The sequence below is a fragment of the Ctenocephalides felis genome, unplaced genomic scaffold, assembly GCF_003426905.1.
Source record: "Ctenocephalides felis isolate EL2017-DRISC unplaced genomic scaffold, ASM342690v1 CF-g0.4_SCAFFOLD_03572, whole genome shotgun sequence".
In the NCBI taxonomy this organism is placed as follows: domain Eukaryota; kingdom Metazoa; phylum Arthropoda; class Insecta; order Siphonaptera; family Pulicidae; genus Ctenocephalides; species Ctenocephalides felis.
The window spans coordinates 43,415,034-43,487,122 of NW_020539726.1; the positions used below are offsets into that span (position 1 = coordinate 43,415,034).

At 29.1% G+C, this 72,089-nt stretch overlaps 3 protein-coding genes across 5 annotated transcripts in view; all 3 read left to right on the top strand.

Moving 5' to 3' along the window:
* LOC113387999 (sodium/hydrogen exchanger 3-like) overlaps positions 1 to 1,508 on the top strand; it is a 133,472-nt gene extending 131,964 nt beyond the window's left edge. For both annotated transcript variants that reach the window (XM_026625410.1, XM_026625408.1), the window contains one exon: positions 572 to 1,508. In XM_026625410.1, coding sequence (XP_026481195.1) covers positions 572 to 917 — 346 coding nt within the window. In that variant the 3' untranslated portion in view covers positions 918 to 1,508. The remainder of the gene's footprint in view (positions 1 to 571) is intronic.
* A 10,801-nt stretch (positions 1,509 to 12,309) lies between these two features.
* Positions 12,310 to 57,982, top strand: LOC113387699 (tyrosine-protein kinase Src64B-like). 2 transcript variants are annotated; one of them, XM_026625063.1, is made up of 6 exons: positions 12,310 to 12,580; positions 43,180 to 43,396; positions 45,361 to 45,546; positions 45,622 to 45,835; positions 48,290 to 48,543; positions 55,435 to 57,982. In XM_026625063.1, the coding sequence occupies exons 2-6, from the start codon at positions 43,342 to 43,344 to the stop codon at positions 56,355 to 56,357; spliced, it is 1,632 nt and encodes a 543-aa protein (XP_026480848.1). In that variant the 5' UTR covers positions 12,310 to 12,580; positions 43,180 to 43,341; the 3' UTR covers positions 56,358 to 57,982. The 2 variants fall into 2 exon arrangements, with proteins under 2 accessions (XP_026480848.1, XP_026480847.1); XM_026625062.1 differs by lacking the exon at positions 55,435 to 57,982 and adding an exon at positions 51,669 to 52,674.
* Positions 57,983 to 66,250: 8,268 nt separating this feature from the next.
* On the top strand, positions 66,251 to 68,002 carry LOC113388555 (tyrosine-protein kinase Src64B-like). The gene is made up of 3 exons (XM_026625926.1): positions 66,251 to 66,564; positions 66,658 to 66,911; positions 66,969 to 68,002. Exons 1-3 carry the CDS (start codon positions 66,251 to 66,253, stop codon positions 68,000 to 68,002), a joined length of 1,602 nt encoding a protein of 533 aa, XP_026481711.1.
* Positions 68,003 to 72,089: the final 4,087 nt, after the last annotated feature.

Sequence of the window (72,089 nt, forward strand, 5' to 3'; positions counted from 1 at the left end):
TTTCGTCTCTATGCCGTTAAAGCAGTACGATTGCTTTGAAAAAAAAAGTTCAGAATTTCCAAAATATTTCGAAATAAATTTTTATTCAAAAAGTTTTTTTTCCAAAAAAATAAAATTTTTGTCAAAAATTTATAGTTTCTCAAAAATCTAATTTGTTAAGAGTAAATTTTTTTCAAAAATGTTATTCTTTTTAAAAAAAAAGATAATTTTTGGTACGGAAAGTTCCAGCAATTTGCCTTAAGGCACGATGCCATGCGCCCCACTAGTTAGTTTAGGTTTTCTATCTGGCTTTCGTCAATATTTAGTATGGAAAGTTCTTCAACACATGGCCTTGCCATAACTTTGGTCTATTATGCGGAAGAGTTGGTCCATGATTTTGTATACCTGTTTCACATTATAAAACACATCAAAATTATCATTCTGTGGGTACATGATGAGAAAAAACATTTAGAAACAATAATTTAATTTATAAACTACCATCATGTACATACTCTCTAACCATCTTGCAACCCATAAACTCTTCCTCACCCACCGCCATTATCAATTTTCTAACTCTATTATCTCCCCCCAGGAACAAAGACCAGGCCCCCGCCAGCGGAGCAGCACATCCGCCAACTCACCCGACACCACCACCCCCTCATCCCGCAATTTCCATCCCCCCAATCCCGATCCCCCAATCTCCGGCGATGCACCACAAGATCCTGATGCCCCAGAAGCCTTCGACTCCGCCCGTTGACGACGAGCACGTCTTCGATGACCCGGTGTATAGGGATAAGGATATTTGGGTTCCCGGCGCCCGAATGGGTTCCCCTCTGCTCAGATGCACCCCGAGATCCCAGCTCAGGAGGCAGCACACCCTGGGAGAGAAATTGCTGGTGTCGAGCAGTAGTGACTCGGAGAGTGATGGGCCTTTGTGAGAGTAAGGAACGTTCTAGGTAACAATTGTGAGGTGGATAGAGGTAAAGGATAGGCGTAGAGAGTAAGGGCTGATGGGGTTGTTTGATGAACTGGTAAAATAAGGCAAGATGAGTTTTTTTATGATTTATTTATGAAAAGAGGAGGATGGAAAGTAGTTGATGGCAATAGTTTTTTCAACTGGTGAAAACTTGACGATAACGTAACTGTTACGTAACATGTGCAGTTACATTGCAACGTCAATTGACAAAAATGCGGAACATTTTTTGAATAAATAATTATGACCAGATTTGTTTATGCAGTAACGTGAAAGTTACGTAACATTTACATCTTCATACAATTTTAATTGACAATATATTTTTATTAGTTTCTTCAACCTTTTTCAATATTACGTAACATCAGAACCATTTTTTGGATATACTAAATTAAAATCTATTGTCATTAGTTTGGTGTTCAAAATTTAATAACGTTCTCGTTTTTGGGGCAATGTTTTTATCATTTTTTCCAAAGTTACGTAACATTAACAAAATACTAATACTACTTACGTAACAATAAAAAATGATATTGCGCTTTTTTTCAAATCATTTATGCGACCAGGTGTATGAAAATGTTTTTTCTAATTTTTCCAACATTACGTAATAGTTACGTAACATTAACAAAATACTTCAACTTCTGTAAACTCAAGGTGTTAAAAAATGGTATAGTGCTCTTTTTTAAATCATTTATGCTACGTATGGAAATATGTTTCGAATTTTTAAATATTTCTTCCAATTTTCTCAGTGTTACGTAACAAATACGTAATATTTACAAAATATTGCGTATTTGTTACGTAACACTGCGGAAAATTGTATAAATTGAATATTCAAAATATGATAACACGATTTCTTTATTACCGATTAGGTAACATTTATTGTCCTCTACATATAAATATAATAAAGAATTATTAACAATATCTATACAAATGTAGTGTATGACTAGATTTTTTAATAACGTAGCGTTCACGAAACAGTTACGTAACATTTATGGAATTAATTCCAATTGACAAATATTACAGGGACAATTTATTTGAAAATCTGATGAAAATTTTCATAAATATAAAATGTGCGGTTACGAAAAATTTACAACTACAATTAACAACTATTCTATGGGTTGACGAAAAAAATTAAATAATTGATGAATTGAAAATGCCCAGATTTATTTATGCCATCACGTGACAGTTACGTAATATTTATAGGCACATAACATTTTAATTTGTACATTAAAAAATAAGAATTTTGCTCAGAATTATTTATTAATCTACATAATTATTACATAACATTTGACTAATTTTGTTGTAGACATAGGTTTATCAATGCAGCATCGTAAAAATTACATAACATTTCATTTGACAAATTTTTGATATTAGTGGAAAGTTTACAAATACGAAAAGTTTTAATTGACAAATTCTTTATATCAAAATACGGGATATTTGATAAATGAAAAAATGACCGGATTTATTTGTACAATTACGTAACATAATACATTACGTAATATCTACAGCTGCGTACAATTTTAATTGACAAATATTGTAGATAAAAAATTATGTCCAGATTTATTTACACAATTACGTAACATAATGCATCACGTAACAGTTATGTAATATCTACAGGTGCATACAAATTTAATCGACAAATATTATAAATAAAAACTTATGTTCAGATTTGTTTATACAATTACGTAACATACTAATGCTATTGGCAAATATTTCATAGATCCAAAACTTTACTGACGTAACAGTTACGTAACATTTCATAACTTTATGAAACTACAACTGGCAATTATTTTATATACCTTATAATGAGGAAAAATATGTCTATACATATTTATAAAATTACGTAACATAAAAGTTACGTAATATCTGCACTTGCATACAAATTTAATTGACAAATATTATAAATAAAAATATTATTAATAAAAACTTATGTCCAGATTTGTTTATACAATTACGTAACATACTAATACTATTGATAGATATTGCGTATATCCAAAACTTTATGACGTAACAGTTACGTAACATTTTATAACTTTATAAAACTATAACTGGCAAATATTGTATATACCTTGACACAAAAGTTACGTAATGACATAAAAGTTACGTAATATCTGCAACTGCATACAAATTTAATTGACAAAAATTATAAGTATAAATATTATTAATAAAAACTTATGTCCAGATTTGTTTATACAATTACGTAACATCCAAAACTTTATGACGTAACAGTTACGTAACATTTACAATTTACAAATGGCAAATATTTTTAATAATTTGTATTGAAGAATGTTTCTTGAGTAAAAAATTATGTATGAATTTACTTAAACGATGACCTAACAATTACGTAACAGTTATGTAACATTGAAATAGATAATAAAGAAAATATTAGAAAATAAATCTCGAAGAAAATTTAAATCGAGTTCACACCAGTTCATTGTATGACACTATGCTCGTATACAAAATTATATATATGTATATATATATATATATATATATACATATATATATTTATAAGTTTGAGGTTATGTCCACAAATTTCCGAAATCTATCCACCGCCACCTTAAATAAGATAATAATTCAATTATTAAATCGATTACGCCTTAAACTAATAGTTTGTTTTATAGCAGGGTAAGATAAGATAGCTTCTAGAACATTTTAGCAAATAGCTATTATATTAATATATTAATTAATATATAGAACATTTTTAAAATGTTCTACTCGTAGAAATAATAATTATTGAGAAACAAATATTGTTATTATCGGCTAACTTGTTTGTTAATGGATACATTTTTAGATTAAGGCTTGTTGAAAATTGTTAACGACATATGTATATACATAAGGGTGGTCCTTAGTATGGACATTTTTTGATGTCATTGTTTATAAGGGCTAAAACGCTTCCAAATTAATAAAAAAAAAAATCTGCAAAAGTTTGAGCTTTTAATATTAACATTTAGATAGTTTGCACATCAATTAAAAATTTCGTAGGTAAAGCTTGCGCCATCTGTGTATGACACTTAAAAATATTTATATAACACTTGACCTCTAATTAAATCTATGTGGACTGAGTAACGTAATATTTATTCATCATGGCATCAAAATTAATTTTGCAGCAAAATATTTATTTAAGTGGTTATTTTGACGCTAAAATTATCAGTAATAAATTGCCATCAAAATTACACGTCTGCTGTCACAGATGGCGCAAGTATTTACTTAATAAAAAATATGCGATACTTTTAAACCAATCGCGGACTGTCAAAATGTTAATATTAAGAGCTAAAACTTTTGGAGATTTTAGTTTTATCAATTTAAAAGCGTTTGAGCCCTTGGGAGCAAAGAAATTAGAAAATGTCCATATTAAGGACCACTCTAAAATACATATATGTCGAATTGATCTTACGATTAGTACTTAAGTTAACTATGATGCATTTGTTTTACGGAGAAAAATTTTAGTGAAATAGTAATATGTGATACTAATATGAAAACATCACTTAATATATTTTAATTAAATATATACATGTGTATATATATATATATATATATATATATATCTTGTGTATACATAATAGGCAATTTACTTAAAACTTTTACTTAGAAAATTCATTTTAAATTAGCCAATTATATTTATTTGTAAATTTTATTCGTCTTTATATATATGTATATATCGTTCGAGCCATATTAGCCCAATGTACTAGTAATAGTACAAAAATTTATTATTTAATATCTTATTTAATAATAATTTAAATCGAAAAAAATTATAATTTAATTAATTGGTTTGATAAATTTGTTTCGAATCAAATTAAATGGTAAAAATAAAACAAAATTACATGGAGTATGGAAATTTGTCACAAAAATTGGAGAAGATTTTTTTATAATATTTTATTTCAACTTATTTTATTTTAACATTATCAGGTTGCTTGTTAGTAGACTTCTTTTTTGTCTTTAAAGATTTAATTTGGTTTTGAGTATAATTTTTTACACTAATGACCGGATTTATTTGTGCAATTATTTAACATAATACATTACGTAATAATTACAGCTGCATACAAATTTAATTGACTAATATTATAAATAGAAAATTATGTCCAGGTTTATTGATAAAGTTACGTAACATAGTACATCACGTAACGGTTACGTAATTTCTACAGTTGTCAATTAAATTTGTATGCAGATGTAGATATTACGTAACTGCTACGTAACTTTTATCTCATGTTACGTAATTTTATCAATAAATCTGGACATAATTTTCTATTTATAATATTTGTCAATTAAATTTGTATGCAATATTATAAATAGAAAATTATGTCCAGATTTGTTGATAAAATTACGTAACATATTATATTACGTAACAGTTACGTAACATCTACTGTTGCATACAAATTAAATTGACAAATATTATAAATATTTAAAAATTATTTGAGAGTACACAGATTTGCTTTAGAATGTTTTATTGTTCTAAAACTTTGTAAATGATTTAATTTGTCGTTAACAGAAGTTAGTTTACAGGTTTTTAATTTTTAATTGATGTAAAACTAAATATATATTGAACATTAGTTTTTTATATTGATTATAAGTTTTTGAACTGTAAACTGATGTAAAATTAAATTATGTACAATATTTAGTGACATTTTGGAGCTACTCGGTGTACTCCTAATTAATGTTCTAACGATAAAATCTTGTAACTTCTAAAATATTTGTTGAATTTAAGAAAAATATTTGGAAAATTTGTTTGAAATTAAATTATTTGCAATACTGTCTTACATTATAAGTACTTACAGCAACTCGGTGTATTTTAAAATCGCGTTTGAAAATATAATTAGGTTCTTAGTGATTTATCTTGTACGGAACCTTATTGCTTTTTGGGTTCCATCGTATAGGGCTCGTCGAGACCTTTCAAATGAGCCCCCACAAGCCCCTATTTAACATAACAACATCTTTACCAGTATTGACCCACTATACTATAATAGTACGACGACTCGTTTGGGCGCATTTGTTTATTGCATTTCTTGTAACTTTTAAACGGTTAGTGCAATTAAAATGCAACATTCGGCAAATTTGTTCAAAATTAAATTATCTACAATGTTTTCTAATATTATAAGTACCTACAGCAACTCTGTTACTTTAAAATCGCGTTTGAAACTATAATGTGGTTTCTGGTGATTTATCTTGTACGGAACCCTATTGCTTTTTTGAGTTCATCACATTAATATTCGTATAGGGCTTGTTGAGACCTTTCAAACGAGCCCCCACATGCCCCTATTTGAAGTGACAACATTTTTACCAGTATTGACCCGCTGTACTATATATAGTACGACAAATCGTTTGCGCGCATTTATTTATTACAACCCTTGGTAACTTTTAAACGGTTTGTGCAATTAAAATGCAATATTCCACAAATTTGTTCAAAATTGAATTATCTACAATACTGTCTTATATTATAAGTATCTACAGCAACTCGGTATATTTTAAAAAGGCAATTGATGATGGATATTTTATCCCAGTACACTAAAAGAGCATTTATTAACAATAAATTTAATGACTTACAAATAATTTAATATAAAAATTTAATGACTAAAGTTTGTTAAAAAATTGAAACTATTTGTTTCATATGGCAATAGATAATTAATTATAAAAGTGCATTTATAAACATTAAATCAATTTTAAGTGCACCGGTTGCACAGTTTGTTTCTATGCATTTATTTATTGTAAATCTTGCCACTTTTAAAAAGAGTAGGTGTAAATTAAATAAATTATTTTATAAAAATGTAGTAACTAAAAATGATTTATTAAAGTTTTTAACCTCACGACACTCAATAGCTTCGTACAAGATAACTAACAATAAGATCCAAAGTATATTATTGGTTCTTAGTTATTTATCTTGTACGGAACCCTATAGCTTTCTGGGATCCATAACTTTGATAATCGTATAGGGCTCTTCAAGACCTTTTAAATGAGCCCCCACATGCCCCTATTTGACGTGACAGCATTTTTACCAGTATTGACCCGCTGTACTATATATAGTACGACGACTCTTTTGGGCGCATTTGTTCATTACAACTCTTGTAACTTTTAAACGGTTCGTGCGATTAAAATGAAACATTCGACAAATTTGTTCAAAATTGAATTATCTACAATACTGTCTAACATTATAAGACCCTACAGAAATTCGGTATACTTTAAAATCGCGATTGAAAATATAATGGAGATCTTTTTCATAATTGTGTCATGAATACTCTACTCAGTGTAATTTTGTTATATCGATATAAAATAATTGTATTTATATTGAGAGTACAAAATTATGTATATATATATATATATATATATATATATATATTATATATATATCTACTGGGCTAATATAGGTTCATGTTACCTTATCTAATAAAAAAATGTGCATTTAACTTATTACTTAACCTAGTTTAAATAATTTTACTACACACACATAGAAAAATTTTCTTATTTTTCTTAAGATGCTTTTAGTCATCACTTACAATTAGTATTTTTAATTTTAATTAGTCAATTTTAATTCCAAAAAGTTAGTCGAGAGCTAAACGTAGTGCAAATGATATTTTTTGATGTGACTTAAATAGTTTTATACGATATGATAAATTGTTTTTATCATAATGTGTGAAAATGTTTGGAACAGAATTAAGTAGTTAGGTACTTAAATTAAATTAATAAAAATTAAATAAGTTTTAATTCGAGGAGGATTCTCAATGAGACATGGGATGGTAGAAAAAAAAAAAAAATATATATATATATATATATATATATATATATATATATATCTTCTGAAATTTAATTTACCATTTTACCATGTTTCTTTTACCATTCTATGTCTCATTGAGAAATCCTGATGTCATTTTGCTTTAGAATAGTTTTAAAATCTCATTAAAATATTTTTCAAAATTTTAAGAAAAAAATAACTAGTTAGTAGATCAGAAGAAATTTAACAATTGCATTTAGTATAGGGAACGATGGGAACCTAATTTATTTTACCTGTATTAGCCGTCTGTACTATTTTTACTAACAGTTGCATTTATTTGTTAAATAATAAATTTTAATTAAATTAATAAAAAAAAATCTACGTCACAAATTCGATGTCGATACAACGTTGTCGCGATATCGCATGTTTAGTAACTTTGAAACTTTTATAACTTTTAAACGGTTTGTTTAATTTGAGTGAAATATTTGGCAAATTTCTTGGAAATTAAATAATGTACAACTTTGTCTTTTACCAAAAGTCCTTACATCAACTCGGTATACTCATAATTTAATAATTTTTAATTGATGTCGACCCTACGTTGTCGCAATGTTTACTAACTTTCAAATTCTTGTAACTTTTAAACTGTTTGTTTAATTTAAATGAAATATTTGGCAAATTTGTTCAAAATTAAATAGTCTATAACTTTTTCTAACATCCTAAGTCCATAGAGCAACTCGGTATACTGAAAAATTAATAATTTTAAATTGATGTCGACACTACGTTGTCGCAATGTTTACTAACTTTAAAATTCTTGTAACTTTTGAATGGTTTGTTTAATTTGAATGAAATATTTGGCAAATTTGTTTGAAATTAAATAATTTACAACTTTGTCTAACATCTTAAGTCCATAGAGCAACTCGGTATACTCATAAATTAATAATTTCTGATTGATTTCCTGAAAGATTTACTTTGTAATTGGTGAAAGTACATTCATTCGTTGTTTCTCCGATAACTTTAAAACTATTTGCGGAAAACTAAAAGTGTATTTGAAGAAAATGTATAAAATTGAATAGTTTAAAATATTTTCTAACATAGGAAGACCCTACAGCAACTCGGTATACTCCAAAAGTTTATTGAAAAGTTGATAAATATTCTGGGCGCTTCTTTGGTTCATGTTTGATTCTATCGAAAGTACACTTCTTTGTTAATCATTTATAACTTTTGAACCGCCTGTTCAATTTGAATGAAATATTCGGCAAATTTGTTTAAAATTAAATTATCTACAACTTTGTCTAACATCAAAAGTACCTACAACAACTCGATATACTCATAAATTATTAATTTCTAATCGATTTCCTGAAAAATTTACGTTGTTATTGGTGAAAGTGCATTTATTCGTTACATTTCTGATAACTTAAAAACTATTTGCGGAAAACTAAAAATATGTTTGGAGAAAATATAGAAAATTGAATAGTCTAAAACATTTTCCTAACATAGGAAGACCCTACAGCAACTCGGTATACTCAAAAAAGTTTGTTGAAAAGTTGATAAATATTCACAGCGCTTCACTGTTTTGTTCTTGAGTTTAGGAAAAGTGCATTTATTTATAACTTTTGAACGGTTTATTTGATTGAAATGAAATATTCGGCAAATTTATAGAAAATTAAATAATCTACAAATTTTTCTTTTACCGCAACAGAAACCAACAAAATATTCCCTTCGGCTAATACGGGTAAACATCACAAAATGTATCGAATCAATATTTTTTTAAAATTGAAAATTTGCAAATGATAAATGGAATTGTATTTATATTTTTTTCTAAAAATGAATGTGTAACTATTCCAAGGAATGGTAGAATGTAAGAATAATAATATTATTCGATGTGAAATTGTACAATTAAATACGTTTATTCGATGATAATAATTAATTTTCGACATTGCAAACAAACAGTTGATATTTTAATATGGAGATAAAAAAAACGACGAAAAATGATAAATGATAAATGATAAATGAGTATATTTTAAATACAAAAACTTTCAAATGTAGATAGTCAATATGTAAATAATTATTAATAAAGTTATTTATAAAAGTATATATTAAGTTTTTTGAAAAAACATGTTTGTTTGTAATTTTCAGATGGAACATGTACAAATATGTATTTATCTGGTACGGAACCCTATTGCATTTTGTGGTCCATCGTATAGGGCTTGTCGAGACCTTTCAAATTAGCCCCCACATGCCCCTATTTGACGTGACAATGTTTTTACCAGTATTGACCCGCTGTACTATATATAGTACGACGACTCGTTTAGTCGCGTTTGTTTATTGCAACCCTTGTAACTTTTAAACGGTTTGTGCAATTAAAATGAAACATTCAGCAAATTTGTGCAAAATTAAATTATCTAAAATCTTGTCTAACATTATAGAACCCTAGAGCAACTTTATATACTTTAAAATCGTGTTTGAAAATATAATTAAGTTCTTAGCTATTTATCTCGTACGGAACCCAATTGCTTTTTGGGGTGCATCATTTCAATATTCGTATAGGGCTCGTTAAGACCTTTCAAATGAGCCCCCACATGCCTCCATTTGACGTGACAAAATTTTTACCAGTATTGACCCGCTGTACTGTATTTATAGTACGACGACTCGTTTGGGCGCATTTGTTTATTACAACCCTTGTAACTTTTAAACGGTTCGTGCAATTGAAATGAAATATTAGGCAAATTTGTACGAAATTAAATTATCTACAACAGGTCTTATATCATAAGACAACAACTCGGTGTGCTTTAAAATTACAATCAAAAATCGTCTTCATTCTGTGCGATCTAGAAGTGCATATATATTTTTTGCAGCGTCTTCAAATCTTTAACAATTTGTTTAATATAAATGAGACCTAAGACAAATTTGTTTAAAATCAAATTATTTATAATTTTCTAGAACAAAAAAATGCTCTTGAACAACTCGGTATACTTTTAAATAATAATTGATTATTAAAGTAAAATTCTGATGGGACATGATGCAATACATTTTTATATCGGCTATAACTTCAAAACCATTCGATTTTTATAAATGATGTTTATGCGAAGATAGTACAGAATTAAATAATCTACAAACTTTATGAACAATAAAATGTCCTCGAGCCACTTGGTATACTCTAAAATTTCAATTGAAATGAGATAATTAATTTAAAATGACTAAAGTGCACTTTGTAATTGTATTTTTTATAAAAAATGTGTAAAATTATTATTATATATATATATGTATTGTATATATATATATAAATATATATATATATTTATTTATTTATTTATTTATAATTTTAATATAAACAAGTTTATCATTTTTAAATGTTCTTTTTCGTTATTTGAAATATTTAAAGAATTTATATAAGTAGATTTGATTTGTGTATCCAATTTAAATAATTTTAAAATAATTATATATATATATATAATTAAATATATATATATATATATATATATATATATATATATATTTGTTTAAATAATTGAGAGGATGCACATTTACAGATAAATTTGTATAACATAACACGAATTTCTTCGAATTGATGTCATTTGTTTATATTTTATAAAAGTAGTATATCTATTAATATATATATATATATATATATATATATATATATATATATATATTATATATATAATTATTTATGTATATTTAAATTTGTATGACTAAACAGCGCTTTCTATTAGAATTTCGCTGAAGTTTATTTCTATTGATTTGAATCTCGGCTAACCTTGATAAGTTTTGCTGAACTGTAGAACCAGTTTTAACCGTTAGGTGCGTCAGGGGAGTACAACCATATATATTATATATATTAAATATTATAATATATATACATACATATATATATATATATATATATATAAACCCGAAAAACTCCGTTTCGCCACCAGATGGTTTCGTGAGAAAGATGAAGAATTTTTTTGTTTGTTTTATATTTCAAAAGGAAAAATTTGATTTTATTGCACAACAGTAATGAATTTATTTCGATTACAAAAATGAAGTGTTTTTTAGTTGAACTTCTCTAAGTAAATGAAAGTGAATCCGCCAATTATCCGTTTCATTGAAGTGCTCTTTGGTAAGCCACATTTTTTGTTTTCTGGTCTGACGTTAACACAAACAAAGCGGATGGTTTTCCAACTCGCAAACAGGCAACGTATAACTGCCCATGTAAAAAACAATGATTTTCTGAATAATCTATTTGAAATTTATCCCACAAAAACTATGCGATTGGCCTTGCGACTTGTTATTGCGAACGCAAGGCGAACTGGAAATTGCAATCGTTTGAAGTCAAACGGAAGACCAGTCGGAATCATTGGTATGTCAGCAAATCGCCAGCAATTTTTTATTGAATGGTGAAATTCAGTGCGTGTACATCATTATTCTTTGCGGCAAGAATTGGTCGTTGACTTAACCAAGCATAATTCTGATAATTCTCATTAATGCCATTACTCAAATTTTCAATTACGGTGCGTGAAGTTCCAGCAATTTGCCTCAAGGCACAATGCCACTTACACCTTGCTTTTATTATCAATATTTTTTTAGTTAGGTTTCGCACCCCTGTTATCTCGCTCGCACACATCCTCGCTCTTGCTCTTGATCCTCCGTCGAGCAAAACCAAAATGGCAGTCACTTCTGTGCGTTCTGTCGGTCGTCAACTCGACATTTTCGATTAAAATTAACAATAAAATACAACAGAAACTTGGTAAAAAAACATCCGAGAATTAATCGTAATGTGTGCGTGTAATTAATTATAAATAATCCTTCGATGTAATTTAAAAACAAACGATTTTAATTATTGTTTATACCACCATGGTGGTGATGGAAGTTGTTCTATGTGTTGTGTTGTGATAAAGGAATCTAATTTTGTATGGAGATTTGGGAAATAATAATTAGAATAGATAAAGGTAAGTCGATAAATGATAGTTATATATTTGCATTATATTTTTGGGTTTTTGTGGGGTTTTTGTAGGGTTTTTTTGAGGTTTTTTGGGAGGCCCACAGCGACCCGAATGTGAGATGTCAAAAATTGATTTTGTATGAAGAATGAGTTTGAGTGGAATTTTTTGTGTATATATAATTTATATATATATATATATATATATATATATAAATCGGGTCAGCTAGTATATATATATATTAAGTAATTTTTAACCTATTGGCAAATCCACAAAATTAAATACAATTTCCAAAAAAATGCTTTTAACAAATTTACTCCTAAATTTTCTCCAGAGTGAACTTAGCTGCTATATAAAAATATTGCATTTTTGTTCCACCAGAATTTGGTTTTAATATTCAATTATTATTTTAAAGTATACAGAGTTGTCCTAGAGCCTTTTGTTGTTCTACAAAATCATAAATATTTAATTTTAAACAAATTTCCCAAATATTTCATTTATTTTGGTCTAATGGTTCACAAGTTATAGATGATATAAAAAAGTATTGCATCATGACCCATCAGAATTTGATTCTAATATTCAATTATTATTTTAGAGTATACCGAGTTGTCCTAGAGCGTTTTGTTATTCTAGAAAATTATAAATAATTGAATTACAAACAAATTTCCCTAATATTTCATTTATTTTAGTCAAATGGTTTAAAAGTTATAACAAATATGAAAAAGTATTACGTTATGTCCCATCAGAATTTGATTCTAATATTCAATTACCATTTAAAAGTATACCGGTATACCAGTATATTTAAAAGTATATATATATAGAGTTGTTCTGGAGCGTTTTGTTGTTTTAGAATATCATAAATAATTTCTTTATAAACAAATTTCCCAAATATTTCATTTATTTTAGTCTAACGGTTTAAAAGTTATAGAAGATACAAAAAAGTCATGCACCATAAGTAGTCAGAATTATATTTTTGTGTTCTTTATCAATTTTAAAGTATACCGAGTTGTCCTAAAGACTTTTGTTGTTCTAGAAAATCATGAATAATTTAATTACAAACAAATTTCCCAAATATTTCATTTATTTTAGTCTAATGGTTTAAAAGTTATTGAAGATACAAAAAAGTGGTGCACCATAACGAGTCAGGATTATATTTTTGTGTTCTTTATCGATTTTAAAGTATACCGAGTTGTCCTGAAGACTTTTGTTGTAAGACAAAGTTGTAAATGATTCAATTTACAACAGTTCTGTCTTTAACATCATCAAAATCAAACAATTGGTTTAGGATTTATAAATAATATAAAAAATCAATGCATTATTAGTTTGAAAGTTATCTAATAATAAGATTCTAAATCTAAGATGCTAAATAAATTTTGTTCAAAGTCCTTTTTCGAGTATACCGAATTGTCTTAGGGTCTTTTGGTATTAGAGAAAAATGTTTATAATTTAATTTTGAACAAATTTTACAAAAACACTATTTCTTTTCCACAAATATTTTGGGATTTATCGAAATTTTAATAAATGGATTACAAATGTTGAATGAATTTGTTCAAAGTTCTTTTTAAGATATACCGAGTTGTTCTAGAGCGTTTTGTTGTTCCAGAAAATTATTAATAATTTTATTATAAACAAATTTCCCAAATATTTTATCTATTTTAGTCCAATTGTTCAAAAGTTATAACAAATATAAATAAGTATTGCTAGAAGTCTTATCAGAATTTGATTTTAATATTCAATTATTATTTTAGAGTATACAGAGTTGTCCTAAAGCATTTGGTTGTTCTAGAAAATTATGAATTATTTAATTATAAACAAATTTCCCAAATATTTCATTTATTTTAATCCATTGGTTTAAAAGTTATAGAAGATACAAAAAAGTGATCCCCCATAAGTAGTCAAGATTATATTTTTGGGTTCTTTGTCGATTTTAAAGTATACCGAGTTGTCTTAGAGACTTTTGTTGTCCTAGAAAATTATAAATAATTGAATTCTAAACAAATTTCCCAAATATTTCATTTATTTTAGTCCAAAGTTATAAAAGATACGAAAAAGTCATACACTATGAGTAGTTAAGATTATATTTGTGTTTTTTTTTATCAATTTTAGAGTACCGAGTTGCTCTAGGGCTTTTCTTGTTAATAAAGTATTTGTATTATTTAATTATGTAAAAACTTTCCATATACAATCATACATCAAAATTAAATTATTTATAATTTTCTAGAACAACAAAACGCTCTAGAACAACTCGGTATACTTTTAAATGGTAATTGATTATTAAAATAGCATTCTGATGGGACATAATGCAATACTTTTTTATATTAGCTATACCTTTAAAACCATTCGATTTATATGAATGATGTATATGGAAAGTTTATACAAAATTGAATATACTAAAACTTTTAATAACAACAAAATTCCCTAGAGCAACTCGGTCTACTCTAAAAAGACTTCAACAAAGTTTATTCATCATTTTGACTCATTTATTAGATCTTTGGAACTGTTTGTGCAAAATAGTGTTTAGGGAAATTTATACAAATGCAAAATATTATTTCTATATATATATTTCTGATAATTTAATTAAAATCTGTGATTAATTCCGGGGATTCACTTGTTTATCACAAAATGTTGGATTTTCAGAAATTGATATATTTATCATTTACATATTGCGGTGGATATAAATGAATGGAATATATTGTTTTTGTTGTAATATTTATTATATTAAAGGTCTTATAATAAATATTTATTCTATTAATTTTTATTTCTATTAATTATTTATATTATTATATTCTTATTTCTATTAATTATTAACTTCCCGTAGGGTAAGTTATTGTAATGGGCCGAAAATCGGAATTGAAAATTTTTACATTTCTCGACGTTTTGAAGGTTTCTGAACGTTTTGGCATACTTCAGAAAAAATGGATGTGTGTGTGTGTATGTATGTATGGATACAAATTTTCGCCACGTTTTCGGGCGTACGGATCAACCGATTTGAATGGTTCAAAAAACATTTGATTCCTATTGATAAGGAGATGTGCTGATTAGTTTTTGGCAAAGGCAGGTCCAGCCGTTACGGAGATAAAGAGCAAAGAGTGCAGAAAATAGAAATCGCGTTTTTGAGAAAACGGAGCATCCGATTTAAATGATTCAAAGAACTTTCTGTTTGTCTTAACAAAATAATTAATTTTGGAAAAAAAATTTTTGTTCCATTTTTTTTTTTTTTAATTTTTTGTATATCGAAAATAATTCAGATTTTATTTTTAATTCTGACTATAGTTCTAATATACTTTAATATAAACAAATAATTTCAACTCTGCAATTCAGTTTACATAATTCTTATAAATATTAGACAATGTTACAGTATTTATTGCTAATAATCTATTTGAAATCATTTAATATTCCTCGAACATTTCGTTACGGTACGGGAAGTTCCAGCAATTTGCCTCAAGGCACGATGCCACCCACCCCACTAGTTTATGATTACTTGAAATATTTCTATTTTATTTAAAAGTTTCTTGATCATTGCGATTTTTTTATATTAGCAAAATGTGTGTTTGAGATAATTTTTATGTTATCTATAACATTTTTTTATGAAATCTAAATAAAATGCGTAAATACGATAACATTATCGTTATTTGCATGTAAAAAAAATATTATCAGGGCAAATATGTTCTTTTTTATCTTTGCTTTCTAATATTGCAATTTGATAGTCGATTTGATTAAAAAAATATGGCCGCACTTTTGTCAGAAATACATATATATATATATATATATATATATATATTATATATATATATATATATATATATATATAATTAGATTTTTTTGTTCGGCGTTGAGACATGTCTTGATTTGATTTTCAGCCAGTCGTCGAAATGAAAGAAACAAATACAAAATATTTATTTAAAATATACGTTTCGACACGGATTGTGTGTCATCATTCAGCAATTCTTTGTTAACAGTATCTAAAAAAATTTTTTTACAAAGAATTTTTTAAAAAAATAAACTTAATTTTATATTTAAAATAATTAAAAAATATACATACCACACCAGGAGAAAAACACACAAAAGTTGCAGTCGTTGCGTACAAAACTACATTACATAATATAAAAAAAATCTGCTTGTGTTGACGAAACAATTGCTTTTAGAAAAAAAGATTTTTTGAATTTTTTTTATAATTTTCAACAAATATTTTTTTGAATATCGAAAATAATTCGGATTTTAATTTTTATTCTGGCTCAAGTTCTAAAGCTCACTTATATACTTTAAATAAATAATTTCAACTTTGCATTTCAGTTTATAAATTTCTTATAAATATTAGACAATGTTACAATATTAATAATAATCTATTTGAAAACATTCAGTATTTTTCGAACATTTCGTTACGGTACGGGAAGTTCCAGCAATTTGCTTTAAGGCACGATGCTGTACACCACTAGTTTTTTCATTTGTAAAAATTTAAAACAAATTCTTAGGGTTGCCTGATGGTACAACATATGTATGTTCATATGTATACAAATTTAAATTAGTTGGACATGTTTTCTTGACCTGCGGAACGACTCGTCTTAGGAATACAAAGCACTTTATAAATAAAAATATATATATATATATATATATACACAAGTTTATATTTGTATATATTCATAATGAACTTGACAATAGTCCATTATATTACATTTTATTTTAATTTAAAAATTCTGTTTATGTTAATGAGTTATTTGTTACGCACACGCACGTGTCAACTTTCTGTTCAACAGAAAGAATTTTTATTTTATTGTATGTCATATATGCGTCAGAAAGTAAAAAATAAACAAATAAGTAGGAAAACCATTTTACGAAGACATATTTCGATAATAGTGAATAGTATAAAACATGCTACTCATTTTTTCTAATAATATAGATAGTAATATGTTTCCAAGTGAAAATAGCTCTTACCCGGCATTGCCGCACCAATAAAAAGTCAGCCCTATTAGATTAATTCTAATAACAAAAATCATCAAATATGGATGGGTTAACCATTGGGTTACCATCTAAAAAATACGAAGTAAGGAGAAGTTTCAGCCCAACAGCTTATAGGACGTAAGGTTCTGGTTGCTGTTAAATATATATATATATATATATATATTGAAATGAATAAAACAGCCAATGCGTCGAATGTAAACAATTTAATTTATTTTTTATACGTTTCGAGATTAGATGTGTCTCATCATTCAGCAGATCAGGAAAAACCCACTTTACTAAAACATTTTACAACACCACAATCACATGACACTACTGTAGGAAAACAAAAATAATTTACGAAAAGACCGAAAAAGGTAGATGTAAAAATGTATAAAATACATAATTATTTGTTTTCAAAGCATAGCAACACGAATGGACTAAGAATCTTGATTGATTCTTAGTCCATTCGTGTTGCTATGCTTTGAAAACAAATAATTATGTATTTTATACATTTTTACATCTACCTTTTTCGGTCTTTTCGTAAATTATTTTTGTTTTCCTACAGTAGTGTCATGTGATTGTGGTGTTGTAAAATGTTTTAGTAAAGTGGGTTTTTCCTGATCTGCTGAATGATGAGACACATCTAGTCTCGAAACGTATAAAAAATAAATTAAATTGTTTACATTCGACGCATTGGCTGTTTTATTCATTTCAATATGTTTCAACGTCGAACAAAAAATCATCAATATATATATATATATATATATATATATATATATAAAAATACTGTATAAAGTAGCAAATTTAAGTTGAGTAAAAATAAATACATCATATAAAAATTTTGAATAATGTTTATTAGTAATATGGTAACACTCGTGATGCGCACATTTATTAGTGTCGTCAATCATTATACACATTTATATAATGATAAATTATGAATTATATATTTATGATTGCATTAAAAATATGTATAATATTTACAAACAATTATGTAATCAAAGTCGTACTTGAAATATGACATGATCGTTTTAAAGTAATATTCATTCACACAGTGGATTATGTTAAACAACGCCTAAACATATATTGTTTTGCAAATTAACTCATCCTGTAACAATTGTGTTTGAAGAACTTCATGTAATTAAAATTAACATACATTCATTCACTGTTTGTATTTTTTTACTTTTTCGCTGACGATATAATCTCATTCCTTGAACAGCTGTAATATCCGTCTTGCCTAACAAATTGAAGCCATACTTTTATATTTGTTTTATTTATTAAGCCCCGCACTTAGCTTGATCTATGAATCATTTGCTTTTTTATGTGAACGTTAATGCAATGATCATCATCAATATTACGAGGTAATAAATTAACCATATTATTAACGTCAACAGGCACATTTATAATTTGGCCAAATATTCCAAATTGTCCATTTGCATGTCGCAATCGTCTAATTTGCATGAAACGCAACCTAGGTGAAATTAACCTTTCAGATACAGTATCTAGTTTAGGTAGATAATTTAGTATAGGTGGAAATACAAACCCGTTAAATTTATACAAAGTGGGAATTTTACCCGAATTTAATATCTTTCGACAAGTTTGACATCCAACCTGATCATTTGAATCAATATTCAAAAAACATTATTGAGAATTTGTTTTTGAGCATCATTTGATATTTCTAAGTCACTTTGAAGCCAAAGTCGATCACACACAAAACATACATAACCAAAGCTATCATTTCTTACGCAGCGCAGATTTTTCCTTAGTTTCATTATTTATTTGCGATCATTTGCACTACAATTATTTATGGGGGACGGGATAAAATATTCTTCCGATCCTGACATTTTTATTAACTCACGAATTATACTGCTAACCCATGTCGCGCCTAAAGAAGTTTTACTTCAAAAATTTTTTGTCTGATATCAGTCCAGGTAGTAGACGGTAGAGTTCTTTTCTTCTCCCACAAAGTACATCTTTGTTTCTTATTTTATCGGTTCATTTTGTTTCCTTCATTCTTCTCATTTTTCTTCGAAACTTTACTAATAGTTTTTATTGACTTTTCTAAGAGTCCGTGTCTCTGATCGGTGCAGAGCAGTACTGAATTATATAATCAATTTTTATATTTATATGGCACTAGCAAACCCGACGAACTCCGTTTCGCCACCAGATGGTTTCGTGAGAAAGATGAATAAATTTTTTGTTTGTTTTATATTTGAAAAGGAAAAATTGGATTTTATTGCACAACAGTAATGAATTTATTTCGATTACAAAAATGAAGCGTTTTTTAGTTGAACTTCTCTAAATAAACAAAAGTAAATCCACAAATTATCCGTTTCATGGAAGTGCTCTTTGGTAAACCTCATTTTTGTTTTTTGGTCTGACGTTAACACAAACAAAGCGGATGGTTTTCCAACTCGTGAACAGGCAACGTATAACTGCCCATGTGAAAAACAATGAATTTTTAAATAATCTATTTGTAATTTATCCCGCAAACACTAAGCTATTGGCCTTGCGACTTGTTATTGCGAACGCAAGGAGAACTGGAAATTGCAATCGTTTGAAGTCAAACGAAAGACCAGTCGGAATCATTGGTATGTCACCAAATCGCCAGCAATTTTTGATTGAATGGTGAAATTCAGTGCGTGTAGATCATTATACTTTGCGGCAAGAATTGTTCGTTGACTTAACCAAGCATAATTCTGATAATTCTCACTAATGTCATTACTCGAATTTTTAATTACGGTGCTTGAAGTTCCAGCAATTTGCATTAAGGCACGATGCCATGCACCACTAATTCTTTCTTTCTTAGCTATAAACCTTGCGGAGCTCGAGACATTTTCAACGAATGAAAAATTGACGAAATCGGTTCGTGCGTTCTGTAGTTATTTCGTCAGGAAGAAAAACCCGACTTATTTTTATATATATAGAAGATTATCATTAGTTATTTTCCAATCGAGAGTAGGCGAGAGAAAATAGTCTAGTGTCTAGTGTTTAGTATGGTAATTGCAGAATTATTGAAATGTAGATGAAGAAACGCGAACGTCCTTGAACTCGACGGCAAACGTTATTATTGGCGGTCGCTCGGTCGACCGGTCGCTCGGTGCGATGATGATTACGATGATGATGGTCAATTAACATTTATTTAATAACGAAACCATACGATACGTATTAGACAAGAAAACTGTACATATATACATGTTATATATATATTAGGTTGGTCCTTAATATGGATATTTTCGAATTTCCTTGCTCCCATGGATTCAAATGCTTTCAAATTGATAAAAAACTAGTGGTGTATGGCATCGTGCCTTAAGGCAAATTGCTGAAATTTCGCGTACCTCGCGATAAACTTAGACTGTGCTTAGCCTGGGTAATTTTTTGAATTTTTAATCCAAAATTACAAAAATTTTTTTTGAAAAAAAAAAATTAGAAATTTTTTTTTTCCAAAAGCAATTATTTTGTTGAAGCAAGCAGAAAGTTCTTTGAATCATTTAAATCGGATGCTTAGTTCTCTCAAAAACTGCCATTTTTTTAACATTTAGCTCTGTATCTTCAAAACCGCTGGGCTTACCTTTGCCAAAAAGCTAATAACCACTTTTCCTTGTCATTACGAACTGAATGTTTTTTGGAACATACAAATTGGATGATCCGTTCTCTCAAAAACTCGATTTCTATTTTCTGCACTCTTTTTCTGTCTTTGCCAAAAACTAATCAGCACATCTCCCTATCAATAGTAATCGAATGTTTTTGAAACCATTCAATTGGGTTGATCCGTGCGCCCGAAAAGGTGGACGAAAAAATGCGGACATACAAAACACACACACACACGCACACACATCCATTTAGTTTCTGAGGTATGCCAGTGAAATGTTCAGAAACCTTCAAAACGTGAGAAATGCAAAAATTTTCATTTTCGATTCTCGGCCTATTACTATAATACCCTACGGGAAGTTAATTACTGATAATTTAAATGCATTTGAGAAAATTCTTTTGGAAATCGCATTGTTAAGATTTAATTGAAAGCAAAAACTTGATTATTAAAATAAACAGTTGAAAATTCTACCTAAACATCTGAATCTCAATTCCGGTTGATTAAGTCAAATATTACACATTTTGAGAATAAATTTCATGCATCTCGCCTGAAGACAAAATGCCATTTTTACAAATTTTGTTTCAGATTTCAACATTTTTAACTTCCCGTAAGGCAACTTATAGTAATCGCAAAAAAAATCGAAAATGAAAATTTTTATATATCTTTACGTTTCAAAGGTTTCTGAATATTTTGGCATACCTTAGAAAAATGGATGTATTGGTGTGTGTGTGTGTGAGCGTGCGTGCGTGTGTATGTGCGTGCGTATACAAATTTTCGTCGACGATTTCGTGAACACGGATGAAGCAATTTGAATAATTCAAAAAACATTCGATTCGTATTGATAAGGAAACGTGCTGATTAGTTTTTGGCGAAGGCAGGTCTAGCCGTTTCGAAGATATGGGACAAAAAGTGTCAAAAACGGTAACTCCGTTTTAATGAGAACGGAGCGTCCGATTTAAATAATTCACAAAACATTTTACTTGTATTGACAAGATGAATAATTTTCATGAAGGTAGATCTAGCGGTTTCGGAGATCTAACGAAAAAAGTAAAAAAAAAAGCGTTTTGGCGGTCAAAAATGATCATTAGACATATGCACATCAAATTATCAGATATTTTATAGAGATTTTAACAATAAGTATAAATTTTGTTTACATTCCTATGGGTTCCGTATCAATGTTTACCCGTTAGACAGCGACGCCGCGCTTACGCGCGTTATATTTTGTCTCTATGCAGTTAAAGCAGTACGATTGCTTTGAAAAAATGTTCTGAATTTCCAAAATATTTCAAAATAATTTTTTCTTCAAAAAGTCTATTTTTTCGCAAAAAAAGTAAATTTTTGTCAAAAATTTATAGTTTCTCAAAAAGCAAATTTTTTCGAAGTAAAATTTTTTCAAGGAAGTTAACCGTTTTTAAAAAAATGATAATTTTTGGTACGGGAAGTTCCAGCAATTTGCCTTAAGGCACGATGCCATGCGCCCCACTAGTCTTATACTTTTCATTCATCCGTTTCCAAAAATCTCAATCATAAAACCTTCAATGAATGAATTTTAGCAACAAATATTTTGTCATAATTAAAAGTCTTATCTGAGACTAGGATACCACAATTCTTAAAATTCCCAGGTAACACATGCATAGTTGTCGTTTCCCAGGAATGAATTTATTGTTTTCGCGATATCGTATCCGTTTTTATTTTTATTGATTTCGAGTTCCGCATGTGTCTCGCACATTTCATAATATTTCGGCATTCGGTATTCCCGGGACATCTGTTCTCCTGTCTGTCTGTCTTTCTGTCTATTTGTCCGTCCGTTGAGCCCCCCTACCGGGTCTTATCTGATAGCAGATGCGCCTTTGCTCGGGTCGGGGTACTCCGTTTATGAGGGCGGCTGATACTACTTGTTTATAGTCTTATATTTAGGAATAGAGAGATATCTTGTATATATATATATATATATATATATATATATAAATATATATTAGGGTGGTCCTTAATATGGGCATTTTCGATTTCCTTGCTCCCAAGGGCTCAAATGGTTCCAAATTGATAAAAAATAATTCTCTGAAAGTTTTAGCTCTACATATTGTCTTTTAGATAGAGCGCAATTCAATCAAAGTTTGTATAGAAAGAGCATAGAAAAAATTTTGAAAATTAAAAAAAAGTGTTTAAGGTATAACTTAGCGACAAATGAATGAGTTTTAATAATTCATTTGTTCGCTAAATTACATCTAAAAAACATTTTTAAAATTTTTGAAAATTTTTCCATGCTATTTCCATACAAAACTTTGATTGATTTGCGCTCTATCTAAACGTTAATATTAAGAGCTAAAACTTTCAGAGAATTGTTTTTTAACAATTTGGAACCATTTGAGCCCCTGGGAGCAAAGAAATTCGAAAATGACCATTTTAAGGACCACCCTAATATATATATATATATATATATATATTATATGTATGTATGTATGTATGTATGTACGTAATATGTTCCTGTCAGACGTGTCCATTAAGTTAATTTTAACGACAAGATAAAATATCCGTTCTACATAACGTCCGAGTCGATTTAAAGTTCACGACTCGATTATATATATACATGTGTGTGTATATATAATTATATTCTTGAGTGTTAATTTGCAGCCAATCGTCGAAATAAAAGAAACGACTAGGGAGGCGCATGGCGTCGTGCCTTAAGGCAAATTGCTGGAACTTCCCGTACCAAATATTATTATTTTTTTAAAAACGATAAACATTTTTGAACAAATTTTACTTCGAAACTAGCTGTAAGTGGAATTCTGTCTTAAGGCAATTAGGGCATCGTGCCTTAAGGCAAATTGCAGGAACTTCCCGTACCAAAAATATTATTTTTTTTAAAAACGATTAACATTTTTGAAAAAAATTTAATTAAAAAAAAATAGATTTGAGAAACTACAAATTTGACAAAAAATTACTTTTTTTTTGAAAAAAAAAATTTATATGAAAAAAAATATTTTTTTTTGAAAAAAAATTTTTTTTTTGGATACAAAAAATTTTTTTGAAAAAAATGTTTTCTTCATTTTGACATATTTTGGAAATTCTGAACTTTTTTTCAAAGCAATCGCACTGCTTGAACTGCTTAGAGACGAAATGTCAAAGCGCGCATGTGCCGCGCCGCCGTCTAACGCATAAGCATTGGTACGGAACCCATAAAAATGTAAAAAAAAATATACTTATTGTTAAAATCTCTATAAAATATCTGATAATTTGATGTGCATATGTCTAATGATAATTTTTAACCGCCGAACGGCATTATTTTTTACTTTTTTCATTAGATCTCCGAAACCGCTAGACCTACCTCCATGAAAATTTGATCAATTCTACATCTTGTCAATACAAGTAAAATGTTTTTTGAATTATTCAAATCGGACGCTCCGTTCTCTTAAAAACGGAGGTACCGTTCTTGTCACTTTTTGCCCCGTATCTTCGGAACGGCTAGACCTGCCTTTGCCAAAAACTAATCAGCACGTCTCCTTATCAATACGAATCGAATGTTTTTTGAATTATTCAAATCGGTTGATCCGTGTTCCCGAAATCGTCGACGAAAATTTGTATCCGCACATACATACACACACATACATACATACATACATACATACATACATACACACACACACACACACACACACACACATACATCCATTTTTTCTAAGGTATGCCAAAATGTTCAGAAGGTTTTGAAACGTCGAGAAATGCAAAAATTTTCATTTTCGATTTTTTTGCGATTACTATAACTTACTCTACGGGAAGTTAAAAATTAGATTTTTGAGATACTAGGAATTTGACAAAAAATTACTTTTTTTGAAAAAAAAAATATTTTTGGAAAAAAAATGTTTTCTTTATTTTGACATATTTTGGAAATTCTGAACTTTTTTTCAAAGCAATCGTACTGCTTTAACTGCATAGAGACAAAATGTGAAAGCGCGTAAGCGCCGCGTCGCCGTCTAACGAATATTATTGGTACGGAACCCATGGGAATGCAAACAAAATTTATACTTATTGTTAAAATCTCTATAAAATATCTGATTTGATGTGCATATGTCTAATGATCATTTTTGACCGCCAAATGGCATTTTTTTTTATTTTTTTTATTAGATCCCCGAAACCGCTAGACCTGCCTTTATGAAAATTTGATCAGTTCTTCATCTTGTCAATACAAGTAAAATGTTTTTTGAATTATTCAAATCGGATGCTCCGTTCTCTTAAAAACTGAGTTACCGTTTTTGGCACTTTTTGCCTTACATCTTCGGAACGGAAAAGACCTGCCTTTGCCAAAAACTAATCAGCATGTCTCCTTATCAATACGAATCGAATGTTTTTTGAATTATTCTAATCGCTTTATCCGTGTTCCCGAAATCGTCGACGAAAATTTGTATCCGCACACACACACATACACATACATCAATTTTTTCTAAGGTATGCCAAAATGTTCAGAAGGTTTTGAAACGTAAAGATGTATAAAAAATTTCATTTTCGACTTTTTTGCGATTACTATAACTTGCCCTACGGGAAGTTAATAAATACTCAACTATTCAATAATACGTTTCGACACGGTTGTGTGTCATAATTCAGCAATTTTTTGAAAATTTTTTAGTATTTAAAATTTTTTTTATAAAGTTTAAACTAAAGTTTAAATTTAAAATAAAAAAAATACTTTATTATTATTTATTTCTATATGTTAATTTAAATTTTGTTATTATTTTTCCTCGTATGGTATGTATCACTTTTTAATTGTTTAGATTATTTTAATCTATAATATATTTTAAATTTAATCTTTGTAAAAATTCTTTTAGATACTGTATAAATATTTAAAAAAAACGCTGAATGATGACGCACATACCGTGTCGAAACGTATAAATAAATAGTTGATTATTTATTGTTTCTTTTATTTCGACGATTGGCATCAAATTATCATTCAAGAATATGTCTCAACGTCGAACAAAAAAATCTAAATCATATAATTATTTATTTTTATTATTTTATAAAGTAAATTGCAACGATTGCAATTGCTGTTATATTGGTTAAGTTCACAATATATTGACGAGTGAATAAAACAACGTCTGTTAATAAAAAAAATCCTAAACAATACAAAACGATGTTCCCGGAACATATTATTAGTTTAAATCATCCTTTTAATACTAAGAACTTAAAAAATTTGCTCAATTTGTTTTTAACGTATTGATTTCTCCTGGTGTAAATAAACGTAATTCTGCACATTTCGTACATGATGCTTATATCATAATATATTATCAAATATTAACATAAATTTCTTCGAATTTGTTCTTCGATTGTAAATTTTCCTTGTTTTTGTTCAATTTCTTCTCAATATTTAGATTTGTTACCTTCTTTATTTTTTGTATTAAAGTTCAATACTTTTAATATCAGTTGTTTTATTTTTGTTTTTTTTTTCTCTATCCTTGTTTCCAAACTTCAGCTTAGTTTTAGGTAAAGAATCAAATAAGTTTTTAGAAAGAATTTAATGAAGCGTTTGGTAATGGATATTTTTACTTGAAAACACATTTTTGAATTGTTTTTAAACTAAAACTGGTATCACAAAGTAAAAATTTTTATTCTGCTTTTATTCATTTAACTTTTGGGCAAATTCAATTTAAATGGAATTACGTAAATTAAAACTGATTCGTTATTGATTTTTCATTGGAATCAGAACGCAGCATACAAATTATCAAGGACCGTGATTTAATTCAATTGTTATTCGATTTATAAATTATATATATATATATATATATATATATATATATGATTTAGTAGTTAATTTTGATGTTGAAATATGAGTGAGTTCTTGAGGGCGATACATCAAACAAAGAAAAGCCAAAGATTTATAAAATAATCTTTATTTCCATATATATATATATATATATATATATATATATATATATATAAGGTAAATGTAACGTGAATTGTTTCCATTCAAAACAATTTGAGTACACCTTTTAAATAAATAACATGTATTTATAATTATAATTAAATTTTGTGAATTTTCAATAGCCAAATTGTTATTTCCAATTAAAATCTTATTTATTGAAACTAAAATTATTACTACAAATAATGACAAAACAATAAAAAACTATTTATACTATTTAAACTTTTCTTTACAAAATCTTGCATATATTCTAACCACACAAAAAAGATAAAATTTGTATTTTTTAACAAATTTAAATTTTAAATTCGTTTTGGTAATTTTATTAGTATGATAATTATTCATTGAAATTTTTAAAAAATATTTAAATAATTTTTTTTTTACATTATTTTGTAATGGAAAATTTAATGAAAATAATAAAATATGAAATAATGGAATTTTTTTTACCATACTATAAAGAATAATTTAGATTTTTTTTTTTGAAAAACTCAAAATATTTTAGGTGGTTTTAAATTTTTTTTATTAATATTACTAAATTATAAAATATATTCTAAAAGGCAGAATTAATAAATATAAGACTTGATTTTTTGTAAAGGATTTACGATTTTTTTGTCATAAAACAGATTTAAAAAAAATAAGAAATAGAAAATCTAATTTTGTCGGGTGTAAAGCACTTTAGATATATATTTATTTACAAAAAATTAAATTGTCATTACTAGTTTTAAAAGTGAACATCATCTTATCTTAAATAAATATAGCAAGAGTTTTCTGATTTCTGATAAATCCGTATATAAATAAAATTTTCAGTATTATCTATTTTTATTATATATATACATATATATACATATATATATATATATATATATATATATATAATAAAATGAGTCATTTATAAATGCAAAAAGTTGTTCTATTTTAGTATCTTATCGTTAACATACTTGTTTTTATGCAACATATCAAAATATTATTATAGTTTTAAAAAACGATAAAGATATTATATAATATTTGACTCGTATAATAATTACTATTTAAATTTAGAAATATTTTATAAAAAAATAGAAAAAAAATATTTAGGGCCCAACATAGAAATGTTATGTTACGGGTCTATATTCGTATGAGTTGGTAGTAATAAATTGTTAAAATTCTATGTATTTGATGTGACGAATAATTCCTGATGATTTCATAAATAGCCATCTGTAAATGCTAACATTCATATTATTATTATTATTATTATATTAATATTATCTTATTATTTGTGATATTGTTATTGTGTTATATTTATTAATATCTGTCACTTATTGTTTTTATTCCACTTTATTGTTTTTCTAGTATTATTTTTATTATTTAGAAATTTTATATATTTTATTCTTTAATTTTATTTTTATTATTATTTGCTTTTATTTTATATTAAATCATCATACTACGAATATCATTTTAATGAAAATACTATCCTTTATTTTGTACTCTTTTTTATTTAAATTTATGTTATTGTTCATCATTGTTACTAGATTTTAAATTATTTAGCAGTTGTAACAAATATTGTAATTAAAAAAATGTATTTGATTTACACATAAAACTTAACTTCACGCATGTATTATCAGAAAGTTGCACTTATGATAAAATTGTTATTAGACGTTTGTGCGTTTTGGAGGTTAGGTTTTATGTATATAAACGCCTGATGGCACAGCAAATACATAACTTTTTGACAGTTTATGACTACCATTTCATACGAATATAGACCCTAAACATAACATATCTATTTTATACGAAAATTGGCCTCTTAGTTTAGTTTCATTACTATTACTATTTCCTGATACGAGTTTCCTAGAAAACATTTTGTAACGCTCAGTTCTAATATTAATCATGTTTTAAATTTAGAAATACTTCATAAATATTTGGATAGTTTTTTATTTTTAATTATCTTATACGGAAATATTTGATTGATAATGTTTCACAAAAGTGCTTTTCTTGAAATGGTCTTTATCGATTTGCCACTTCAATTTGAATTGTTTGATACAAATTGTTCCTGAAGTGGTTCTTGAAAATATAAGATTTCAATCAAATTTTTACATTGTAATCATAATTTTACAAAAGCCCTTCAAAGAATGTTTTCGAACCACGTCGTGATTTTTTGTTACTGGAAATAAACCAGTCACGAAAAATCACGACGTGGTTCGAATAGGGGGGAGTACTGTGGCGGTACTAGGCGTTTTTTCTTATGATAGTTATTTAGAAGTTTTTATTCTTATAAAAGCGTTTAATTTTTTAGTATCTGAGTTATTCTAATTCTTTTTATATACATATATACATATAAAATAAAAATTAATCATTTTTACCTTTGATTTCAATAAAAAAAATTGTTACCAAAGATGGTCGTAGATATTTAAATTGTAATATCGATAAATTATTTTAGAAATCTTAATACTATTGTTGTTGGCATATCAAGTACGTTTCCTTAAAAAAAATCTCGCAAAAAATATGTGAAATAGGAGGGGGGAGTATTGTAGCAGTTTTTATGTTGATCATTTGATACTCATATCTAACTTCCCGCAGGATAATGGGTCATAAATCGGAACGGAACATTTTGCATATCTTCACGTTTCATAGGTTTCTGAACATTTGGTATACCTAAGAAAAAATGAATGTGTGTATGTGTGTGGATACAATTTTTCGTCGACGTTTTCGGGAGCACGGATCAACCGATTTGAATAGTTAAAAAAAATCGATTTCTATTGATAGGGAGAGGTGCTGATTAGTTTTTGGCAAAGGCAGGTCCAGACGTTACGAAGATGCGGAGCAAAGAGTGCAGAAAATACAAATTGAGTTTTTGAGAGAACAAAGTATCCGATTTGAATGATTCAAAAAACATACAGTTCGTAATGATAGAAGGAAGTGGTGATTAGTTTTTGGGAAAGGCAGGTCTAGTCGTTTGGAGATACCGAGCTAATTGTGCAAAAATGGCTGTTTTTGAGATAACTGAACTTCCGATTTGAATGATTCAAAAAACTTTTTGCCTGCATTGACGAAAATTTCGAATTTTTTTTTTGAATATCGAAAACTATTCGAATTTAAATTTTAATGTTAGCTAAAATTTCAAACCTCACTTATATTCTTGAAATAAATAATTTTAACTTTGCTATTCAGTTAGTATAATTCTTAAAAATATGAGATAAGGTCCTTCATTCTAACTCCACTTGATTAAGTTTTGTTTATTCACTTAGTAAACATATATAAATGTCGTCGTTCAATTCATAACTCTTATATTTCGTCTATGAAATACAAATAATAAATGCTACAGTATTTATAATAATCTATATGAAATCATTTAATATTCTTATAATATTTTATTACGGTACGGGAAGTTCCAGCAATTTGCCTTAAGGCACGATGCCATACACCACTAGTTATCTTATTATTTCTAATATTGTTATTTTGTTAAATAAATCAACCAAAATTATATTACTCGCGTATAACTGGTTTCAATAGAATTACATGCTTGAAGATGAATTGCCTACCACATCGTAGTGTCTAATATAAAATAAAATTAAAATATTATTTTGTAGACATACCTAGACCAAACTCTCTAAAATAAGATTCTATTTTATTGAATAAATGTTTTCTTGCTGGACTTAGTTTTTTTTTTTTGCAACTTTATCACTGGAAGGGGGGAGTGCTGTGGCGACTCTAGCCGGCGGTGTTTTTTTATGATCAAATGTCCGTCAATGTATTTAGAGTTTTGATTCATTTGCATAATTATTTATATTGGTAAAAAAATCAAATACGTTACAAAAATGGAAGTAAGCGCTTGAAGATCAATTGCCTACCACATCGCAGTGCCCAATATGAAACAAGACAAAAATATATTGTACCTTTATTGCCAAAAGCAGATACGATTAATATGTCGATTAATAAATGATAAATGATTTTAGGAATCTTAAATAATAATATCGTTGTCAGATTGTTGACAGATCAAGTACATGAGCAAAAGTCTCTTAAATAAGATTCTCTTTTATTGAATAATTGTTTCCTTGTCGAAAATCGTTAAGAATTAAAGTAAAAAAAAGTTTACATGGCCGTTTCGTAATAACAGAAAAATCTTTTATTAATCTTCATTACTTTTAACATTGAACAGACAATGTCGAAAGTAACTTGTCGACATAGGGGAGAGGCGGGAAAAATGGAATAGAAGTGAAAATTATTAATAAGGGGAGGAGGACAAGGAAATAGATTCATTGAATGGCTTTTAAATTTTTAAAGATAGTACAGCTGTTTTTGAACAAAATGACAATTTTTATCTTACCCATTTTTTCTAATATCGGTGCCAAACGATTCAGAATGACTTGAAACGTTGAGAAAATATAAAATTAGCAAATAGATTTTTATGGCGAAGACAAACTTCTTCTTTGGGAAGTTACTAAAATGAGTTAATTAGAAGAAAAAATGTTTTTGAATACAATAAAACAAATGAAATAAAAAGAGTAATGTATGTCAAAATGTTCAGAAAAGTTTGAAACGTAAATATATGAAAATTGTAATAGAAAAAATAAAATTTAATAAACCTGCTAAAGGACATCTTCAATGTCCCAAAACTTGTAAATAAAAAAATATATTTAAAGGTGAATTAGATCCACGGTCTCACCTACATATATATGTATATATATATATATATATATATATATATATATATATATACACAATTATTTATGTGCCAATCATCGTAAGCTCATCTCTAAGGTCAAGAAGATTAAGGTCACGATTAAAAGATATTTAATAACACAACATACGACCATAATATATGTATCTACATTCACGATGGCGAACGGGTAAACCTGACATCAGGCAACATTGATGTATATTTTTTTATCTTGAACGTTACTTCTAGTTGAGTAAGTTATAGTAATCACAAAAAAATCATCAGTTTGTTATGGAAGTAACAAGGATTTTCCCATGCCAACTTAGCGACAAGTTATCAAAATTTTGGGAATAACATTGTATTTGCTTATTTTGATCATAAATAAAAACTTGTGTATGGCATCGTGCCTCAAGGAAAACTGCTGGAACTTCCCGTACCGAAAACTATTGTTTTTTTTTAAAAACTTTAAAAAACTTTGGAAAAATTAGATTTTTTGAGAAATATTGAAATTTGTTTGAAAAAATATTTTTTTTGTAGTTTCAACATTATTTTAACTTCGATTTGGAATCGAAATATCAAGCGCCTAAGCGCCGCGTAGTCGTCTAACGTGGTACGGAACCCATATAAACGTAGGCAAAATTTGTACTTATAATCTTTATAAAATATCTGATAATACGATCTACATATGTCTAATGTCCATTTTTGACTGCCAAATGGCATTGTTTTTAACTTTTTTCATTGGATCTCCGGAGACGATGGACCTGCCTTCACAAAAATTTTACCAGTTGTTCATATCGTTAATATAAGTAAAATGTTTTCTTAATTATTTAAATCGGACGCTCCGTTATCTTAAAAACTGAAATAACATTTTTGACACTTTTTGCCCCGCATGTCCGAAACGGCTAGTCCTGCCTTTGCCACAAACTAGTCAGCACGTCTCATCATAAATATGAATCGAATGTTATTTTAATTATTCGAATCGGTTGATCTGTTTTCACCAAATGGTCGACGAAAATTTTTATCCGCACACACACACGCGCACATACACACAAACACACATACAACCATTTTTTCTAAGGTATGCCAAATGTTCAGAAACGTCTGAAACGTAAAGATATATACAAAAAATTCTTTTCGATTTTTTTTGCGATTACTATAATTCACCATACGGAAGATAAAAATTTGCGACAAAAATTTAATATATTTTATAAAATAAGTATTTACTTAGGAAGAAGAACCAAGAAATTTTGATTGTGGGAGTGCCGATTATCTTAAAGTTGATGTTAAGACTCGAAACTTTTCGAGATATTTTTTTATTAATTTGGAAAACCCCTCTTGGAACAAAATAATTGAAAAATACCCTTATTAAGTACCACCCTATCTGTATCTATTACGTTTTAAATTTTTGGTGCAAGCGTCAACGTCGGGGGGCGCCTGTCGGAGGCCGTTGTTCCTGGTTTTAAGTTTTAGGTCAATACCGAAGTCGCCGACAAGTCTGGCATTTGCCCAACTCTCTGCTCTGTCGTTGTCGTTGCCACTCGGCTCTAATCGGCGGGGGCACGATGCAGTTAATACATTATGTACTTGATAATATACTACTACCCCAGTAGAGCGATTGATGAAATCTAGATTAGGGACACGAATATATACAAATCTATACTAATATATAACTAGTGATGTATGGCATCGTGCCTTAAGGCAAATTGCTGGAGCTTCCCACACCGAAATGAAATATTAGGGGATTATGAAATGTTTTCAAATAGATTATTATAAACAAGCAGAAAGTTATTTGGATCATTTAAATCAGTTTCCTCAAAATCTGCCATTTTTGCACATTTAGCTCTGTATCTTCGAAATGACTAGACCTGCCTTCACCAAAAACTAATCACTTCTTTTCCCAAACTGAATGTTTTTTGGATCATTCAAATCGGATGCTCCGTTCTCTCAACAACTCGATTTCTATTTTCTGCACTTCTTGCTCTTTATCTCCGTAACTGTTGCACCTGCCTTTGCCAAAAACTAATCAGCACATCTCCCTATCGATAGGAATGGAATGTTTTTTGAACCATTCAAATCGATTAATCCGCGCCCGAAAACGTGGACGAAAAATTGTATCCATACATACATACACACACACATAAATTTTTCTGAGGTATGCCAAAATGTTCAGAAACCTTCAAAACGTCGAGAAATGTAAAAAATTTCGATTTCGATTTTCGGCCCATTACAATAACTTACCCTACGGGAAGTTAAAAAATGAAAATTACTCAAAAAATTGAAATTTTGGGGATTTTTTTTCTTTCTAAATTAATCGTTTCTTCACACGCAAAATGTTTTGAATTATTCAAATTCGTCAATTTATATTTATAATTATAAATAGAGTATTTCTTTCAGTCACGTTTTATGAACTTTCCCATATACGTATACATAATCAAGGATTAATGTTCTGCTTTTTAAAAAACTTTCTGCTGTAAAATGTTCAACCATTTATTTCGAAAATAACATTTTTATACTGCTTGATTTCAAGTTTTCCGAGTTCGGGATCTAGAGCTAGTTTGTGCTTGGTTGGTCACGCTCTTAGGGGGCGTTCATTAATTACGTGTGATTTTTAGAGGAGGGGGGGGGGGTTGACAAAAAATCACGAAAAATCACGTGGGGGAAGAGAGGGGAGTAGTAAGATATCATGTGTATTTATTATTTACCTGTATTTTTAAAAAAAAAATACAAAAATTTTACAATTTTTCTCGTAACTAAAAATGCACGTGATGTTTGGAGGGGAAAGGGGGGTTATTTTGAATATCACCACTTATCACCAAGGGGGAGGGGGTCCAAAAGTCCTCAAAAATTCGATCACGTGATTAATGAACGCCCCTTTAACAACTACTCCACATCTGGATCAATTTATTTGTAGATTGACCAAATGAAAAGACAATCAACTCTCAACTCATCAACTCTTTGAGTTATAAATTTATTAAATATAGAATTCATGTATAATTTTTTTTTTGTTTCTCGGAAGTAAAATTATCCTTTTCATTTCATTCAATTGTTCAGTCAAATCAGTCAAATTTGATTGCTTTTCTATATGATATTAATTCATCTTTTACTAATTGTAAGTGTAATTTCATTGCAACTTAAGCGCGTTTACTAATATTTTCATATAATTAAGATAATTATATTAAAATTTTAATATAATTATGATAATTATCGCCTGTAAGTTGCTGTCTGATATTGTTGCAAAATGTTGAAAGTTTTCGAATGTACATGAATCATATCGAAACATTGGCAAATATTGAACACTTAGCAAAAGTACCAGTTTTTGATAACACACACATACAGAAATAGATAAATTATCTTTATATATATATATATATATATATATATAAATATCAATAGTGTGTGCAAACTAGGAAATGTTTGGAAAAAGTTTTTAATGCATTTGTCATGTCTATTGTGCTGTAAAATAAATGTTAGATATGAGACTATTGGAATTTTTAAACTATTTAAATATGTATGTATATATATATATATATATATATATATATGTATATATATATATGTATATATATAGTTAAAAATTTATAAAATAATTATAAAGTAAGGTAACTAATGTTAAAAAATACAATCTTTCGTTTCAGTTTCAAATTAACGTTTGCACATTTAAACTAAAAAAAAACTAAAAAATTTATCGAATACATTTGTTTATGAGCTTTTGGTTAGAATGGGCGTCATTTATATATCTTTTGTTTTTTATGAATATCACTATTCCTCAAGCATTTTTTTCTTGAATTTTTTTTTATGTTTCCCGAATAATTTGTTCGAAATTCCAAAATAATAAAATAGAATACTTTCACAAATTATTTAAAAAATCATTGTTTTGAAATTAAGAACAAATTATTTGAGAAACACAAAAACCACATACAATGAAAAAAATGTTTGTCTAATAATGAGGTCATGTTAGTGAAAAAAATAAAGTTGATATTTAATATATAAAAGACGTCCATCCTTACCAAAAGTTCATAAGTCGACAGAAACTTGTTCGAAACAACTGAAAACTCAATAAAAAATTTTTGTGTACTTTATAAATTATCTATATTATAAATAATGTAAATAATAAAATTTTTATAAAATAATTAACACAAAACCAGTACATTTTGTTAAAATATAGAAAACCTAACCAATTATTTTGGAATTTGGAACAAATTATTTATAAAATACAAAAACCACATTCAATGATTACACATATTAGAGAAAAAAAATATTATATTAAAATTTTATAGAGAGTTAATATATAAATGACGTCCATCCTAACCAGAAGTCTATGAAAGTCAACAAAAACGCTTTGGAAGAAAATAGAGCTTCGGTAAATTTTTTAATGTTATAATAATATCCTAAATCTAAAAATTGTGTTTTTTGTTAATGGTTAATGGATAATATTTAACATTAGTTGCTTTACCTAATATTTTAAATTATTTTATAAAAAAAATTAATACTTAGTATATTATATCTTTCAGAGTTTTTTATAGTTTTATTTAAGAGAAATCAAAATGGGACTCTTTAGTTTAGTTTATACATTTTTTTAAAAACAAAATTTAGTATATATATATATATATATATATATATATACAATAATTTATAGATTTTGATTTTCTGTTCCCATTCCTTAGCAACAAAAAACAATAAAGTAGATTGAATAATCTAGTAGTAAATTTAATCTTTAATATGCAATAAAAATGTTTCGATAACATTTTATTACCAATAATAGTCATAAATATATAAAAATTCATATATATATATATATATATATATATATAAATTTTTGTATATTTTTCTTGTATAAAACTGTTCCAAATCAAATTACACCAAGAAGTAAAATAAATAAAGAAACTTTAACGTTTCGTACAAGTTTTGTACCATCTTTAGTGCTAAACCCTGCTTCTATTTTTTTTTTTTAATTTTTAATAATTTATTTATTTATATAGATAAATGGGTTATTACTTATTCATATACCAATTAATTTTATAAAATTATATTATTTTTTTAAATTATAATAGGAATTTCAAAATATAGAAGAGAGGTATATGAGGTGCATTTATATTTAACGATTCTTATTTATATATGTTTATTGGGTTTAATAAACTTGCATTTTAATAATGAAAAAAATATGTATGGTGTTTTCAAGAATTTCAAGAACCACTATAAATAGTGAAAATATACGTTTCGTACAACATTTGTACCATCTTCTGTGTTTGTACAAATTTTGTTCCTCTTTTTTTCAAATTTATAAAAAAGTAAATATGGGTATGGATTATTAAGTATACTATATATATAGATATTAATTAATTTTACTAAATTAAATGAGATTATTTTTAATTATATTTTTTTAATAACAACTAATATTCTTACTGAATGTTGTATTAGAACGACAGATTGTAATTCACAAATGTAAATAAAAAAAAGTATATATATAACTAATATTTAGTTTATATTTATCATTAGTGTTTATATATATATATAATTATTATGTAAGTAATTATTTTTCACGTCTATTTGTGAAATTTTCAACTTGGAACCAAATCCTGAATTTATTTTTGTCTCATGAGAGAGCAATTGAACTAAATCCTCAGATTTATATATATAAATACTACGTATATATATATATATATATATATATATATATATATATATATGAACTAATTATAGCAATTACTTGGGTCAGTTGAAAGTATGCTTTATCTATCAAGAAAAATTAATTTTTATTAAAACTTTTAAAAAAATCGTAGAAGAATATAAGAAAGTAATTCCAAATTTACTCTAACATTCTTATTATTTATTGTATTTACAATTTTATTTCAAATTTAATTTAAAGTTTGTACCTATTTTTGATCTGCATTTATTCTAAATATTTTATTTTTGCATTTCACAACTGCATTTAATGCATTTAATTTAATATTTTTTATTATTTTTGTAATAAAAAATTACTTCTAGAAAATTTAAAATTTTTATTTGCTTATTAAACACGGAACATATGTAAAATATTTTTTTAAACAAATTTTATTTTCATATATATTACAGTCTATCATTAGTTTATTCAAAATAATTAATTATTATACGCATTTTTGTAAACAAAAAATAAATTAAACTGAGTTTTCTAGTGGACATTTTGGGTTGCACATCAAATATATATATTCGTTCATATTTTTGTTTATAATAATGCGTTCCACAATCTTGTGGTAAATGTTAACCATCACATATACTCATCGTATTTGTTTATTTATTTATTCGTCATTGTTAAAACTTGGAATTGTTTATAAATAGTTTAGAAATTTTTAAAAGCGCGAAACTGTTTTAACGAACGAGGCGAGGCCTGGCTTTATATATACATTTATAAGTTTATATATATATATATATATACACATATATATGTATACATATATATATATATATATAAATGTATATATATGTATTTTTTTTATCTATATCCAAACATTAAACACGACTTTATTGTGTTGAAAATTAGGAAACGCAAAGAGGAGCGGTTTCTTGATTGCGGAGAAGAAAGTTTACATATTGTCAGGTTCTAGAATTTTATTATTTTGTGCGATCGTTAAATTCGTCGGTTTTATTATATATATATATATATATATATATATATATATATATCTTACATATAAAATTCTTCTGTACGGGTGTATGATTTGATACTTCTCCTAAGCGGTTATTCGGATTCTGATAACTCTTTTTAGAGTTTGTCAAAGGAAATTTTTAAGGTTTAATGAACCTTAAAACTATAGTAATATTGTAGAAATAAATGGCAAAAATTACAAAAAACCACTTATCATTGTTTGACATTGAAAACATTTGAACTGTCATCTGCTAGAAATGCAAATTCACTTGAAATTTGAATTTAGTTTAAATTATGATCCTAGATAATATTAGAATATAATATACAAGAAAAATGTAATATCTACATTATTATTGCCGAAAAACTGAGCTGAGCTAGCTGAGATGTACCAGAAATTAAAATAATAGAAGATACAGTCAATAGTATATGTTTGGCAGATGAAATTATATTATTCAGTTTAATAAATAACGCAACAAGTCCAAAATTGCATATACATTATTTTTTTAAACTGATGCATGTCGCAGTTTGGTTTACTTTACTAAATTATTTAAAAATACAAAAAAATATTTCTACTTATTAAAAAAATGATTTAGCATTTTGTTTGATGTGTCAAAAATTCATTTGTTTGGCATTTGATATAGAATATTCAGTAAGTTGATCTTAGATTGAATAGTGCACATATGAACTAGATTTTATAAATTAATTCACCTAATTTTCACCCACGTACCTGGTGCCATACATATACTGTATCTTATATTATTTTAATTTTTGGCACATCTCAGCTGCTTTTTGCCAATAATAATGTAGACATTTCATTTTTCTTATTCATAATCATGAATTTATTATACATATTCTAATATTGTCTAGGCTCATAAGTTAATTGAAATGTTTTAGCAGATGGCAGTTTTCATTTGTTCTCAATGCCAAACAATGTTCAAATAATTTCATTGTCAAACAATGACATGCCGTTTTTGCATTTTTTTTTTCATTTATTTATACAATATTACTATATTTTTATAATCTCATACATCCTAAAAAATTCGCTTGGCAAACTTCAGAAAGATTTATCAATATCCGAATAATCGTTTAGGAGAAGTATATTTACATACATTATTGCAGAAGAATTTTATATATAAGATATATAAATTACATAAACGAAATGAACTTTGAACAAAGCAATGTAAAAGACACTGAACTTCTTTGCTAATTAAATATACATGCTAATTATCTTGCGAGTGTTTGCGATTGTAATTTTATATATATATACTAGCTGACCCGGCAAACGTTGTTTTGCTAAGTAAGGTATATTCTAAACAATTTCTAGAGAATCAAAAATATTAATACTTCAAAGTGTATAACGATGTGTTGTTTGAACGCTATATACAATGCTGTATTATAAAAACAATAAATCCATTAGTTTGTCTATATTTTGTCAATACAATCAAACTGGAAGTTTTATACACTTTCTATAGAAAACATGGTATGATCCAATCCAAGTATTTTTTTGGTATTTCGACTTATTGATTACGTTTTAAGCTTTTCAGATTCTTTTGGATTCTGGATTTTGTGTATAATTGTAAATACTACTACTGAGCTTATACAAATTTTTCAAAATTCTGCGAGGAGAGATAGAAAATAAATTAGATATATCTGCTTTGACCTGCTTTTTGAAAAGTTTCAAGTAACATACCTTGAATTAAAGTAAATTTAATAAAAAGTATATACGTAGAGCAGGGCAAGGCTTAAAGGTCCAATTTGAGTTTGAGCAAATATAAATTTTATTATGAAAATGAAACCAATTTCATCACAACAAATGACAAATTTCAAACGAACAATTAGCTGACTACGTTCAGTAAAACTACAGACTTCGTCATTGTAAAAATGTGCTTTTTTTGCTGTCTTTCAAAAATTTGTTATCTAGAGCTTTTTACCCTATAGGCGGGGTAACTTGGAACGGCCAGATGGCAAACAGGTTTAATGTCTTATTTTAATTTTAAAGGTATTTTACAAAATAATTACATTTTTAACTAATGCTAAAAAACTACCAACAGAAGAAAATACTTTCACTATGGATTTTCAAAGATGACCGTTTATCTCCCAATATCAAAGTCATAAGAATCAAGGTTATATCTGGTTATACATCTTTCTCCCTTCACTTTCAAATATTGTTGTTAAACAATGCTTCAGCTTTACTGGTTTTTGACACTTTGGTCGTGAAACTTTTAACCCCGTACCTTCATATATTACTAATCATTCTTTGATAAATTCTGGGAAATTATAACTGGGAATAAGTTATTCGACAAAATGTACATGTAAATGTAAGTAATGCTCTTTTTCAGTCTTGGTCGCGGCATTATTATTAAACTTCACTTCACCTTATATATATATATATATATATATATATATAGTATCATAGATTGAATAAACTACATGGATAGTTTATAAATAATTAATTCTGAATTAGAATGAAAAACGGGCTCTAAACTACCTCTCTGCCACCAATTACTGAGCCACAGCAACGCGTGGCCGGGCTAGCTAGTATTTTTTTATATATATAAATATACTATCAATTAAACTGAAAATCGGGATAAAAAGTATCCTAAGTCCTTCTCCTGGCTCTAAACTACCTCCCTGCCAATTTTCATCTAAATCGGTTCAGCCGTTCGTGAGTTATAAGTGTTCTAACTTAAGCGATTTTCTTTTATATATATAGATTGAAATTTTTTGCAGATGACAGTTTTCATTTGTTTTCAATGCCAAACAATGTCTCAAATAATTTCAATGTCAAACAATGACACGTCCTTTTTTGCAATTTTTTTCCGTTTATTTCTACAATATTACTATATTTTTAAAATCTCATGCATCCTGAAAAATTCGCTTGGCAAACTTTAAAAAGATTTATCAAAATCCGAATAATCGTTTAGGAGGAGTATATTTACATACATCATTGCAGAAGAATTTTATATATAAGATGATATATGAATTACATAAACGAAATGAACTTTGAACAAAGCAATGTAAAAGACACTGAACTTCTTTGCTAATTAAATATACATGCTAATTATCTTAGAGAGTGTTAATTATTGCGATTATAACTTTATTTATATATATATATATATATATATATATATACTAGCCGACCCAGCCGTGCGTTGCTTACACCTATTGTTATTATTATAAATATGCCAGTGAGAATATCTCAATAAATGTTTAAGATTTTTGCAATACGAATGTTTAAAATTCCCGAAGAATGTGAATAATTTCGATATGTTTTCGGACGTCATTCGATATAGACTGTGCGAATTTTCGATTCGATTCTGTTTGAAATTCTTTTCGAAAATTATACAAACATTATTAGAAATGATAATAATTGATGGAACCTAGTAATTTATAATGTTATACATATTTTGCGAATTTTTCTAGGTATGATGATCTATATTTTGGAAATTATTGTTGTAGTTATATAAAACTATGTTTTAGTAATTATAATATTTTTTTTTAAATTAAATTTGGAAGTTTTTCTGAGTTTACAATAGATGTGATGAAATTTAAAGCATTTTATGTTTATTCAAAATATCTAATTAATAAATATATATTATCAATTCGAATGTGTTCCATATAATAAATTGATAACAGTGACTTTCAAGCGTCATCTGGCAAAAATGTTTTCGATATATATCACATTATATATATATATATATATATATATATATATACAAGCAAACCCGACGAAGAGATGAAGAAATTTCTTGTTTGTTTTATATTTGAAAAGGAAAAATTTGATTTTTTTACACAACAGTAATGAATTTATTTCGATTACAAAAATGAAGTGTTTTTTAGTTGAACTTCTCTAAGTAAATGAAAGTGAATCCGCAATTATCCGTTTCATTGAAGTGCCCTTTGATAAACCACATTTTTTGTTTTTTGGTCTGACGTGAAGAGGCGACGTATAACTGCCCATGGGAAAAACAATGATTTTCTAAATAATCTATTTGAAATTTATCTCGCAAACACTTAAGCGATTGGCCTTGAGACTTGTTATTGCGAACGCAAGGCGAACTGGAAATTGTAATCGTCGGAAGACCAGTCGGAATCATTGGTATGTCACCAAATCGCCAGCAATTTTGATTGAATGGTGAAATTCAGTGTGTGTACATCATATTTCTTCAAAAATTCCAATTTTTTAAATATCCTATACTGATATTTACCAATTATTTAATAATTATTATGTTTTTTACACTACACTCTATACCGAAATGTATATACATCCACCCATATGGATCTTAAATGTACAATTGCTTTAAATAAAATGATGAGTATTTGCATTATATAGTATATTGTATTATAAATATTATAAAACATTTTTTCTTATAATTAGTTCTTTTTATCGATATCCGATGTTATTTTGAAAAAAAAAATTACACCACTGAGAGGGATGTCATCCCCCCGGGAAATGGCAAAGGAGTCTAAATTATTTTCACTTTTGAACTTGAGAGTAAAATAAACCTAATTTCAAAATTTCATGCAAATTGGAGCACAGTAAAAAAATTCAGACCCAAAACGCCCCATTGACTTGAGTAAATATTCCGTATCCGATGGCAAAAATAATAAAATAGTAACGTTTGTATGTGAAAAAGGAAAGGGCTGTTTTTAGGGTCTTCACGGCAATTATTCGATTTTTTCTCGCCGTAAGAACCATCCTTGGACTTCAACGAACATTTTAAAAAAAGAATTATTCAAATTGTTTCAGGCGTTGTTGAGTTATACGCTTACCAGCACATTTTGCGATTCATTTTTATAATATAGATATATTTTTCAGCTAAAATATCCATTCAAACTCCTCTTATATTTGTATCATTTACAAATAATTCTAAATTTCTGCATCTATTACAATTACTAATAATATTTTCTTCTTTTCCAGATAAAATGCCTCCAGATACATCAGGATGTAGTGATACCACCTTCAAATTCTCCTTCGAGATTTGCTTATAGCACACTAAAGGCGCAGATGTTGACGATAATTTTAATAAATAGTAGATTTTAAATATTTTTTCTATAAAAAGCAACTGAAAGTTTTGTAAAAATGGGCAACAGGTGCTGCAAGAAGAGCAACGAGAGGCCATCCGATCGGCCCTTGGGTAAGTGGAAATAAATATTAATTTTATTAAATTCTCAGGCAAAATAGAAATGTTATGTTACGGGTGTATCTTCGTATGAGTTGTTCGTATCGAACTGTCCAAAAGCTATATAAATATTTGTTGTGCGATCATGCGTTTTACACATAAAACCTAACTTCACCTATGTGTTCACAATCAATGAGGCATCAGAAAGTTGCAACTATGAATAAAATGTTACTTGCGTTTGTATACATTTTTGATAGATTTATTTCTTGAAGTAAAACTTCTCTATGCGCGACTAGAGTGTAAATCCGTACAAATGCAACGGAAGTGCGTTACGGCAGATAAAATAAGATATTAGTCGAGTGCGATTCGACATTCGCTCTCGATGATATCATTTCTATACGGGTCGATTGTGATTAGTCGTCGCGTATGTGGATAGAGATTTGTCGTAGTATGCGTACCGATATCAACAAGGAAATCGGCATAGATAAATGAATATTTTAAAGTTACATCGTAGTACAAATCTTTATTTAATGAAAAATCAGAAGAATATTTTACACTGTTCCTTGAAAAAAATAAAACAAATTAATTATTTGTGCCGTGTACTAAACGTAAGTTTATTGATTAGAAATTATTTCTATATTATTCGTAGTTTCTATAAATCTTTGAAGTTATTAAAATGGAAAATATTTTTAGGCAAGACAGATATTACAGCTGTTCAAAGAATGAGATTATATCGCCAGCAAAAAAGTTAAAAAAATACATGCAGTCAATGAATGTATGTTAATTTTAATTACATGAAGTTCTGCCAACACAATTATTACATGATGAGTGAAGTTGTGAAAACAATATTTGCTTAGGCGTTGTTTAACATAATCCACTGTGTGAACGAATATTATAGAATTTATTAATCAGCAATTACTTCATTTCTCTAATAAAGGTTCGAGTCCTAAATGCTAATTACAATGACAAACCGATCATGTCATATTTGAAGTATGACTTTAATTGCATTATTGTTTTTAAATATTAAACATATTTTTAATGTTATTATAAATATATAATTTATAATTTATCATTATATAAATGTGTATAATAATCGACACTAATAAATGTGTGTATCACAAGTGTTACCGTATTACTAATAAACATTATTCAAAATTGTTATATGATGTATTTATTTTTACTTAAATTTGCTACTTTGTATAGTAGCAAATAAGTTTTACTTCAATCGCGTGTGATCCGTTTGCGCACTCTTTATTTTTTTCTTACAGGATAAAAAAACTGACCCCAGCATAAAGAAGTTTTACTTTACTAAGACTTGTTTGTAATCCATCATTTTTTATATTTAATTATTATATAATTGACGTTTCAATTTTATCTTTTTTTTATCTTTCTCTAAGTTTGTCATTAGTTGAATCAGAAACATCGATTTAACGTATAAAAACCTTGAATGACCAATCGCGTCAATTCTATGCAAATGATGTCGTCGGCCAATGACTAATCAGAATTTAATGAAGCCGCGTCTAAAGAAGTTTCACTTCAAGACTATTAGTTTGTCATCTATCATTTACGTAATTTGTTGTTTTTCTAGTGATATAAGATTAAAAAAAACTGACCCCAGCATGAAGATAAGTGAAAATAAGAGATTGAAAGAAAATCTAATTGAAAACAAGATTTGTTTATGATCCATCATTGTTTAAATTTAATTATATTTTACGTTTCATTTTTATCTTTTTTTATCCTTCCCTAAGTTTGTCATCAATTAAATCAGAAACATCGATTTACCCATTTTGAAACCTTAAATTAAACCACCAATCGCATCAACTCTATCCAAATGACGTAATCAGCCAATGACGAATCAGAATTTACAGAAGACGCAACCTAAAGAAGTTTTACTTCAAAAATATTTTATTGTGATCCATGTGTTTTACTTCAAAAATATTTGTTCCTATCCATTTACGTGTTTTATTTTCTTCTTCTAGTGATACAAGGTAAAAAGACTGATCCCAGCTTCGGCCCTTCAATGGGCATGATGGGAAACCACATGAATGGCGGTATGGGGCACATGGGCCCTGGAGGAGACTCCAGATACACCCCTGATCCGTACAGGGGCGCCGTAAGGGGCGGCCAAGCCGGGGCTGATATTATTAGAACTAGGAACACCACAGGTAACACTTAATGGAACCTCGCGTACTTCCTTGAGGAACACCTAAACTTAACAATCCTTTTTTTGTATGTTTTAGCTCACCAGTCGTCGACGAGACGTCGGATTGTCGTGGGGGTTTATTCTTACGAAGCCCGAGAACAGAGTGATGTCTCTTTCAGAAAAGGTGACAGGATGGAGGTCCTGGACGACTCGGAATCTGATTGGTGGCGAGTTTTGCATTTGACCACCAGACAGGAGGGACTGATTCCTTGGAATTTTGTGGCAGAAGAGCGCAGCGTCGAGAGCGAAGAGTAAGTAGATAGAAATAAATCATATCCGGTAAACGAACCGAAATTTAGAGTTACTTAGCTATGTATAGTGTTAGAAGTATCGAGGCAAAAGATCGATATTGAGTACTTTGAAAAGTATCTAATCAAAATATCGATGCCAAAAAAATATCGTGGCGAAAGCATCGATAGTACTCAATATCGAATTTTGAGTACTTTTCATAAAAATCAAACATAAGTGCAAGAAAGATCTAAAACTCATTAAATATTATATCACAATATTAGAATGAATTCTATTGCTTGTAATCTGATGTGTTAAGGGGGGCGATACATGTAACAAGAAAAAAAAATCGATTTTTTTTTCTTTCATAAATCGTTACAATAACATCTCAAAAATATGCCTGTAAATATTCAAAACAAAATTATCATTATTTATACAATAAAAACTCATTTAAGTGCCACGCCTCAACTCGACGCTTGAGTGCTATTGTACTCTTATCTGTTTCTGTGTCAAAACTTTAAACGCGTTTTTCTCAAAACGACATTTTTGAAATTTGCGGGCGGGATAACTCAAAAAGTTCTCAACCGATTCCAATGAAATTTTGCACACATCTACTTTACAGTAATAGCTTCTAGTTAAACCTCAAACATTCCAAACTTTTTTTCAAAAATTAACCCTTTTACCAAAAAAACATTGAAAAAAAGGTGAAAAATCGAACTTTTTTTTTCTAAGGTGTGCCAATTTACGATTTTGTGACTTTTTTAATTTTTTTTTAGTTTAACTAGAAGATATATGTTTCATGAACACGTACAAACTAATTTTTTTAAATTCAGATCACCGTACGAAAAGTGAGAACGCCCGCAAATGGATGGCGTTTTCCGAGAGGGTCTTGGCAGATTTATTTTTACGGCAGCCATTAAAAAAAAAAAAATTAAAAAAAATTTTTTTTTGTGTATTTTAATATATAATAAATAACCCTAAAAAAGTTCAAAAAGATTCAATCATTCCTTCCCAGTTTAAAAAGTTCTCAAAAAATGGTAAAAATTAAGGCGATTACATGTATCGCCCCCCTTAAATCAGAATCATTTTCAATATTGTAAAATTTTAACAGTAATTTTTCAATACTAATTTCAAATTCTATAATTTTTCAAAAAAAAGACAAGTTATAATAGTTGATCATTTTTGATTAAAACAATGTAATAGTCTGATACTATATTGCAAAAAGCAATACTTTTCAAGTATTTTTAAGCACAATCATATTTTTAATATTTTTCAGTGCAAACAATTGCCAAATATTTTCTAAAAGTTTTTTGCCCACTATACTAAAGAAAGTATTCTTTAGTTTTGTTGTCATTCATTCAGAAAAGGTCAGTTGAAATCCGATTCCTAAAATATGTTCATAATGTGCACAAACTGAAAACGAGACATTTTAAGATTCACGTAACACAAAGAAAATATTGCTCTTCTGTTCTTTTTTAAATTGTTTATTTAATTTTTAATTTACAAGTACTTTACTTCAACTTACTGTGGGAGTAGTAATGATAATGATAATATATAAAATTAGAAACTCCCAGCATAATAAAAAAATATAAATTTATTGACTATCAAAATATTTCCAGATCAAAAATATACATGACATGTCCGATTGTTTTTTACAAATCAAAACCAGCCTGCTTGATATCGCCACATTACAATTCACATACTTTTAGAAAGAAAAATAATAACGCATTGAAATCGATGAGTATTATTATTTGAAATAATTATATTTCGATTCTTTTTTACGCAAAATACTAATATATTGAAATTGACGAATATCATTATTTGAAATTATTATATTTCGATTCTTTTTTAAGCAAAATACTAATATATTGAAATTGATGAATATTTCGATTCTTTTTTACGCAAAATACTATTATATTGAAATTGATGAATATTATTATTTGAAATAATTATATTTCGATTCTTTTTTACGCAAAATTCTAATATATTGAAATTGATGAATATTATTATTTGAAATAATCATACTTCGATTGTTGAATATGTTTTTATAAAACATTTTGGTACTTTAAAAAGGCGTTTCATTTTACAAAAGAGTAATAAATAAACATCTTTATTTATTAGTGTGGTCATATCCATTTTGGGTTTTTGAGCAATAACTTCTGAGACTAATGACCCTTCGGGATCATTTTTTGACACTTCTCTGAACAATTATGACCACCTAGAGAGACTATTGCATTGCATTCGGCAAAATGGTTGGTTTTCATAGTTGGTCGATAAGTGGGGTTCATAGATTACGCTGTCGATTCTTTTTGAGTACTATCGACGTAAAAGATCGATATTGGCAAATATATCGAGCTAAAAAATCGATACCAAAAGTACTCACTATCGACCGCGAAGTATCGATATTTACTTAGTACTCGATATTTCGTTCTAACACTAGCTATGTATCTATTACTACCATGTATCTTTTACTCCAGTTGGTTCTTCGATCACATTTCTCGCAAAGAAGCAGACAAGCTCCTGCTGTCCGATGAGAACCCACGAGGTACTTTTCTGGTCAGGCCTTCGGAACACAATCCGCAAGGCTATTCTTTGAGTGTGAAGGACTGGGAGGAGCAACGAGGCTATCATGTCAAACACTACAAGATCAAACCTTTGGATAATGGTGGATTCTATATTGCAACGAATCAGACATTCCCTAGTCTGCCTGCACTGGTCTTGGCTTATACGAGTATGTATAGATCGAGGATAGTTTTTAAGATTAAATTATAATTTAATGAGACATTTTACAGGGGTGAGATAATAGAAAAGTAGGGAATTATTTATGGCAATGTAGTACTTGTCAGCAATGAGAGAGACTGATGAGAGTTTTTATTCATTAGATTTTTATCGATTAAGATTTTTCTGAAATTATTGATATTTATATCGATTGGTAAGATCGAATATAACTCTGATTGGTAAGATCAAAAGTGTAAAATAAAAGAAATACCTGATGAAATATTTTATAATCATCAGATTTTAGTGTCTCAATATTGGACAAGATGATATCACAAGAATGACTTGGTAAGCATTATTCGGTTTACAGCATGTATATCGGTGTTGTGTTGGTTGTAGTTTTAATTATTATTTTTGTCATTAAAATTTATTTTTATATGGTTTGTTTTAAGTTAGTAATATAGTTTTAAACAGCACTATTGCACGAGTTGCACAGTATTTGAGTAACATTATATGTATGTAGCTGGATGTAATATATATATATATATATATATATATATATATACTAGATGACCCGACAGACATTGTCCTGTACCCACGTCTACAATTCAGAAGTTCCAAATTTTTTAATATCCTAATTTATACTTTTTAATATCCTATTCGATGTCCTGCCTTTGTGATTTATTTATGGTCTTAGCATAAGCAGTATAAGAAATTCAGAAAAAAATAATATAATATCTGCGTTAAAAGAACAATATCACACTTGATTTTACCACACAATATAGTTGCTTTAATAACTTAGTCTATAATTTTCATAATCTCGTACGATATATTAGTTGCTTTTTGGCATTTATCATTTCTAAAGTACATTTTTCTTACTAATAATTTAATAAACATGGTATTGTTTATGTTCAAATCTTAGGTGAATTAATTTGTAAAATCTAGTTCATATGTGCACTGTTCAATCTAAGATCAACTTGCTAAATATTCCATATCTAATGCCAAACAAATGAATTTTTGACACACGAAACAAAATTCTAAATCATTTTTGTAATAAGAAGAAATATTTTTTTGTATTGTTAAATAATTTAGTAAAGTAAACCAAAATGCGACATGCATAAGTTTAAAAAAATAATGTATATGCAATTTTGGACTAATTGCATTTTTATTAAACTGAACTTTATAATTTCATCTGCCAAACGCCTACTGTTGACTGCATCTTATATTATTTTAATTTCTGGCACATCTCAGCTGCTTTTCAGCCATAATAATGTAGACATTACATTTTTTTGTATATTATATTCCAATATTATCTAGGCTCATAATTTCAGCTAAATTCAAATTTCAGGTGAATTGACATTTCTAGCATATGACAGTTCAATGTCAAACAATGATAAGTGTTTTTTTGTAATTTTTTCAATTTATTTCTACAATATTACTATAGTTTTGTTGCTCATTAAATCTTAAAAATTTCCTTCAACAAACTCTAAAAAGAATTATCAAAATCCGAATAACCGTTTAGAAGTATCAAATCATACACCCGTACAGAAGAATTTTATATATAAGATATATATATATATATATATATATATATATATAATAGATATACTAGCTGACCCGGCAAACGTTGTTTTGTCATATAAAATATTTTCAGTATAAAAGCAACTAACTGATTGCAAATATGATATATAAGTGTAGGGAGCAGCTAACACAAATTATATGAATGGTTTACCCACTGCAACGCATGCCACATATAAATGTTTTTGGGTCATATTAATAGTCTTTGCAAATGCCAAACTAATCTGAAACTGATTCTATTTAAATTGAATTGGCACATTTAATGTTTCAAGATTTTGATATATTATTATTGCGCTTTTCATTAATTCATTAATTTGTGAGTTACGAAGCAAAAGTCGATAATTCGAAAGAAAAAAATTGAGAGATTGGAAACTTTTACAGTTTTACTATATATTTGTATGGTACCTATAGTTTCCTATCAAAAACTGTTGTATATTTAAATTTTAATATACGATCTCTCTAAAAAAATTCTTCATGCAAACCATTTATCAACTCTGTACTGTTTGTGCGCATCGGAAAATATTTTCACAATGGGAAAATGGGAGGGGTGGACCCTTTATAAAAATAAATGTTTTTTTTTTAAATAAAAATCGTGAAAATTAAAATAAAGAAAATTGACTCCAAAATTGAAAACCCTTAATAAATATAAATTGTTTTTCAAAGTAATATTGTAGCTTTTTTTAAGTTCAAAAATCTGAACTAAAATTATAATAATTAAAATGACTGAATTACTAAAACGGCTCTAATAAAATAGGGGTTAGTGATAAAAAAGAAAAATTTAGGGTCGTATGTATAATTAGGCTCGCTTAAATTAAATTCAAATTTCAAGTGAATCGACATTTTTGGCAGATAACAGTTCTCATGCATCAAATTGTTTCAACGACAAACAATGATACGTTGTTTTTTGCAATTTTTTTCATTTATTTTTACAATATTACTATATTTTTATAATTACATACATTCTGAAATATTCCCTTAATAAATTTAAGAAAGAATTATCAAAATCCGAATAACCATTTAGAAGAAGTATTAAATCATACACCCGTACAGATATACTCGTATATTAAAGCTTGTTTGGGGTAAAGGACAAAGAATCTTAGGACATACATTGTGTATGTATCAGGCGCGTGTTCGTTTTTCAATAATGTGTAATAAAATAATTTGTACAAAATTGAAAAATCTGCAATAGTTTTTCCATTATGTAACTCGGTATACTTATAAATCAGTCATAAATTAATATATTGATTTCTTATTGATTAAGTCGATTATTTACACGTATCGGGAAGTTCATGCAACTTGTGTTAACGAAAAATGCCACTTACACCTAGTTTTTTTTTATCATTTTGCTGTTCGACAATTACAATATTTGATCAATGGACTCCTCAACTAATAAAATTTAGAATGTATATATATAGAAAATCGAAATTTTTATTTTATGGTTCTACTAACAAAATTGTTGCATGTTTGTAAATATCTTTGTCGTCTCTCTAACACTATGGTTTATATCATACAAATCACGGCTCGATCTATAACTTAATAATATTCTTATATTTCTATTTTTAGATGCAGATAATGCCAAAGAAGCAGCAATATCAATTCCCCAGCTGGTGAGAGCTTGCAGAAAACCCAGACCTCGAATGTTCGATTTGAGCAACGAGACTTCAAAAGGCAAAAATTGGGAAATACCACTCGAAGACATCGATATCCGTGAGAAGTTGGCCAGTGGTAATTTTGGCACCGTGTGTCTTGGCCTGTGGAAAGGTAAGACTGAAGTGGCCATCAAGAAATTGAACAAGTCAGATGTCAAGTCGATAAATGATTTTAAACAAGAGGCAAAGATTATGAAGACTGTGAGACATGAACATCTCTTGGCATTGTTAGGAATTTGTCAAACTGATGACGAGTTGTATATAATCACGGAGTATATGAAGAATGGTGCTTTGCTCGATTATTTGCACATGAAAGGTAAAATGTTGAAGAAAACTGATTTGTACGGGTTTGCAGAACAGATTGCTAGTGGCATGGTTTATTTGGAAGAGCAGAAGTACATCCATCGCGATTTGGCAGCTCGCAACGTGCTGGTGGATGAAATGTTTGGTGCCAAAATATGCGATTTTGGTCTCAGCAGAGCAATTCAGGACGACATCTACGAATCTAGAAGTCGTGTTTGTGCTGTAAAATGGACAGCGCCGGAGGCGCTCGAATTTCAAAAGTACACCCACAAATCAGACGTCTGGAGTTACGGTATTGTCCTCCATGAAATATTTTCCTTGGGAAAGGTTCCGTATCCGGGAATGAAAAGTTCGGAAATGATTGATAATCTGAGAAATGGACATCGGATGGCGAAGCCGGATTTGTCAAGTGAGGAGACTTACGAGTTGATGCTGAAGTGTTGGGCTTGGGATAAAGACAACAGGCCGGAGTTTAAGGAGATTCATGAGTTTATGAAGAAGATTTGTGACGATGGATATATGTCCAGCAATATGGATGTGGAGGAGAATGCACCTTTACTGGATAAAAATTGATAGTGATATATTTATATCCAATGCTTAAGGGGCACAAATAGTGTGAAATTTTCAAAAATTTTAATTTTTTCATATTCCGATAGGTTATACCTTTAAAAATAACATACCAAAATTTTAAATCGATATCTCAAATAGTTTTTGAATCACAGCCATTTAAAGAGTATATATGTAGTATATAGTATAACGATCATTTTATCTTTAAACGCGTTTTTCTCGAAACAGCATTTTTCGAATTTGCTGCAGTGATTACTCAAAAACAAATGATCCGATCGCAATCGATTTTTTTTACATGTTCTATATATAGTACTCCGTAAAATAAACTATCGATTTTTTGACCCGATCAAAAATCGAATTTTGGCGGTCCAAAACCGACCAAAATTTTGGGTAAAATTCGACTATCTTTTTTAAAACACCGCCGTTTTGTCAATTTTTGATTTTTTTTTATCGAAGGTCATTTTACAGACAATATTATCTAGTTTAACGAGAATTTTTTTTATATTTTATTCACGTAGAAGGCCGGAATCTCTGCAGCAGTGAATGGCCTTTTTTTCGCGCCGTTGGAGATCGACGATAACTTAAAAAATATTTAATTTTTTTCTTCAAAAATTTTACTGTGTATTCTTAAAACATGTGTAAATATATTCTTAACATTGCAATGTTTGATAAAGTTTTTTTTTTTAATATAAATTTCCAAAAATCACCTTTTTAGGCGTTTACACCAGTTGTGCCCCTTAAGTCAGCTACTTGTGTGTCATTGCAAAAAAACAGTGATTGATAGAAAATAATATTTGCACAATTGTTCGGGTAACAAGCATAAAGTTAAATTGATAAAACCTCATCAAGTAGTGCAATTTGAGGGCAACTTAAAATTTTTATTAGGTATCTCAAATTATTGTTTCCTCAATGTAAATTGTTTTAATTCAAGGAAGTAGGTACAAGTAAGCCAAAACGTTAAAATGAGTTTTAAAAAAATTACTATATGAATATTTTTATCTTTATGATTTGACCCTTTCGTTACGACCTGTGTGTACGAGAGTCGTCCATAGAGGACATCCAGTGGATCGACTTTTACTTCAGTATTTATCACTCTGCGTTGATTTATCGAGAGTATTATATTGTTATTGTGGTTTTTAGTTCTTTACAAGTGTAATTTTTAATTTTTAAATGCATTTTCATCTATAGTGATTGGAATGTCTTAAAATATTGTGTGTGTAACAAATATTTGGGTGGCTTGCTGGCTCGTACAACAGTGACCGAAAGGATAATTTTTTTTATGAAATATTTATAATTGTTAATGATTTAGTATTTCAAATTTTATATGCGTTACTATTAGTAGTTCATATTATATTCTAATATAAATCAATAATATATATTTAATCAATATTATATTATATATTATATATATTTTTATGTATAACATTAACAAATATAATAATTTATTTATAACAAAAAAAATTGTAAAAGACGAGTAATTAAGCAAATTATGTCTTAATGCAATCTAATATCTTTCGAAGATTTATTGGATTTTTTAAATCGGTTCAGGATTTTTGAGACAAGTTACGACATTGTCGGACGTGCTACGGTATTGTGGGCAGGTTTCATAATTAAGGGAGAGGTTACATAATTGTGGGACAGATTACGACGTGGTGGGATAGGTTTCGATATGGTGAGACAAGTTACGACATTTTGAGACAAGTTTCGACTAGTTATATCATTGTGAGACAAGTTACGACGTTGTTGGACGAGTTTCGACACCGTGGGACGAGTTACGACACTGTGGGACGAGTTACGACGTTGTGGGACAAGTTACGACGTTGTTGGACGAGTTTCGACACCATGGGACGAGTTACGACACTGTGGGATAAGTTACGATACGGTGGGACAAGTCATGACATTTTGGAATATTGTGGGACAAGTTACGACGTGGTTGAATAGGTTACGACATTGTGGGACAGATTACATAATTAAGGAAGAGGTTACATAATTCTGGGACAGGTTACGACATTGTGGGATAGGTTACGACATTGTAGGACAGGTTACAACATGTTGGGACAGGTTACGACATTGTGAGATAGGTTACATAAAATTGGGACAAGTTATGACATTGTGATACTAGTAACATTTTGAGACCAGTTACATCATTTTTGGTCAAGTTACATGATTATGAGGCACATTATGTAATTGTGAGATAGAATATGTAATTGTGATATAGAATACGACATTGTGGGGTAAATTACGACGTGGTTGGACAGGTTACGACCTGGTTGCATAGGTTAAGACAATATGAGACAGGTTTACGACGCCGTGGAACAGGTTACGATATGGTTGGACAAGTTACGATATGTTTGGACAAGTTACGACATTATGGGGCAGGTTACGACATTGAGGGACAAGACTAGATTTTTATAAATATTTTATGCGATTTATTGATATCGTTATATCATTTAATAATTTTTATATTTTAACGAATGACTTTGTTTAGCTGATTACGACTTACGGGGCATCCATTAATCACATGAGGTGTTTTGGGGGAGGGGGGGTTTGACGGCTAACGACGTTTACTCGTCATTATTTTATCGTCTCAAAGCTTGTTAAATCTTAATTCTTATTGATTATGTCGATTATTTACGCGTATCGGGAAGTTTATTCAATTTGCCTTAAGGCCAAACGTCTAGTTTGATTAATCAACGTAAAATTTTATGTCAAGAACTGTTATTAAAATCGGCTCTCAGACCGAGGTAATACAATTTGATGTGACAAAATCTATTCAAAAGCCTTATTTTTTATCATCTCTCTATTTCCAGAAAATGCCCTTGGCCTCTGCCATGTTCTCTCCCGGCCCTGCCCTAAGCCCCAGCCCCAGATGTGGGACTTGGGCCCTGAATTGCGAGACAAATGGGAAATCCCCCGATCAGAAATCAAGCTGATCCGAAAATTAGGCCACGGCAACTTCGGCGAAGTCTACTACGGTAAATGGCGAAACAACATCGAAGTCGCCGTCAAAACCTTAAAAGAAGGCACCATGTCCACCCAGGCGTTCCTGCAGGAGGCCAGCATCATGAAGAAGTTCAGACATAATCGACTGGTGGCCCTGTATGCTGTCTGCTCGCAGGAGGAACCTATTTACATAGTCCAGGAGTACATGTCTAAAGGAAGTTTGTTGGACTTCTTGAGGAATGGCGATGGTAAATACTTGCAGTTCGAAGATTTGATTTACATAGCTGCACAAATAGCTAGTGGTATGGAGTATTTGGAACTGAAGCAACTGATCCATCGAGACTTGGCAGCTAGGAATGTCCTCATAGGTGAAAACAACGTCGCCAAAATTTGCGACTTCGGCTTAGCTCGAGTAATAGAAGACAACGAATACTGCCCCAAACAAGGATCACGCTTCCCTGTCAAATGGACAGCACCGGAAGCAATAGTCTATTGTAGATTCTCAATCAAATCGGACGTCTGGTCTTATGGAATCTTGTTAATGGAACTGTTTACCTACGGGCAAGTTCCTTATCCTGCAATGCACACCAAGGAAGTCATCGAGAAGATTGAGAAGGGTTACAGGATGCCCAAACCGACTAAACATCATCTACCAGATGATATCTATCGGATAATGTTGCAGTGCTGGGATGCTGTACCCGAAAAGAGGCCGACGTTTGAGTTTTTGAATCACTACTTCGAATCATTTACTGTGACCTCGGAAATTCCATACAGGGAAGTACAGGATTAATTTTGTAGATGGACAAAGTAAGGTTGGTGGTAGAAATTTAAGTTTTATTGGATAACGGTAATAATTTTATTTGAGAGACTGGATTGTTTTATGATACAAAGATTTTTATTTTCAGTGTATAGAAGTTAATACTACTTTTCTAAATTAGCCTCTCTCTTTGCCTTTTCGCGTTTTAGCCTCAATTTTTCCAAAGCGTTCCTCATTTTCCTTAACAAGGTGACTCCGGAGTGTGCACTCGGCATTTTAGGGGGGGTTGTCTGATCAAAGTCTTTCTAGACAATGGTATTTTTTTTAATTGGTGTTTTAATAAAAAAAAAACTTATGGATGAGTCTTAAACATCCGATATTTGTATATATGTTACGACATTTGTAGACAAGTTACGACATTTTCAGATAAGTCACAATATGCTTAAACAAGTTAAGACATTTTTAGACCAGTTGCGAATTTACAAGACAGTTTACGACATTTCGAGACTAATTACGATATCTTTGGATAAGTTACGATATCTTTGGACAATTTTCAACATGTTTAGTCCGGTTACGACATTTCTAAACACGGAGTTACAATATTTCTAGACAATTTACGACATTTATAGACAAGTTACGACATTTCTAGATAAGCTATGATATTTTAAGATACCAGTTTTCAGGTACTCTACAACATTTTCAGACAAGTTAAGATATGCTTAGACAAGTTATGACATTTCTAGGCCAGTTGCGACATTTCTAGAACATGTTTAGACAAGCTTTGACATGTTTAGACAGGTTACGACATTTCTGAAGAAGAAGTTACTATATTTCTAGACAAGTTTGGACATTTATAGACAAGTCTTAACATTTCCAAAGAAGGAGTTACAATATTTCTCGACAAGTTACGATATGTTTAGATAAGTTGCGGAATTTCTAGACATTTCCTAGACGAGTTGAGATATTTGTGTTGCGACATTTATAGAAAATTTGCGATATTCTCAGACGAGTTGAAATATTTCCAGACGTGTTGAGATATTCCTAGACGTGTTGCGATATTTTGCAACATTTTACGGTATTTTTAGACAGGTTACGACATGTTCAGACAAGTTGCAGCACGTTTAGACAACCTTCCACCTGCTTAGACAGGTTACGACATTTCTAAAAAAGGAGTTATGGTATTTCTAGACAAGTTTTGACATTTATAAACAAATCTTGACATTTGTAGACAAGTTTAGACATTTATAGACTAGTTTCGACATATTCAGACAAGCTTTGACATGTTTAGTCCGGTTACGATATTTCTAAAGAAGGAGTTACGATACTTCTAGACAAATTACGACATTTATGGACAAATTACGACATTTCTAGACGAGTTATGACACTTTTTAACGTGTTACATTTCTTGACAGGCTACGATATGTTCAGACAAGTTTCGATATTTATATACAACTTTCGACATTTTCAGACAAGTTTCGACATTTTCAGACAAGTTACAACATTTTCAGACAAATCTCGCTTCGTCCCTTTCTATTCCTGAGTATTAATCATTTAACGCATCTTTGTTGGAAGAGAAAAAACGTATTAAGCGTGATAATCTTAGTCATCGATAAAATTAAAACACTGCCAGTCTCTCGATCAAAAATTACTTTTATCGATCACCGCCTTACTTATCATCGTAGTGTGATCCAAACCTAACGATCTAACAAAGTGATATCTATATATACATTTATATATATATATATATATATATATAGTGATAATTTTTTACATCACATTCGATTATCCCTTCGTTAGTGCATCATCATCATCATCGTTGTTGTCAGTGAAATGTGATATTACATTGGACTATTTTTTCTTTTTCACCGAGAACAAATTTTTTGGGATTAGACGATAACCATGAATGGTAAATAAAGACTTGATTATTAATATTAAATTTAAATATAAATATTTAGTATTAATATAATAAACAAATTGTATTTTATACATTTTGCAATGAAATTTTTACTGAACTGATGAATATATATATATATATATATATATATATATATTGTGTATGTAGTGGTACTTAATGAGTAGTAGTCGATGAGGAAAGTATATGAGGATATATATATATATATATATATATATATATATATATATATATGTATGTATATGTATATGTATTATCTAGCAAAGTTGCGACATTTCTGGACATTGTTGCGAAATTTATTGACCAATTACGACATTTACTGACCAGTTACTACATTTTTAGATAAGTTGCGACATTTTTGGAGAAGTCACATTTCTAAATACATGTTACGAAATGCTTAATCAAGTTACGATATGTTTACCCAAGTTATGACATATAGACCAGTTGCATTTCTAGACTTGATGCGACTTTTAAAGACGAGTTGCGACTTTTTAAGACTAGTTACGATATTATTAAACTAGTTGCGACGTTTGTAGACAAGTTACGAGATGTTTATGCAAGTTATGACATAGATCAGTTACGACATTTCTATACCATTTACGATATTTTGAAACTAGTTACAATATTTCTATAAAAGTTGCGACATTTCTAGACTAGTTACAAATTTTTAAAACCGGTTACGACATTTCTAAGCGAGTTAAGATTTTTTAAGACGAGTGACGAGTTGCAACATTTCTAGACTAGTTACAACGTTTTAAGACAAGTTGTGTCATTTCTAGATAAACCACATTTCTAGATGAGTTGCGACTTTTTAAGACGAGTTATGACATTTCTAGAGATGGTACGACTTTTTAAGACTCGGTATTTCATTTCTAGACTAGTTACGACATTTTAAGACCAGCTACGACATTTCTAGACGAGTTACGGCATTTTGAGACGGGTTACGACCTTTTAAGACTAGTTACAAAATGCTTAGACAAATAACAACCTTTTAACACAAGTTACAACATTTTAAGAGAGCTTAAGATATTTCTAGACAAGTTGTTACTATTCTAGACATGTTACGAAATTTTAAAACCAGTTACGATATTTCTAGACGAGTTACGACATGTTTTGACAAGTTGCGATTAGTAGAAAATTTGCGACATTTCTAGATATGTTATGACATTTTTAGACCAATTACGACATTTCTAAGACCAGTTACGACATTTCTAGTACAGTTGCTGCAATTCTAGACATATTAAAAGATTTTAAGACCAGTTACAATATTTCTAGATGAGTTACGACATGTTTAGACAAGTTGCGAGATTTATAAAGAATTTGCGACATTTCTGGATATATTACGACATTTTTAGACATGTTACAACATTTTAAGACGAGTTGTGAAATTTTTTAGACCAGTTACGAAATGCTTAGACAAGTTACGACATTTTATACAAGTTGCGAGATTTGTAGAGTATTTGCGGCATTTATAGATATGTTATGACATTTTAAGACTAATTACGACATTTCTAAGACCAGTTACAACATTTCTAGACCAGTTGCTTCAATTCTAGACATGTTACGACATTTCTAAGACCAGATGCGACATTTTTAAACTAGTTACGACGTTTCTGGACAAGTTTCGACATTTATAGATGTCTCCTGTTTTCTAGCCAAATTGCGACATTTCTAGACAAGTTGCATATATATATATATATATATATATATATATATATATATATATCTTCATATACTTGTAGTGTATAATTAATATAAAAATATTTGTGCTTTCGAATTATATATTATTATTATTATTTCGGGTTGAAGAGTTTTTAAATATTATAATGTATGCATCGAAGATTATTATACAAAATTGCTTATCATGATCTTGACAAAATATATGAATGTTGATTTTTTTAACGTTTCGTTAATTCTTATATCCTTTCTCTTGGATAAAGCTAAGTTTTGTTTCTGATCATAATCTGGTTTTTGTTATAAATTTTGTTATAGAGTATAAATATATATATTAAAAAATGTGAGAAACAAAATCATAAAATCATGAAATTTATAACAAAAAATAGTATCGAGTCTCATTCGAAGTGTTTCATTTTTCTGTATTTTATCTTTACAACATATATTATTCGAAAAAAAACTCTTCAATATTATATATTAAAAAAAACGTGTAATATTCTTTAAAATTGTTTCAATTTTAAATAGGTTTTAATAAATTGACCACATTTTCACATATCGATTTGATCAGTGATCAATGATCGATTAATCGATATGTGAAAAAGTGCATCGATACTTCTCATGCATATTTGTAGGATCTTACATATGATATACCAAAGCTTATTATACTTATATTATATTATATTATAAATTATGTTTATTGATTAAGATTTAGATATTGTGAACACATTTAAAGACACAGCCATTTATTATGTGATCAGAAATAATATATATACACACTTGTGTATATATATATATATATATATATGTATATATATTTGTGTGCATTGAATTTACTATAATTTACTAAATGTCATGAGCAATAATATATGTATATATCAATTGTAAACCACAAAATGTAAAAAGGCAACTGGAGCATTGAACGTAACTGTTACGTAACACGAAAGTAACGATGGTTCGTTCTAGAAATATCAATATTACTTTTATTTTAAATTTTAAAGGGATGTAACAATAACGTTGTTGTACGGAAAATATCTAGGGTGGGCATTTTTATAACGATTTTTATTTGTTTTTAATGTAAAAATGTAACAAAACGACTTTTCAACTTGATAGTTACTTAAATGTAATTTGAACATTGAACGTAACTGGTACGTAACACGAAAGTAACGTAGGTTAGTTTTAGAAATATTATCAATGATACTTCTATTTAAAATTTGAAAAATATGTAACAAAAACGTTATTGTACAGAATATACCTATACTAAAGAACCTAACAAAACGACTCTTCAACATGATAGTTACGTTAAATGTAACTTGAACATTGAACGTAACTATTACGTAACACGAAAGTAACAGTGGTTAGTTGTAGAAATATTATCAATGTCACTTTTGAATTTATTTTAATTTCTATTTCCAAAAAGATGTAACACAAACTTTGTTGTTATACAGAAAATATCTAGGTAATTTTTTTATATTGATTTTTTTTGTTTTTAATGCAAAAACGTAACAAAACGACTTTTCAATTTGCTCGGACATCGAACGTAACTGTTACGTAATCAGTAAGTCACAATGGGTAGTTTTAGAAATATCGAGAATTTCCTATCCAAAAAAGATGTAATACAAACGTTGTTTTTTTACAGAAAATACCCAGGGTGCTTGATTCAAATTTTTATAATCGTGTTTAGGAATTTTTAATGCAATAACGTAACAAAACGACGTTTCAACGTGATAGTTACATTAAATGTAACTTAAACATTGAACGTAACTATTAAGTAACTGGAATGCAACAATGGTTATTTGAGAGATATTATCAATGTTACTATTATGTTTATTTTATTTTTAATTTGAAAAATACAAAAGTTATAGTTATATAGAAAATTCCTAACATATCTTTATTTGTTTTTAATGTAAAAACGTTACAAAACGACTGTTGAACGTGGCAGTTACGTTAAATAAATGTCACACTGGTTTGTAACACGGTTGCTACTTTTTACATATATATATATATATATATACATCTAATATTGTCCATATCGACCAAGAGATGTCATCTCTATTTATAAATTAAGTTTAGTAGTGTTCTTCTTGCGTAACGTTTTAAGTTCCGTGTATTTGTGTATATTAAAATATTAAATATTTATGAGTTATACATATATAAATATAAATATATACAAATATATATATAAAACCATGTTTTTACATATTTCGCACCGAAACTGATGGACGATAGGAGATAACTAAATATGTGAACCAGGAATTTGCATGTTTCGAATCTAATTTCTATGTTCAAAAAATTGATGCGCTTCTTTTTGGATAACAAAACTATTATGGTTCCAATTCTGCGGTAACATATCAGATAACATAGCGTTATTATGGCAACACTATCTTAACATTTCTTGGTGCTAAAAACTGAGAAATGCTATCTAATTGCTGAACAATCAGACGTATTTTACATGTAAAACCGTATGTTATAAAATCTGTGTTATTGTTATCCGATTTAAGTGCTAGCGTTACCAGATTTAGGGGTCAATTCTCCGGTTAAATAGTCCATAACATAGCGTTATGTTATACTTGTTTCTTGGTACTAAAAACTGTGGAAAGCTGTGCGATCTGGCGTTTTATACATAAAACTGTGTGTTATGAATGCACATCACAAAGATGCAGTTTGGTCACATACTCTTTTTTACATTTGTGCGTTTTCTAGATTAGTTTTAACTTCCCGTAGGGTAAGTTATTGTAATGGGCCGAAAATCGGAATTGAAACTTCAGAACAAATGGATGTGTGTGTGTGTATGTATGTATGGATACAATTTTTTGCCCACGTTTTCGGGCGTACGGGTTAACCGATTCGAATGGTTCAAAAAACATTCGATTTCTATTGATAAGGAGATGTGCTGATTAGCTTTTGGCAAAGGCAGGTCCAGCAGTTACGGAGATAAAGAGGAAAGAGTGCAAAAGATAGAAATCGAGTTTTTGAGAGAACGGAGCATCCGATTTGAATGATCTAAAAAACATTCAATTAGTAATGATTGGGAGAGGTGGTTATCAGTTTTTCGCAAAGGCAGGCCCAGCCATTTCGAAGATGCGGAGCTAAATGTACAAAAAATGGCAGTTTTTGAGAGAACTAAGCGTCCGATTCAATTGATTCAAATAACTTTCTGCTTGTCTTAACAAAATAATTGGTTTTGGAAAAAAAAAATTGTTGTTTAATTTTTATTTTTTTTTTTTTAATTTTTTGTATATCGAAAATAATTGATTTTATTTTTAATTCTGACTATAGTTCTAATATACTTTAAACAAATAATTTCAACTCTGCAATTCAGTTTATATAATTCTTAAAAATATTAGACAATGTTACAATATTCATAATAATCTATTTGAAAACATTCTGTATTCCTCGAACATTTCGTTACGGTACGGGAAGTTCCAACAGTTTGCTTTAAGGCACGATGCCACCCACCCCACTAGTTTAAATCTAATCCGTCTGACTGCACAGCATTTCCCCAGTTTTTAGTACCAAGAAAGAAGTGTAACATATCGTTGCCATAACAACGCTATGTAATGGACTATTTTACCGCAGAATTGGCTCCTTAGTAAAAAATTCCTTATTAATTATTCGTCATTATTTTTATTTTAATTTTTATCTGCATTAAATTCTTGGTAATGTAATATTTATTTTATCATTATTGATTTTATCGTCGACGGGAATTAAAAAGATATGATTATCGTCAATGGAGAAATTTTGCAAAAAAAAATATTTTGCGAAGCGATAAATAATGATTTCGCAGTGATTGGAAAAGTTATACGTGCATTTTATTTTTGCTTGAATTAATTTAAAATATTAATATGTTTATTCTTTGTTATTTCTAATTAATATTAATTACTGGATTGCAGTTTGTCTTAGTGTATGGATTTTGTTACAAATTTCTCAGGTAAGAACGGTTGATGACTCTTATCAGATACTATTTTAACTTTTTAGCTAGGAGCGTCGCCTATAGGCGAAAGCCGCTTGGCGACCTGTGTGTACGAGTAAACAAGTAAACAGATAGATAAATAGACTGGTGAAAGATTAACAGTCAACAGTAGGTAAACAGTAACCAGATAGAAGCATTGACAGGCAATCGGGTAGAAAGATACGTAGGTGGGAAAGGTAGATCAAATATCTTCTATATATATATATATAAAAATAAGTCGGGTTTTCCTTCCTGACGAAATAACTTCAGAACGCACGAACCGATTTCGACAGTTTTTTAGTGGTGCATGGCATCGTGCCTTAATGCAAATTGCTGGAACTTCGCGCACCGTAATTAAAAATTCGAGTAATGACATTAGTGAGAATTATCAGAATTGTGCTTGGTTAAGTCAACGAGCAATTCTTGCCACAAAGAATAATGATGTACACGCACTGAATTTTACCATTCAATCAAAAATTGCTGGCGACTTGGTGACATACCAATGATTCCGACTGGTCTTCCGTTTCACTTCAAACGATTACAATTTCTAGTTCGCCTTGCGTTCGACAACGACAATTAACAAGTTGCAAGGCCAATCGCTTAGTGTTTGCGGGATAAATTTCAAATAGATTATTTAGAAAATCATTGTTTTTCACAAGGGCAGTTATACGTTGCCTGTTCACGAGTTGGAAAACCATTCGCTTTGTTTGTGTTAACGTCAGACCAAAAAACAAAAAATGTGGTTTACCAAGGAGCACTTCCATGGAACGGATAATATGCGGATTCACTTTCATTTACTTAGAGAAGTTCAACTAAAAGACACTTCATTTTTGTAATCGAAATAAATTCATTACTGTTGTGCAATAAAATCAAATTTTTCCTTTTCAAATATAAAGCAAACAAAAAATTTCTTCATCTTTCTCACGAAACCATCTGGTGGCGAAACGGAGTTCGTCGGGTTTGCTAGTTGCTTATAAAATGCCATTTTCACATCCATTTTTATTCCACATTTATTTAGACTCTCTATATTTCCATTTACGTAATATTTGTTAGTATTAACTTTCCACAGTGTATGCTCCAGCAATCGCAAAAAAATCGAAATTGAAAATTTTTCTATATCTTTACATCTGATTCACATTTTGGTATACCTTATAAAAAATGAATGTTTGTATGTGTGTATACAATGTTTCGTCCATTATTGATTGGCCCTAGTTTTTGGCAAAGGCGGTCCCATCTTTTTTGCAGATACGGAACAAAAAATGACAGTTTTTGAGAGAACGGAGCATCCGATTTGAATGATTCAATAGTATTAACTGACAGCTTAAAATTATAACATGTGACAAAATATGACATTTTGTGGTCTGAAGTGATCATTACAGAGCATTATCTTCAATATATATAAAAATAAGTCGGGTTTTCCTTCCTGACGAAATAACTCCAGAACGCACGAACCGATTTCGACAATTTTGCATTCGTTAGAAAGGTCTCGGGCTCCGCAAGGTTTACAGCTAAGAAAATTAGCTGTGCATGGCATCGTGCTTTCATGCAAGCTGCTGGAACTTCACGCACCGTAATTAAAAATTCGAGTTATGACATTAGTGAGAATTATCAGAATTATGCTTGGTTAAGTCAACGAGCAATTCTTGCCGCAAAGAATAATGATGTATACGCACTGAATTTCACCATTCAATCAAAAATTGCTGGCGATTTGGTGACATACCAATGATTCCGACTGGTCTTCCGTTTGACTTCAAACGATTGCAATTTCCAGTTCGCCTTGCAATCGCAATAACAAGTCGCAAGGCCAATCGCTTAGTGTTTGCGGGATAAATTTCAAATAGATTATTTAGAAAATCATTGTTTTTCACATGGGCGATTATACGTTGCCTGTTCACGAGTTGGAAAACCATCCGCTTTGTTTGTGTTAACGTGAGACCAAAAAACAAAAAATGTGGTTTACCAAAGAGCACTTCAATGAAACGGATAATTTGCGGATTCACTTTCATTTACTTAGAGAAGTTCAAGTAAAAAACACTTCATTTTTGTAATCGAAATAAATTCATTACTGTTGTATAATAATATCAAATTTTTCCTTTTCAAATATAAAACAAACAAAAAAATTTTTCATCTTTCTGACGAAACCATCAGGTGGCGAAACGGAGTTCGTCGGGATTGCTAGTTATTTATAGACAGGTAGATGAACAAGTAGACAAGTAGGAAGATAGACCGATAGACAGGTTGGAAGGTAGAAAAGTAGACAAGTAGGCAGGTCCACTAACAGGTGGAAAAATAGACAAGTTGAAATTTAGGCAGGATTATGCAATTTGCTTTAAAGTGAAATACCCCTTACACGTAGTTTAATATTACAGTTTCAACAACAATTGGTTTAAAATGGGAAATTGTTGCTGTTGCCTGGCATCTTTGTGCAAAGCAGCAGAAGTTGATTTCAAACCCAAAACTAACACAACCGTTACCTCGGATAGTCCCTTGTTGCGCCAGCCCTCTATAAAACGCAAAATTGTCACGGGGATTTATTCCTACGAAGCCCGAGAACAGAGTGATGTCTCCTTCCTCAAAGGTGACAGGATGGAAGTCCTGGAAGACTGGGAATCTGATTGGTGGCGAGTTTTGCATTTGACCACCAGACAGGAGGGATTGATTCCTTCAAATTTTGTTGCAGAAGAGCGCAGCGTCGAAAGCGAAGAGTAAGTAGATAGAAATAAATCATATCTGGTAAAAGAACCAAAATTTAAAGTTACTTAGCTATGTATCTATTACTACCATGTGTTTTTTCCTAGTTGGTTTTTCGTTGACATTTCTCGTAAAGAAGCAGACAAGCTCCTGATGTCTAATGAGAATCCACGAGGTACTTTTCTGGTCAGGCCTACAGAAAAAAATCCTCAAAGCTACATAATAAGTGTGAAGGACTGGGATGAGCCACAAGGCTATCATATAAAATACTATAGAATCAAATGTGTCGATGATGGGCATTTCTATATCGTCAAGCATCAGAAATACTCAAGTCTGCCTGCACTGGTCACGGCTTATATGGGTAAGTATAGACAGATATTATGTTCTCGGTGTAATTTAATAAGAAATATTCCTACAGATGTAGACGTGGTCAAAGCTGCTATAATAACTATACCTGTACTGACAAAGGTTTGCAAAAAGATCAGACCACGACTTTACGATTTGAGCAACGAGACTTCAAAAGCTATAAATTGGGAAATACCATTCGAAGACATTGATATTGGTGAGAAGTTGTCAAGTGGAAACTTTGGCACCGTGTATCTTGGTTTATGGAAAGGTAAAACAGAAGTGGCCATCAAAAAATTGGACAAGGCAGATGTCAAGTCGATAAATGATTTTAAGCAAGAGGCATCGATTATGAAGACTGTGAGACACAAACATCTCCTGGCATTGTTGGGAATTTGTCAAACCGATAAGGATTTATATATAATCACCGAGTACATGAAGAATGGTGCTTTGCTCAATTATTTGCGCGAGAGAGGTACCATGCTGAAGAAAGCAGATTTGTACGAGTTTGCAGAACAGATTGCAAGTGGCATGGTTTATTTGGAAGAGCATAAGTACATCCATCGCGATTTGGCAGCCCGTAATGTTCTAGTAGACAATTTGTTCAGTGTCAAAATCTGCGACTTTGGTCTCAGTAGAGCAATTCAGGACGAGATCTACGAATCTAGAAGTCGTGTTTGCGCTGTAAAATGGACAGCGCCGGAGGCGCTTGAATTCCAAAAGTACTCCCACAAATCAGACGTCTGGAGTTACGGTATTGTCCTTTATGAAATATTTTCCTTGGGCAAGGTTCCGTATCCGGGAATAACGGCTTTGAACATAATTGATAATCTAAGCAATGGACATCGGATGGCAAAACCAGATTTGGCGAATGATGACATTTACGAATTGATGCTGAAGTGTTGGGATTGGGACAAAGACAAGAGACCAGGATTTAAGGAAATTCACAAGATTATGAATGGGATTTGTGATATCGGGTATTGTTTTTACAATAGTGATGCAGCGGTGGAGAAAGATGCGTCTTATGACATACAAAGTGAAGATTTTGAGGCTGCAGACCAATACTCCAATCTCAATGAACCTTTATATTTAGGCCACTTCTCATAGGCACATAGTATTTCAGGATATTTGTTAAAACTATATTGATCTATATAATTGTCGAATAAAAAAAATAACAATTAATAACAAAAAAAGACCCGGCTAATGTTTACTGAAAATCAATCAGCACGTTTTTCAATATGATATCTTTCGATTGGTTTTTCAATTTTCAAAACCTGTTTAGAATATTTGGCTAAAACTTGAATGAAAATGTTTGCATATTTTTCTGATAAGCAATAAAGAAACGGCATGGCTGATCTTCTTTGAAATTTTCAAAAGTCAGATTTTTAACTTCTCGTAGGATAAGTTATAGTAATCGCAAAAAAATCAAAAATGAAATGTTCATTTATATATACGTTTCAGAGGTTTCTGAACATTTTCGTGTACCTTAGAAAAAATTGATGTATGTGTCCGTGTGTGTGGATACAAATTTTCATCAAAAAGCATTCGCATCGTATTGATAAGGAGACGTGCTGATTAGTTTTTGGCAAAGGACTAGCTAGCTCTTTCGGAAATATGGGGCAAAAAGTGGAAATTTAATAGAAAAAAGTAAAAAATAGCGCTATTTGCCGGTCAAAAATAAACGTTAGACATATGTATATCGTGTTATCAGATATTTTATAAATATTATAATAAAAAGTACAAATTTTGTGTATATATGGGTTCCGTATCAATGTTTACATGCTAGACGCGGCGCTTACGCGTTTTGATATTTCAACTCCAAATCAGCTAAATGTGCAAAATTTTCCAATAAAATCTAAATACAAAAAATCAAGATATAAAAAACATCATTTTTTCAAAAAAGCGATTTGACTCAAAAATTTCAAGATTTCTCAAAAATCGAATTTTTTCAAAGTTTTGCCAAGTTGTTTTTAACTTCCCGTAGGTTAAGTTATTGTAATGGGCCGAAAATCGGAATTGAAAATTTTCACATTTCTCGACGTTTTGAAGGTTTCTGAACGTTTTGGCATACCTCAGAAAAAATGGATGTGTGTGTGTGTGTATGTATGTACGGGTACAAATTTCCAGTCACGTTTTAGGGCGCACGGATCAACCGATTTGAATGGTTCAAAAAACATTCGATTCCTATTGATAGGGAAAAGAGCTGATTAGTTTTTGGCAAAGGCAGGTCCAGCCATTTCGGAGATACGGAGCTAAATATGTAAAAAATGGCAGTTTTTAAGAGAACTAAGCGTCCGATTTAAATGATTCAAAGAACTTTCTGCTTGTCTTAACAAAATAATTGATTTTGGATTTTGTTTCAATTTTTTTTTTTTTTTAATTTTATGTATATCGAAAATAATTCAGATTTTATTTTTAATTCTGACTATAGTTCTAATATACTTTACAAATAATTTCAACTCTGCAATTCAGTTTATATAATTCTTATAAATATTAGACAATGTTACAATATTTCTAATAATCTATTTGGAAACATTCAGTATTCCTCGAACATTTCGTTACGGTACGGGAAGTTCCAGCAATTTGCCTTAAGGCACGATGCCATAATTGCCTCAAGACAGAATTCCACTTACAGCTAGTTTAATTTAGTTGTCTATACGGAAAGTTCCAGCACCACTAGTTGACTTTTTTTTCCAAATTCGATCTCATTCGATTCAGAATCGCTTAAAACGTCGAAATAATATAAAATTAACACATCGGATTTTCTGACAAAACCATAAATCTCCTTCGGGATGTTTAAAATGTTATATAGATTATGAAAAAATAGGCGTGGTGTCGAATTAGTATTACCCGATTTAGAGGTAGTGTTACCTGATTTAGCAAAAAATACCCGTCGCGATTTCTTATTGAGTTTCATCAAATGACTTTTGAATTTTTGAAATCGGTGCAGCCATTTTTAAGAAAAAGGCGATGGATAGTCAATCTTTGTCACATACATACTTTCCCCAAATTTGGTCTCAAACGATTCAGAATGACTTCAAACGTCGAGAAAACATAAAATCAGCAAATCGGATTTTTTGGTGAAAACAAACCCCTTCGAAAGGTAAAATTATTTTTCCTAATTAGGCTTGATCCTTTAAATTAATTATAACTAATAATTATTAGTGTTGCCCGATTCAAGCGCTAGTGTTACCCGATCAAACAAAACGATTCACAACAAATATTCGTCACTATTATTATTAAATCTTTATCTGATGATAAATTAATCTAAACTAAATAAATTCCGCGAATAGGTTTACATCATTCACAAGATATAAATAATTTGCAATATTTATTTTATCGTTGTCAATTTTTATCTCCGGCAAACAAATAGATATACGACGACGACGACGAACGATTTGATTATTGTGAAAAATGTCATAAGTGTGATATTATATATCAATTTCTTTTGTGCAATACAAAATGTTTATTTGTGCTGTGATTTATTATTGTGGAATTGGAAAATAATAATATTTTGATGATAAGTGTGTTTTTTAATTCGGAACTTATAAAAATATTATAGGTAAGTACTTATCTACTATTTGTTTTATTTTTACGAAGCCATATAAATGTTTCTATAAAGATTTCTAATGTTTTTTATCCTACAGTTATATTTATTGTTTTGTATTTCATATCCATAATTTTCATTATTTGACCATCATTTTATTTTGTTTCCTAATACCATTATTTTATATTACTATTTTTTTATTTTTTTAAATATTGTATGTCATGACTTCACAATTTTATATTTCCTTATATTAATATATTTATTTTAGGATAGATTTTATTCTATAATTGCATTATTCCAGGTTTCCACTATTCCATATTTCCTTATATAAATAAATTTATTTTGCAATACATTTTATTCCATAATTCCATTATTCCAGACTTCCACTATTCCAAATTTTCATATGTTAATATGAATCAATATAATTTTGCAATACATTTTAGTCTATTATTCCACGCTTCCACTATTCCATACTTCCATATATTAAATATATTTCCATAATTTCCATTATTTCATTATTATTTTATTTCATATCCATAATTTTATTATTACATATGTATATATATATATATTATATATATATTATATATATATATATATATATATATATATAATATATATATATATATATATTGTAGTCCATGCTTCCACAATTTCATATTTTCTTATATAAATAAATTTATTTTGCAATAGCTTTCATTCCATAATTCCATTATTTCAGGTTTCCACTATTCCATATTTCAGTATGTTAATATATTTATTTTGCAATAGATTTTAGTCTATTATTTTATTATTTTGCGCTTTTACTATATTCCATATTTCCGTATGTTAATATATATTTTGCAATAGATTTTAGTCTATTATTCCATTTTTTCATGCTTCCACTATATTCCATTATTCCTTCTATAAATATAAATATATTTATTTTGCAAAAGATTTTATTCTATTATTCCATTATTCTAGGCTTCCACAATTCCATATTTTTTTAGAATAATACATTTATTTTGTGATAGATTTTATTTCATTATTCCAAGTTTCCACTATTCCATATTTAGCAATAGATTTTATTCCAGAATTCCATTATTCCAATCTTCCACTATTCTAAATTTGTATATGTTAATATGAATCAATATAGTTTTGCAATAGATTTTAGTCTAGAATTCCATTATTCCACACTTCCACAATTCCATATTTTCTTATATTAATACATGTATTTTGTGATAGATTTTATTCCATAATTCCATTAGTCTATGCTTCCACTTTTCCATATTGCCTTATAATAATACATTTATTTTGTGATAGATTTTATTCCATAATTCTATTATTCCAGACTTCCACTAATCCATATTTCCTTATATAAATATATTTGTTTTGCAATAAATAGCTTTCTATTACTCCATTATTCCACGCTTCCACAATTCCGTATTTTTTATATAAATATATTTTGTAATAGATTTTAGTCTATTATTCCATTATTCCATGCTTCCACTTTCCCATATTTCCATATGCTAATATATTTATTTTTGGATAGATTTTATTTCATTATTCCAGGTTTCCACTATTCCATATTTCCTTATATAAATATATTTATTTTGCAATAGATTTTATTATATTATTCCATTATTCCACGCTTCCACAATTCCATAT

What these genes read in the sequence shown, in the direction of transcription:
- LOC113388555 (XM_026625926.1), top strand. Translation starts at nt 66,251, where the DNA reads ATGGGAAATTGTTGCTGTTGCCTGGCATCTTTGTGCAAAGCAGCAGAA. An exon ending in CGCAGCGTCGAAAGCGAAGA is followed by an intron (nt 66,565 to 66,657) that starts GTAAGTAGATAG and finishes GTTTTTTCCTAG; the next exon opens with TTGGTTTTTCGTTGACATTT. An exon ending in ACTGGTCACGGCTTATATGG is followed by an intron (nt 66,912 to 66,968) that starts GTAAGTATAGAC and finishes ATATTCCTACAG; the next exon opens with ATGTAGACGTGGTCAAAGCT.
- LOC113387699 (XM_026625062.1), top strand. Translation starts at nt 43,342, where the DNA reads ATGGGCAACAGGTGCTGCAAGAAGAGCAACGAGAGGCCATCCGATCGG. An exon ending in TAGAACTAGGAACACCACAG is followed by an intron (nt 45,547 to 45,621) that starts GTAACACTTAAT and finishes TGTATGTTTTAG; the next exon opens with CTCACCAGTCGTCGACGAGA. An exon ending in CGCAGCGTCGAGAGCGAAGA is followed by an intron (nt 45,836 to 48,289) that starts GTAAGTAGATAG and finishes CTTTTACTCCAG; the next exon opens with TTGGTTCTTCGATCACATTT.